General features: G+C 40.2%; 1 protein-coding gene across 1 annotated transcript; it reads left to right on the top strand.

Moving 5' to 3' along the window:
• Window positions 1–25,883: 25,883 nt before the first annotated feature.
• kcnn1a (potassium intermediate/small conductance calcium-activated channel, subfamily N, member 1a) lies at window positions 25,884–71,031 on the top strand. The gene is made up of 9 exons (XM_062429416.1): window positions 25,884–26,262; window positions 43,207–43,680; window positions 47,041–47,136; window positions 47,459–47,877; window positions 58,775–58,916; window positions 59,614–59,724; window positions 60,965–61,092; window positions 63,777–63,846; window positions 66,482–71,031. Exons 2-9 carry the CDS (start codon window positions 43,291–43,293, stop codon window positions 66,785–66,787), a joined length of 1,662 nt encoding a protein of 553 aa, XP_062285400.1. The 5' UTR covers window positions 25,884–26,262; window positions 43,207–43,290; the 3' UTR covers window positions 66,788–71,031.
• Window positions 71,032–72,089: the final 1,058 nt, after the last annotated feature.

Genomic DNA, 72,089 nt, shown 5'->3' with positions numbered 1-72,089 from the left:
TCCTCTTTCCCTCTCCATCCATCTCTCTTTCTTTTGCTCCAGCTGCCCTGCCATGCATAATTAAGTTTCTAGTGGAAGTGCACCCTCCCACCCTTTCTCTCTCTTTCTCTGTTTCTCTTCCTTCATTCTCTCCACCTCGTTTTGTCTTCCTTTCTTGATCTCCTGTGAATAAGGAAGGTATAGCCGGTCTGGGAATGCTGGGTATTTTTTTCTTCCTCTTCTTCTGGTCTCCTTCCTTCCCTTACCTCTCCTCAGGCCTACACTGGGACTGAGTGCGAGGCCTGCCTTGTTAAATGATAATGTTAAAATGCTAAATCACACCACCACAGCCGCCACTGTCACCGCCTCTCTACCCACCTCATACAACGAATGGTCTCTGGTTTCACTTTGCGCTGTCATCCTATCCAGTCACACTCATCAATACGCAATGCAGGAGCTCCATCAGCCAGTGTATTTCTCTTCCAGTGTCAGACAAGGTGATGTTTGGGGCCTGACCAACACCATGTTAATGCGCATGTTAATGAGTCTGAAGTATCAGACTTCCTTCTTTCTTTCAGTTTCATGTCTTTTTCATTTATTCAGCAAGTAAAACATTGGGTCAAATTCATGGCCTCTCAGTTTCACTCCAAAATTCTTGCTCCACAATACAGTAACATTAAATATAAGAATTTCTAAGATGATCTATTCATGTGTTATGAAATCAGTCTTTGTGAATGATAACCACTCTAATTCAAATCAAAATAGTCACTGATTTAAGACATTAATCAAGGATTTTTTAATCAAACTTCAAAATCTGGAGCTTCTATTTCCACGTCACAATGTTTTAAAGCAAATATCATCTGCTTTGATTGACTACATCCATTTAAAATAAGCAAACATTAGATACTCTGAAAGAAGATTCTCGTATTTTGCTAGACAAATATGAAAAGTATCACAGAATTAAGGCAGATTATGTACTTCCATTTTTAATAAAGTCCTATTGAAACTACCACTCACATTTGCTCTCAGTTTCGATCTTCATGTTAACGTACCCTGTGGAAATGATGGGTGACTAGCTTGTTAGCCTATACTGTTTCAGTACTATTACACACAGTAGTCCATCTTATCACCTAATGCATTTTCCAGCAGCTACTGTACTACTGACCCACCAGTGGCCCCATCAACAGCTTTAAGGCTTTACAGGATTTAGACTGGTAATGTACCTGGCTGGTTGCTCACCCATGGCCGGCATTAGGCTAGGATATCAGAGATTCATTACACAGGCAAGAAGTAATTCAAAATGTCTGGTTTGTATAAAAATATCATATACATTTTTTTGGCATAGACTCACGATTCTCCCAGAGGAACTACAGAAAGAAATCATTCAGTCTTACATCATTGTCTGTAACAGAATACAAATCCTGGAGATCAGGTAAGTGCTTATTCATGATTATAACATGTATCTAGTAGCCATGAGTAGAGAGAGAGGCAGTTCCTGTGTCAGACATTTCCATCGCACTAACTTGAGCCAAGCCTTGAATATAATCCAAGGCCATCTGTTGGGTAGATCCTTCGATATGCTAATTAGGTTGTGCCAATCTTTTCTATTTACCATTGAGACCTTACAGTGTCTTTGAATAGGGCAGATCTACTGTCACAGAGAGATTTGGATTTAGTTTATATGAACATGTACCTGTGGTAAACCCCTTCCTTGAGAAGCAATGTCATAGATGTGTGAACTTACTATTTATTACTAAATGTTTGATTTTTTCAGATACGCTTGGTGTGTTGTCACCACCTTTGTTAAAAATATCAAATGTTTGCCTGTGAAGGTTATGGGAATTTAAATCAGGTGTTTCTTTACAGTGATGATTAACAGGTCAGTGTGTACAAGTAGAGATGCCAAAACACCAAATCCTCAAGCTGAACTGCGTGTACTGAGTCATCAGTGACACTGACAAAATGATCACCTCAGCCCTGATACACAGTGCTTCTTGGTTGAAAAACCACAGCAACATTAAGGATGGAATAAGTGTTTTGCAGATATATTTGCTGAGCAATTAACTCTATAAACAGTATAATCCTAATTTATGCCTGATTTTGTGCATGTAAATTTAACTAAACAACAGACAGACTGAAATTTACTACAAAGCGAACACATTCAAAACCAGGAGCGAAATGTTTGGCATGATGAACAGTGATGTGATTGCTTACTGATTAGTTTGTTATACGTGAAAATGATGACAGGATTATAAAAAATACTGCTACTAATACTACTAGTACTTTCACCTCTACAAACAAATCCTTGAAATGAGGCGACAGTCTGCACTGGTTTTCAGGGCCTCCCTAAATTACTATATGAGTGTTTTCTGATGTGACAGGATGACATGTTTTCAGATTCAGATTCCGACAACTTTATTCATCCCAGAAGGGCAATATACAGTGCCACAAACCACCCTTTCTAGTTTTATTAGCGTCACCCAAAAACATGCTAAATAACCATTACAGAAATCAGTCGTGACAATTTTCTGATCTGCTTGCACTATGGTCAAGATTTGCTTAGGTTTAGGGACAAAAACCTCTTATGAACTGATTATTTTCAGTTTAAAAGAAGAACTACTTGTTTAAAGTCACAACAACATTAACATTTGGTTGGAAGGAGAAATTTGAGTCTTCCATGTCATACACACATGCTTTTTTGATCTGTCCATTCACCTAGACCTTCTTTCTACTAGATTTTGCTGTGCTAGAACATCATACTGCTACTACGTCACTGACAGACAAGATTTATAAATCTGATGGCATCTAGAGGTCCTTGATGGGTAAACATAAGTTGTTTGAGTAAATTGCTAATGTTGACAGTCTGACTTCTACTATCTACATGAATTACGTGAAAATCCATGAATCTACCATGCTGTTTGTACATGAGACATGACTAGAATTTATGTGATTATATTTGCTATCATTTATGTTGCTATCAAAAGGTTTGACTCAGAAAATGTACTTTATATCATAGGAAATGTATTTTGTATAAGTCATGTGTTGTGACGTATTTTATGTTGATAAAAGACCTCAGAACAAAAATGGACCATAAAAGAACGCCCAGCAAGCACACAACAACAACAAGAAAAAAAGATCTAAGCCAAGAAAAGTGGTACATTTTTCAAATATGATGCAAAATGTGTTTTGCTTTGAATATAGGAACAAACTGGAGCCTTCCATTTTTACCAACTGTGGTACAGCTCCCAACAGGCAGAAAAGGAGAGGAGTAAGCAGACGCAAAACAAACTCATGATGTAACCACAAGGGTCTTCCTCCGGTAGTGTGTGAAGCAGTTTGAATAAAGATCACTCGATGATCTCACACTTTACAGCCTTGCTTCTTACAGTAGGTGGAAACCCTATTATGTACTTGTGACTATACAAGTAAAGCTACTCTGAGACAAACCTTTTACTAGCTACTAGTCTCCCTTACAATTAGTAATTCTAATGTGCAGGCTGGGTTGTTAGGGTAGTCTGCTGATCAAAAGTTGGCAGCAAGAAAAAAAAACATAGTAGCACTCCAACTAAGGTAAGGGTTAGAAGATGACTGCATGCTAGCTTTCTTTGAGGTAAACAATTCACAATATCGAGAAAAAAAAGGAAAAGAAAATACATTCAATAAGTTTGTCTCAGCATGCATCCCTCATATATAAAACTTCTATATAGTTCAAATACAGGCAACTACTTTGTCATGTAACAGTAATGGCGAAGTAAATGGTGTTGCTTACTATGTTGCTTACAATAAAAACATGTCAGTGGTTCGGTGGTGAAAGGCTTTCAATGTGACGCTCTAAATACTCTGTACTGCAGTGTGCTCCTGTATGTTGTACATTTTACATTATGCTTGGATGTCTCTGGATTATATAGAGGGGTTGTGTACTGTGTGATGTACAGAGGATGCCAGTCATACACTCTGCAACTGTCTTGTAACGTGTCACCATCAATTACTCAAGTCCAGTCCTTTTTGATCCTGATTTAAATTAAAGTAATGATGTAAACAAATTAAAGTTTAACTACACAGTGTTAAATAAATAATACTGCATATGTGAGTTCAGTCCATGTGTTCTCTCAGTTTTACCACTCTGCTTATTCAAATCAAGTGTAAAAAAGCTTGCTGTAGATTTTACAGTAATTTACTGGCAGCTGGGTGGCTGAAAGTTACTGTAAGTTAATTGTTATTACTGTATGTTTAATTACAGTCTAATTACTGTATTTTCATTTATAGTATCACTACCGTATTTTTCATTTACATTATATTACTGTATTCATATTTGCAGTATTACTGTATTTTCATATACAGTATTGTTGCTGTACTTTCATTTACTGTACTAGTTCTGTTTTAAAATTACAAAATTACAGTATCAGCATTTTTTTCAATTAAAGTTCAGCTTCATTTAATTTAAATAAAATTCCAATTTTTAACCTGTAAAATACAATCCAATTGCAGTACAGCCCTGTATACCATCATTTATTTTCTTTCCCCCCCGAAAAAATCACATTTACTGATGAACATTTTATCCTAAAAATATGCTCTTTAATTGTTGAACATTTACTTATTAAAAGAACAAATTGCAAACATGTTCATATACACTTGTTCATATACTGTGCTTCTCTCTCTCTATGTATGTCTTAAAGTCAATAAGCATTATAAGAAACATCCACCTTTTGTCCTAATATTGATTCTAGAGTCAAGGAGTTATTTAATCATACACCAAAAATATTAAATAAATCAAATTCATGATGGCGCTATATAAAGAAAGAAAAGTTATTATGAGTCATCTTAAGGGGAGCATGAATATCACAATCCATCCAACTGTGATTCTGCATGGACTGATTGATGTAATGGGAACACTGTCAAAACAACCTCAGTCGTTAATTCTTCTTTCTTAAAGGCCCAATCTGTAATTTTTTGACAATAATAATTGATTCACCTGTTATTGAATAGAGTTACAGATGAAAAATCAGCTTTTTGTGTGTTTGATAACTGAACAGAAGTTTAAAAATATAGGCATTTTACATTATAGAATGATTAGGACAAATATTTATTATGTTACCAAACATTTTATGGCATTTGAATACATTTTTAACTTAGATTTAATTGGGTTTTAGAGTTACATCTTGTAATAGAAGTACTGATAGTTGAAAATATCCGCCGACCAATTTGAGATTGACAGGAGGAGGTTTTAATCTCTTTCAGTTGTCAGTGGTGGGTTCACACATTTATTTATCTGGATCACAGACTGTGGCTTTAAGAAATGAGCAAACTCAAGTAAGAAGCTCTTAATCTTCTATGACAAATATATGCTGAGTAATTCTACATTCAATTATTCATCCTCATATGCAGAACTGAAAACGTGAACATACAGCCACCCCAACACATGCATGGATTGTACTCCAAAGCCAGCCATACATATGTATGTATAAAATCTCTGACGCACAGCTTTTCTCCCCTCCTTGTCATTCTCACACATAACTAAAAAAAATGTAAGCCCTGAAATCCTCCTCTTATAGCCAGGGCTTTGCAATAGAATCCATTGCAGTTCATGATGAAGAGGCAACTGCTGTAAAATCCAATTGGAGGTTTATGGAGATAGATGGAGATGAATACCTCTCTCCGTCATCCCTCTGCCTTTCTCTCTGCCAAGTATGAACTCACACACTCACAGAGTTACATGAAATCCACCCACAATTATACAGCATCCTGCTCACAACTGCAAGAGAATTTTTCAGCAGCCTGGGTTCGGTCTCAGTGGGCAGTGCTTCACTGCTGAGTGTGCAGCCTCTCTTGCCTTGGTGGGGGGAGGCCTCCTCTGTCGAGGTATTATCTACTCCCATCTAATATTCATCAGCTACTGGGAGATTCGTGACGACAAGCCAATTTGATAGGTTAACAATGCACCAAGGTGGTCGTTGTTACTATATGTAGGTATGTGAGTCCATATTAACAAGGTACAAACAGTACACACATGGGAGGACATGTGCATGGAAGCTGGGGTGTTTGGCCAAGATAAATCTAGACTTTTTCAGTAGTGAGTTGTAGTCAATCAATTTATTCATTAATTTATACAAGTTACAATTTACAAATCTATTTTAAAAAAAGAATAATTTATCCATAATTTGATGTCACACAATAATGAAATGATAATTTTGCATATTTAAATCATTTTAGTACATTTTTGATAGTTCAATTTAAATGCAAATGTAGTTGATTACTTTATTAATTATTTCTAGTCACACATTAATAAATAACTAACAATAACCATGAATTCAGCATGAAGAAGAGCAAAAGTATACTTAAGTCTGTCAGTAAGAGTGTCCATGTGTTCAGTAGAGTATGGCATGTGATAATAGGTCATGTAACAGCACACGTGTGCACTGTGTGTTTCAAGTGTAAATGAATGGCTAAATGCCATACATATGCAAATACATGTATACCATATAATAAAAACAATATGAGACTACAATATGACAATATACTACATGCATTAATAGGGATAATACCAATGTATGAGTCTTAATAAACCATAAATGCTCAGATAAAAGATGATAAGGCTGCACACTGGTACTGCATAAAACAACAATTTTCCTAGTCTCTATATATGTTTGTGTGTCTACATGTGTATGTGTGTATAAGTGCCAAAAACAAAAAGGATGGCTGCAAAATATTTAACACAAGACTGTAACTGATACGTAGTGTCTGCAAACACACACACACACACACACACACACACACACACACACACACACACACACACACACACACACACACACACACACACACACACACATTGAATCACTCCCCCCCCCCCCTTCACCCCTCTCTCTCTCCTCTCCCCCTTTCCCTCTCTTTCTTTTTGGCATCCATCACTGTCCGTGGCAATGGACTGCGAAACAAATTTCTATCACTATACATTACAGGTTAAGAAAGGGAGCTGGGAATGTGTTATATATGCCGGGTTCGATTTTTATGTAGCGTCTACGGGCTCGTCCATCATTGCTCTGCTAGGCACCCTTGTACACTAGGCCCCTGACGAGATGTTGTCTTGGCACCGCTATCAATCACCCTACGCTTGCCCGAGCTCCATGCCCAATGTGCGGGAGGGGGCATGTGTTCTAGCTGCAGGACTCCCTCCCTCCCTCCGCCTCTCCCGAGCCTCCATGACGGTGACGCCAACACTCACAGTCATTCGTCATTTGAATGGTGCGTTTAGAACCTGTGTTTTGTATCTGGGCCCTCCGTCCCTGCGTGACCTCTGTGGATCTTCCTTTCCATCTCAATGTAGCCGAGCACCTACAGCTTTTAATGACAGGAGACAATGGGGTAATAATTGTGTAGGCCAGTGGGAAAACAAGGTTAGTTTAGACCCACCTGGCGCCACTCACCCGTGTAGTGGTACATGGGTCAGAGCCATTAAGAAAACATGAGGTCACGCCTTCATGGGAAATATATGTAAACCCTGACTGTATGAGATCACAGCAGATTGCATTATACAGCATTTAAGGTGGATGTGGTTTGATTTGTAGCTTCCACGCCAGCATGGATTCATATAATTTCAGCCCAGGACCACGTAGGAATAACCTTTACTGCTGTAATGCCTTAATGTGTCTATTCACTCTCTCTGCGTTTCTGGAGATATTGAATATAGTTAAACAGACACAGGATGTTGAAGCATGTGCCTTTGCATGGCTGCTCAGGCTCCTGCTAGACTAATCCTTTTTCTCCCAAAGTCAGGCGGATTATGATTTGAGGAGTACTCCTTTGCCCTTCACACTGCACGGTGAAAGTCACCAACCTATAAAAGAGCATGTGGGGTAGGGGGTGGGCGTTGGGGGTGGTGGGTGGGAGTGAGGGTGGAGGAGAGGAGGAGAGGGCTTAATTAGGCCAGATCACCCCTCACCACCACCGTCACCACGATCCACAGTTCCCTGCACTATTCCCTTAGATCCCATCCACTTAATGTTCTGTGAAATCATATTCTGCTCCCCAGAGAAGAGACAGGAATCAGAACAATAAAATGACACATTTTAAAGAGAGGCAGCACCACGGGGAAATAGACTGTTAGTGACACATGGAAGATGATGTGGACTGATGGATAGCAAGCACATCTGTCTGGCCCATTACCAATAAACAGCATCAGGCCCCAAAATACAGTCTGGAAGAAGCTTCAGTCAAGTAAAAAAAAGTTTTCCATTGTTGTATGTCCATTTATATCGCTGTATTGTGATAGTGTGCAGAATAAGCTATTTCATATGGAACACAGTAATGAGCAAACATGTTAGCAGAATGGCTGTTACAACTCTACAATTTCCGTGCTTTAGATCGCCTACATATTGGCCTCAAATGGAATGAAAATATATTAAAATAAACACATAAGGTGTGCAGGTCTAACATCATTTCAATATGTTATGTTCAATTGTTTGTATACGCTTTGTGATATTGAAAATGGGAAAAAGACAGAGTCCTGGTAGTGGCAGGGAATCTCCAGGGCAGTTGTGGGCCAAAAATACACAGTAGCCTCAAGGGTTTGGTGAAAAAAATACAATAGAATACAATTTTGAATGTCACTGTGTCCCTTGAAGGTTAAAACCACGCTGCTAATAGCTGTTGTTCCACCACACTTAAAGATAATGAAGATGATGCATCCTGTAACAGCCAATTCAAGGTATGAAGTTCAATTCTCAGATGAACGGACCTTGTTACAAATTAAACCTAAGCTGCTTTTAATTCCTTAATTGGAACTGTGTCTGTGTCATTGTTCTGTGTTTCCCTCAGCTCTGTTTTAAATTAGCCACAGTTACCCAAATTTACACATGCAGGGAAGTCAGACTGTATACTTACATACAAAAAAAGTGACATTGTTGCATTTGGGTGGGGCTGGGCCTTATTTTTCTACACTTTTATTTCTGAAGCAGAGCAGAGGCAAACATGTAGTGAAGCAGACAGCCATCAGCAAAGACGTCCAACAAAATGGAGGTAGTCAAACAGAGAGAGGGGCACCCAGCGTCAACATGCAGACAGACATGTGAGAGAGGGAGGCTTTCAGGGAGGAAGACAGAGAAAAGATGGACCAGCACAAAGATTCATGTGGAATACAAATAGTATACAGACTGGACAAACAGACAAAGACAGGCAGGTGAGTTCACACACACACACACACACACACACACACACACACACACACACACACACACACACTCGCACGCACGCACGCACGCACGCACGCACGCACGCACGCACACACACACACACACACACACACACACACACACACACACACACACACACACACAGTCTGATGGATATGAATACAAGCAGGCAGACAGGGAGGAAACCCAGACAGACCACCAGGCAGCAGGGACAGACTTGCTGCCTCTCCACACCTCGAGGACACTCAGGCAGTAAGGAAAAGCTAAAGCTAATCTAGCCAGTTAGGGCCTTTCAAGAGCAGAGAGAGTGGTTTTCCTCCCCACTAAGGAGGGAAAGAGAGAGAGAGAGAGAGGTCCAGCATTTTCCAGCAGCCAGATAGCATCTGGTTTTTTTCATTAGGACACAAAGCAGCATTATCAACCAGAACATCTGAATTTACCCCTATCCACTATGCTCTTTCTATCGCTACTCTCCAATCATTTCTAATGCACTCTGCCCCCCCCCTCCTTCCCCCTGTCTCCCACTCAATCAGACAACAATGTTTTTATCCCTCTCTCTCAGACTCCTCCACTGTTCCCAATTTTTGTCTTTCCACTTTATGTATCCATGTCTTTATTCCTCCTCTTGCTTTTGTCCTAACAGCACCATGAAGTTTGTTTTCAAGATCATTTCAGCTGTGCTTTTCACACCTGTGTTGGCCTAAAATCTCTGTGGTGAGAACGTGATAATTCCCAGATGTTGTGCACTCCCAGAAGCAAGAGCTAATTATTTTAAAGAAACACATCCAGGTGTCTCTAAGGCCCTGTTTACACCAGGTGTTAACATGTGTCTTGGGGGATCTGATCACAAGTGGACAGCGCCAAGCAAAGGTGTGAATGTACCAAAGACACATTAAGGAAGCATGATAGAGGAAAGATGGGCTTAACACGTGATTTGTAGAGCTGCAATGATTTGGCGATTAATCGCTTTGTTGTTCACTATCGCCAACTATTTCTATAATTGATTCATGGTTTGAAGTCATGAAATAAATGTCCAAATTCTCTGCTTTCTTCTCAAATGTGAATATTTTTTATGTGTTTTTTTTGTCTTCTGTGAAAGTAAACTGAATATCTTTGGGTTGTGGACTGTTAGGACAAAAAAGACATTTGAGGACGTTGTCTTGGGTGTCAGAAACAGTGATCGATATGTTTCACCATTGCTAAAACAACTAATCCATTAACTGAGAAAATAATGGACAAATGAATTGATAATGAAAATAATCACTAGCTGCAGTCATATAGTCACGTCTGCTTTTTAAATTTGAAACCAAAGGACTTGAAGCTTAACAACTGTGTAAATGGTGAAATGATTCATAGACATGTGCTCAGTTTTGGAAATCTATTGTTTTTTTTAATTGATCTGTGGTTTAATATCATACACACCTGGAGAAATAAAATTGTCTACCAGTTTTATGCCAGACAACATTTGCCAGGTGTCTGTCAAATATGCCGGCCAATAATGGGGAACTGCCTGCTGTGTGATGAATACAGATGTACAAGTAGCTATTCAAATGTATCCTTTCCCCAAGCAATACATTAACATTACATTACATTTACATACATTAATATTAACATTTTTGCTTAATGTTGTTAAAATATCTAAATAATGTGGTTGCTATAACAACATCTAAGTTGCCCTTTGCGTTATATGTAGTTTGGCGCAGTAATATCATATGTCTACTAATTGTTATGCAGTCACAGGTGTGCCTTTAAACGTGAATCAGCTTTTAAATCCAGGACTATGTGCTTTATAATTTTTGTGTTGTTTTCATCACATGGACCTCTATGTACGTCCCCTCTGCGGCAGTTTTCCTGCTCGTGTTTCTCTCAGTAATTATACGCCTCTGATTAAGTGCCTGAGTGAATAATGCAACCAGCTGGAGGACTTCTCTGATGCCTGCTTTTGTTCCTTTCCTTTTTCTTTTTCCTGTGGAATGGTATGGTATGCCTGGGTCTCCCCCGTCGTGTGTGACCTGCGGGTGACGGGGAAACCTGCCATCAATGTACCCGGAAACCCTTGACGCCAACACGGCAGCATGAGCTAAAAATAGTCCGCCGGTGATAAATAATAAAACCTCTCCCCGTATGCCGAGCGTGAGTCCCTGTGCTCTCCTCCTGGTTGCAGTCTGTGCGGTTAATTGTATGGCTTAATTTGTAGGCTACATGTAAGTGTTCGGGCTACAGTTCTCCTCAAACCAGTGAGATTGTGTTGAGCTAATAGGATTAGGAAACAAACCCCCCAAAAACTAAAATAAATCTTCATTAGTTTCTAAAAGTACAAGCATTGGAGGGTTATTTATACCACCAGAGAAAAACCATCAGGTGTGTCACAGCAAACTAAATCCAGACCACAGACCTATGATAAATACATATTTCATAGCCAAATCCTGACATTAACCTCAATATGTTGAACCAAATGTTTTAGTTTGCAGCTGCACAAGTCAGACGTTAAGTGACAAAGAGCTGTGACATATAGGCCTGCATTAGTAACTGTGAGAGTACTCTATATTTTAAAGCTAAATGCCATTACAGGTTTATTACTGTAGGTTTATTTTAACTGTCCAGCATCCTCATTTTCCATCATATCATTATACACTCTATAATTCTGCATGATTTTTCGCCACCATCATTTGTCAAAGACGTGTGTAATTTAAGACTGGTGTAAAAAAATAAATTAAAAAAAATAATAATATTAAAAAGAGGAGAGAATCATGCTAAATCAAAGAAAGCAGTACCGTCCTCTGTGGAGGAAATGACACGGCGCTCCTTTTTCTGTTTTTCCTGGCTGTCTGGTCACGATTCAAAGCCCTCACAGTGGGGAGCTTTGTGTTGATGCTGCTGCAGTTGGAGTCCCCCCCCCCTTACCACCCCTCCTTCTCCTCTCCTCTCCTCCACCTCCTCCTTTTCCTCTCCCTTATTCTCATTCTCCCTGCTGCTGCTGCTCCTCCTCCTCTACTCCTTCTTGTCTCTTTCTCTCCTCCACCCACGCACGGCTCTCCACGACCGAGAGTCTAAAAATAGCACCAGGAATCCCCGCATCAATTCAGAGGGGGGAGGAGGAGGAGGAGAAGGACAGGGGAGATAGGGGGTATGGGGGGGACGTCAGCGCACACAAGGTCATAACCCCCCCCCCCCCCCCCCCCCCCCCCCCCCGCTTTTCTTGATTTGTCACAGCTCCCATCAGCGTTTTTTTTTCCTCCGGGAGACCCATGTCAGATTTTATTTTATCGTCCCGAATTGATAAAAGTCGAAATCGTATCGATCCCTTGTAAATCATATTAAACGCCCCCTCCTACAATTAATTCCATGTCACAGAGGTGGGAATGAGATTTCACTGCGGATTCAAGGCAACAAAACAAAACAACAACAACAAAACCCAAACAAAATAAAAAGGACTTCATATGGCAGAAGGTGGGTTCATATATAAAGCAGTGCTTAAACAGGTGGAGGAGAGGAAGACAAAATACACGAGGAAAGAAGAGGGAGCAGCCAATAGCTGTAACAATAAACTGAGCATGTGCTTGCAAAAAAATAAAAAATCCAGAGCGTGTATTCCCCGTTATTCCATGCTACAAGCGACAGGAGACTGCAATAACTGGGGGAGCCCCTATTCTTAGCAGGAGACTATTGATTTTCTTGCTGTCATTTATAATCATCGTTGATGTGTCTTCTGCAAAGAGAGAGCCTGTACTACCTCCATCAGATAAAAGGTATGTCCTTCTTCTTTTCCTTTTCTCATTGCCTTTGCCTTGCAGTTCATTCTCATTTCTATCAGTATTAGTTAAAAAAGGGGGGTGTAAGAAGACTGCATGATGTAATTGCAATTGTAGCCTTATTTCTGTAGCTAATAACCTTTATAGTCCACCTCATTTGCATTATCACACCTAAAAGCACTAGTGCATGACTTTTCTTTTTTGCAGGAATGAATTTTCTTATCAGACACCTTGAAGCAGAAAAGGACTATACAAAGGGGTGTTCCCAGCTTTAGATTTTTCTGATAGTGGGGAGGTCACCTGTGTGTGTTTACACTTTTCTGTCCTTGTGCAGATGGTGTAAGGTGATCAATTGAAGTTAGAAAGGCATTTAAGTGTGCAGTTTCCAGAGGATGTTTCACAAGACGTGCTTTTTATAGACCAGTGTAGGGTCCATCTCTGCCTGCTGGTGGTGAATATGGGGGGTCTGTTGGTCATCTCCTTTGTGTTTGTTGTGGCTCTGATGATGAGACGGGGACCGAGTCTTTGAACCTTTGCATTAGTGATGAGCTTTCTCCTCTCTTTATCTCTCATCACCATATTTTACAACTGGGCAAACTGAGCCTCTCTTGTCAAATGCTGGTCCCATCCGCCCACACAGGTATGCACATGTGTTCACATGTGTACGCTGGATGCACAAGCACACACCCGGAGGCACATGTTTTGAACACACACATCCTTACACCTATACATGCAGGGAGACACATAAATATTGTTCCTCACAAACACACTGCATTATAAATTATCTTGTTTTTTTTCCTGTCTATCTCTTTGTCCTCTTCATTTCCCTCATCATCAACAGCTCCATTTAATGCAGTGAGATCATTGTGCCCTGTGAACAGAGGTTGATGGTCCAGTGCTTCTGCCAAGGCCACACTGGAGAAAACAAGGCAGGTGTCTGTTGTTGTGCAACAAGAGGTCACATACAATCAGCAGCAGACAAAACCCAACACTGTTATTGCTGCATTAACAATGCCACACCTTAATTAGAGGTACGAAAGGGAGGGCGTGTAACGTTTTAAAGCTAGTGAGATAACGTCTCAGATGGAAATAGATAAATCAAACAAAAATGGAAAAACTTTGAAGAACATCTGTTCTTTTTAAATTTTCTTCATGTGAAATTTTTAGGATGAGTTTTTCTGCAGTTTCTTGTGGAAATAATTACCACTGACAGTAAGATTTTCCTCCTATTGTCAATCATAATCTCATAATTAAACACTAGAGCAAATCTAATATTACAGTAAATTAATAGAACTGTGCTGTGATAGCCCTTCCTTTAGCCAGCTAAAGTGGAAACAAGCGTAACAACGTGGTGGTATCTGTATCTGTATGTGTGTATGTGTGTGTGTGTGTGTGTGTGTGTGTGTGTGTGTGGTGGAGGGTGTTTTGTGTGGACTAAGGTGACTAATTGCCCTTTTCTCCTTTAAGTTTATGGCTGTGTGTCATGATTACCCAGGAAGCTTCTTGAGTACCTCCTCATTTCTTCAATGGGATCTCATCTCATTTAATCTCATTTTATCTCATCTTGTCTCATCTCATCTCATCTCATCTCGTCTCTTCTCATCTCAGGTGTTACCTGGCATGCCTGTGCATTACAGCTGTTGCCTGCACAGGCCACTTTATCATTCCCTGCACCTTGGCTTTGCTTGTGGCGGTAATAGAAAACACTTCATCACAGTTGTCCGCCTTGCATAGGTCTTTTCACTCATTTATACGACTTTGGGATGCTAACTTGTCAGCTGATATTTAACAATGGCTCTCCCTGTACCTGCCTCCTAATGAATGATGGCAAAGCTGCTTAGTCATTTGAGTAGCTGGTGCAAATCTAACAAATGATCTTAGCTGTCAGAGATAAATTCCAATGTTGGGCGCAGGGCCCTGTCGCTGCTTTGGCTGTGGCTGGCAGCTTGTATCTCCCAGACGTGCTGTCTCAAGTCTGCCCTCAGTATCATCTCACACTGGCTGCACCCAGCACAATGATGCCGCAACCAGGGTTGAGTCACGACTCGTCTCTTATCGCTAACATCGCAGGTTGCTATCATGTGTTGAACATATCAGCATTTACACAGGCCAGCCGCATCAGTCCAGCTGTATATGTGTCACATTATTCACTGGTCACAAGGTCTGCTGTTGCTCCTGCAGCCCCAAACTCTTTATCCTTGATGCATCACTTCAGTTAGTCACAGCTGAGTGAGATGACAGCCAACGCTGTGACATGCAGCGAATTGACAGAGCAATCCAAGATGGCTGCCCTCAATGCCAAATCACACAGCAAGCCAAAGAGAATCAATGCAAAGAGGATCTGATTTTGCTCCAAACTAATTCCTCACAGCACTGTGCAGTTGTTGTTTCTATTTTGCTGCCACTCTGTCTATTGTATATGTCTCTATTGTATCTGGTGGTTACACTGCTTGATCAGAGGGAATAACGTTCTTAATGTAACAAAGAAAAGGACAAAAAAGGAACATGTATCAGCATGAGAAGTTGAGAAATAAATATGAAGTTTATTATAGGTCTAAAAAGTTTCATATTTTCTCCCTCAATTCAACCATGGAATTGACATCATTTCTCACACACACACACACACACACACACACACACACACACACACACACACACACACACACACACACACACACACACACACACACACACACACACACACACACACACACACACACACACACACACACACAAAATCAAAGGGCCATCCTTATCATTAGTAGGTATAGCAGGGAGTCAATTAAATTTTCATTTATATAGCCCAAAATCGCATATTTGTCTCGGAGGCCTTTAAAATCTTGTGCAACACGACACATCTCAGACTGTCAGGTCAGATAAAGAAACTTTTTAATGGGAAACCCCAGGCCTGGAGAAGAGAGGAGGAATCCAACCTCCACAACTAACTCTCAGACATTGTGTAGAGACATAGAATTAAAATATTAAGTACAAATTAAGAGAGCATTTAAAAGCGTGACACTGGGGCGGGGATGTTCCCATTCTTAATCATTCTGCCTTTTATTAGAAGACCTTCTTTGTAAACAATTCAGTGTGCATCAGTTATGAAGTACAGCTACAAACTTATAAAACAACATATCAGCTTAATTATATTGTCAAGGGATATGCTGCTCAACATAAAAGTGGGACAACCTTTGCTGACACAGAGACACACACGGATCATTTAAAAAGGATACAGCAAACTAAGACTGCAGCTCACTATTAGAGGAGCATAAACTATGTATTGATGACATTATAGCAGTTTGGTGGTCTAGTGGTTAATCCTGGAAAGTTAAGACTGCTGAGATTAACATTTATTGACACCTGGTGGAGACATTACACAAAATACAGTAAAATGCCAAGAACAATAAAATACTATGCTGTGGCATACATACATCTGCAGGAACAGATCATTGTAGTTACACATGTGACTGTTTTCTTATCTAGATGATTCTATTGAGATAACAGGCTAATCTCTGTGCCTGTGTGTAATTATTTCTGGTTTACTTCACAGTACAACACATTTTCTGTCTTCCTCTTCTTCTTTTCAATTGAACTATTTTGATCTGTTTGGTGCTGGCACACCTGCTCTTTTTAGATACCCCCCCTCCATCTCTGTCCTGTTTTTCTCACACACACACTCGAGTGTGTGCACACTATCAATTTCTCTCTCACGCACACATGTATACATGTGCACATCTCTCTGCTTTGCCCCGGTTGGTTTTCTCTTTCTCTGTAATTACAGGCTTCTTATCTACTTCCTGTGTTACATGCTGCAGCCATTGGTCTCCTCCATGTTTCCTCCTCTACCATTTTAGTGTCACAGATCTTCCGCTGCTCTCACTCCAGAAGCCAACAGAGACACACTATATGCTTTTTAACATGGCGGGACCAGTCAAGTGTGCAGGCTGCATTTGACAAATCTAAGAGGCACTAAATTTTGGTGGCAGCGTATGCTAGAAAGAGGCCATTTGAGTGAAATATTGTAGTGTCATTATGGCCATGTATGTGTGTGTGTCAGTGTGTGTGTGTGTGTGTGTGTGTTTGTTTGAGAGAGGGAAGGGGAGAGTGGAAAAAGCAAGTGAGAAAGAAAATGTGGGCTCTGGCGTACACGGCCGGTGAATGAGTGTTTGTGTGTGTCCAGTAGTTGTAAAGTTCGATTTAATTATTCATGTGGAAGCAGTAACATTGCTTCCCAAACTAGCAAATGAAACTCCATCTTGCCAAGGAACTCACACAGGTCGCAGCGACCAATTACTTAATGAAAATGATCAGGTTTCTAATGCAGCCCTGGCCGGAGCTCTACTCCAAATTCTTGCAGTACTTCACGTAGCTATAAAACAGAGTGTACCTCAGCTTTCTTCCAGTGGTTGGGAAAAGTGTGCCACCGCTGCAGTCTTTAAACCCATCAAAACTCCAAATGGCTGAGCCAGCTTTAAGGAAAGTATTATTACTTATTAAGAATGGCTAATGTATGATGTAAAAGTTGGCTCCCTTTCCATCTATATCCTCTCCTGTCTCTTTGGCTTAGTCTCAACTTGTCTCTCTCGTGTGCTAACATTATGTATTTGTGGTGCTCATATTTTCCCATATAATCCATTATTTAAAGAAAAATAAAGATGTTAAAGGTTCAGGAGGAGCAAAATAAGAAAAAACCCCAAAAGGACATGCAAACACAAACAGTAACCAGTCATATACCTGAGCAAACACATAAACTATCTGTTTGTCTTGAATATGGACACCACTGTGACAGATCTCAGGTCATCATGTGCTTTATTCAAAAAGTGCTCTCACCTCATGATCTTATTCTTGGTGAAGTTGTAAAACCACCACTTGATGACCTGAGAGGCCTAGTAGAAAGTTCAGTTAAAACAGAAGTTCAGAATATAGTTATAGTCCCCCTCCACTCAAAAATGTGTTTACTTATTTTTTACTTCACTCAGATGTTCACTGTCTCACACTAGAAAGCTGTTTTCACATTGATCTACAGAACGAGTTTCTCTGCTCACCTTAAATCTGAGATTAGGACGTGTATGCGCCAGCAGGAATTTGTGACATCACAACTAGTTTGAAAGCCAATCATTGTCGAGTATGCAAGTATAATGTGGAAACGTGAAGCATCCAGGTCACCTTTCAGTAAAGTAGGAAACATCTTGGTTCTGGCAGTTAATCTTTTAAAATGAAAAATATTTGCATATTTATAGATTTCTCAGTGCAGGAGAGGAAGTACGTGTCATTCTAAGAAATTCTAGCCATTTAATTACATACCAGACATAAATTCTTATCGTAAGCAGTGTATTTAATATGTCTTAAAGCATTTCTGGAGTCTAGGAATCTTTTTTTTTTGCATGAAATTCCTTGTGTGTTACTATTGCTCCACTGCAGGAAAAACTCTCAGGGAAAACACAGAGGGAGGATTGTAGATATAGTCCTCTTACAGTCTTAAGGTGGTCACCTACATGGCCAGTACTGACAAGATGTATGATTACAGCAACACACCAATAACTTTTTCAGTGTATATTTGGGTATTTTAATTCATTTTTTTTTTCTTTACATTAATACAACTTAAAAAACAAATTACTATTTAAAGAAAGTTTTGTATCGACAAATGAATAACCCTAAGAGGTGATTTCTGATCGAAATCAGCTGAACCGTTGTCCACAGCAGAGGGTAATTTGGTAATACTTTCAGCACAACGGACAGCGCCGTCGGCGCCCAGTCTCTGTCGTAGTTTAGCCCAGATGTCATCAACCCTGCTCCTGAAGAACTACTGCCCTGCATGTTTATCTCCCACCCAGCTCGTTATCAAGCTGCTTGGTAATGAGTTGATGATTAGAATAAGGTGTGTTAGAGTGGAAAGATACCTAAAACATGCAGGGCAGACGCTCTCCAGGAGCAGCGTTGGTGACTACTGATCCAGCCGGTTTCCAGGCAGCTGTGACAGTAAAGCATTTACCATGTCACTGAGAGCATGCAGCAGCAGCAGCGACCAGCGGCAGCTCACACACACCAGTCTGCGCGTCGCCAGAGCCGACTGCAGCCTCTGCATGCAGCACCCATTCTAAATATTTCTGCCTGGTAATACAAAACCAGGCATATTCTGCTAAATTATTTAATACCAGACTGCAAAGCTCGGGCTGTAAAGCATGAGGTAATCATTATAGCCCTGTTCATTGTATGCTTTACTATGGGCCAACAAGTGGAAATGTGTTTCGTGTTTAGATATCTAGAGTGTGTGTTGTTCCTTGTTATGCGTTTTTTTCCCTTTTTGGACGTCAGACTAAGGTGGGAGGTTATGATTTAGAGTTGATCATAAACTGTAGTGGAGTAAATGATATATCTTGGCAAAGCATAATGTTTGACAGGCCCGTAGATCTGTTTGGGTGACGTAGCAGTAAAAGTGATTTCTGATTATGCTGGGTGGTTATGGCAACATTGACAAAGTCGATCTATTGGGTGCACAGTGGATTAAGATGATCGACCATGTGAGCAAGATTTAAACACCTTTCTGCATCTCGATAGTCCCATTCTTGTCATATCCTAACACCCTTAACTGATCGATCCGCTGCAACCTGTGCGCATAGCAGGCAATGGACCGATATTCAGTCGAAGGCGGTGTTTTGGCTGTACAGTGACGTTTTAAGGCAGGTCCTGGTCAAACCTACCAATGATACAAGTCGGTCCTATTCTGCTGGGACTGATCGCAATGAACGGGTGTCGGAGCTCTGCACGGCAAAGGAGCAACCACAGCGAGACGAGGCGATCAAGGGGATGCGGCATCGGTACGCGGGAGCTGTCCATCAGCACCAAATCCCCGACGAAAAGCAAGGAAGCAGCAAGCAGAGCCGAGATCCAGTCGCCCCTGTTTTCAGCCTGCCGCCCCCGCCCTCTTCTCAACACCGAGACCGCACTTCGACCACCGCCGCTCACCGCCAGAGCCTCCAGGAGCTCCCCTGTCTGAGCCAGCCCTCTCGGAGACCTGTTCACAGCGGCGACCCACTACCTCTGGCGTGCTACGACACCGCCCAGCGACCTTCACACCGAGGCAGTGAACTCGGCACCGGGCAGCCAGCGCACCTGCAGCAGGATCCCTGGGCCCCAACCGGCTCTCAGCAGCAGCAGCAGCCGCCGCCGCAGTCAGAGAAGCAGCCTGTTTTTCCAAGCTGCCACTGCAGTTTTTCCGAGCAGGAGGCGAGTCTTTCTCAAAATCAGCACCAGCCTGTCGTTCCTCTCCCACCGCAGCCCTCCCCACCTTTTCCGCCGCCTATACCACCACCACCAACGTCGTCCTCCTCCTCTCTGCTGTTTTCCCGGGAATCTAAAAGGGGGGATCGGCTCCGAAGGAGTGCCAATAATTACCAACAGGCGAGCATCGTGGAACGCTGCAGGGGAGGAGGAGGAGCAGGAGGGCACCGAGACCACAGGCAGTTGTTGCAGCAACAGCAGCAGCAGCAGCAACAGCATCAACAGCACAGTCATTTAAGACTCCAACAGAGGGACCCCTCCCCTGAAGGAATCCGTGCAAACTCGCAGAAAGGGTGCTATTTAAATGTATGCGAGTCAACCGAGGCTAACAGGAGAGCATTCGAGTCTCAGACTCAGGACCTGCAGCAGCAGCAACAGCAGCAACAGATCCCACAATTACGAGCGCAGCAACAGCTACTGGTGGGGAGCAGCTTGCCTATCAACTACTGCGCCAGCGGCTCAGGAGAGCTATGTAGGACTCACCAGGCTCCACTGCTGCAACAGCAAGAGCAGCAGCAGCAACAGCGGCAGCAAGGCGCACTGGGGCTCTGTCCCCAGCGTCCGCAGCACTGTGAACACGACCGCAATAAGTCTGGGAGGATCACCTCGCAAGGAGATCAGGCGCAGCCACACAACCGTGACTCCCGCGCAACCCCCCCGGTAACACAACAGGCATACGCGGGGAACTCGTCTGCGACTGGCAGCAACAGCAGCAAAGACAGCCCCAACTACGGCTCGAGCTATCACCTGTGGCCAGAGAGCCCGCATAAAGGAGAGGAGAGGATACGCATCGACCCCCATAAGGTAGATTTTCCATCTTTTCTCATGCGATATCACGACTAATCATCCTTTAATGACACAAACAAACTGGTCTTAACGTTTTCACTCAATGACCACGCCTGTCATATGATTTTGATAGAGCACAAGCGGCTATGTGTGTGGTGTGCACGCGCTTGGTATTCATGTGTGTGTATATAAAGGAGGCTATTTGAATCGTCATTTTATGTTGAGCAGTTTCTCAACAAAAAAGAAGGAGCACCGATGCAACTATGATACATGTAACCCAACGCGTGAAATTTCTTATCTAGATGATTAGTTTCATTTGGTCACACAACCACGCGCGTACCCGCACACGAATGCTCAAGCGAACACACAGACACATACACGCGCGCGCGCACGCACACCTGTTCATGTTGCAGTGTTGTTTTGGGCAGACCAGCTGAACATATTCAAATGACGGTGGCTGGCAGGTGAGTTAGAAAACAAAGCGTCTGTTGGTTCGCGAGAACAGAGGCGCGTCTGAACGGGGGAATTTTAATATTTTGGCTTCCAGACACCGCTCTGACACAATGGATGGCTTCATATCATTAGGCCTGTACCTGTCAGTGTGACCTGTTCTCGGCAGGGAGCTCAACACACTTCCAAACTCACTTTACAATAGATTATGTAGCCTGCTCTATGTGCAGCTTGGAGAGCACTTAAAACAACATCCAACGTCATATAATACATCATTTGTATAATAAACTTAAAAGTAAATACATTTTGTGGCAATAAAAACCTCAAAGGGATTTTTCATCTCAAATAAATGACAATGAGACAATCAAGAGGACAAGCACATTGAGAGATTAAAAGATTCATCCCAGTAAAAGTATAGTATTGAGTATGATATATGGCATGTATGTATGTGTGTGTGTCAGCATGTGTGTTAAAAAGAGAAAGATAGGAGAAACAAGTTGTTATAAGGGACAGTACAAGGCTGGTTCAAGAGATGAAACATCTATTTCAAATTATCAAGAGATGTAGATTAACTGGCAGCCCTGTCGAGATCCATATCTTATGGACAACTAATGATTTCAGGGAAGTGTTGGCTGCTGCAGAAATATGTAAATAGCTGTATAAATATATAAAAGTACAAGTTTGTCATGCATTTTGTTGAAGACATAATATTTTGTCAATGCAAGTTTGAGTTCAATGTTCGTTGTCTGCTCAGAGTTGTAAAACAAATAGTTTTTGGTAAAGTTTAGATATTGAAGATATTTGAGTAAATGTGGAAACCAAACTGACACTGTAATTAATTAATTAAGCGACAATGTGTTAAAGTTTAACCAAAATGTATGATTTTTATTTTGAAAAAATAATCAGCTCAGTTGCCACCACTGTTATTGTTTTCCTCCCCAGTATTTACTCCAGGTGCTGGTGAGGTGGAGCTTTTATATCGCAGCATAGCACAGACAAGAACAGGAGGCAGCATCTAAATAGGTTCACCAGGCTCCTTTTTAAAATGCTGCAGCTGTTTTCAGGCGCTGAGCTGGCACCAACAGCAAAAGTTGGTACATCAAACCACCTTGACATGACTGTTCTGAACTTGGCTCAGTTTTGGAACATCAGCAAAACACCAAAATGACCAAAAGACTAGTAAGTCAAAGTAAACTTTTTTTTGGCACCTTCCTGTTTCTGGTGAAAATCAGAGGGTGTTTTGGTACAGAAACAGGATGACTGTACAGTAAAGCAAAGACATGAATGTGGTAAATTCAAGTAGTGTAGTTAATTCCTGTGGTTACATAACATAACAATTGCTCTGATGTATTTGTTCAGAATATAGAGTTTGCCACTTTTTCTCCAAATACCTAAAGCTAATGTTATATAATCTTATGAGAAGTATACTATTAGATTCCAGGGCTCAGTTTTCTTCCAATCTGTTGCCTATACTGCATCTTAAAGTTCAGCGGTGTCCACAACAAGCACACCAAACACCAACAAGTAACTAAGACTGAAAAATTCTTTATATCCATCCATGTGCCACAATAAAATGTGGTCCTTAAAATGGCACATAATCCATCTCTCTCATAGACAAATTCAGAATCTATGAATATGTAAGTCTTTTTCATTTCAAAAGTTGAATTGCTGCACACAAGATGTCTTCTACGTCACTAAAAAGTCCACTGGCAGTGTATGTGCACTGGAGGCTTCACATTTCCACATCACACTTGTACACACTGTTGCATACTGGACCACGATTCGCTTCCAAACTCAAATCCTGCTCGTAGGCCCACCCCTTAAAATCATATTCCTGGTGGGGACAGAGAAACTTTCCCCCTTCAGCAGATGACTGTGAAAACAGCCTTCTAGTGTTTAACTCTGCACATACATCATTCTGCACTTTGTAGCTCAAACATCCAACTGTAGGAACAAGAAGCAAAACACGTTTTTGAATGAAGGGGCACTTTAAAAATGCAAGGATGTTGTCACACTGACATTAATGCATGTCAATGAAAGCACATATTGTACTTGTTATAGTGTAGAAGTAAAAAATAGTCTAAGAGCAAAGTCATTATTGTATAATCAAGTGGCATTTTAACAAATTGTACATCTTTTCAATCCTTTCTGATTATGACGCTGGGAGTATCAGTCATGACAACAATACTCCCAGATACTGTAGTGAAATGAGGCAGCAATATGAAGGAGTCACTGAAACACACCACTTGTTGACTTTAGACAATTAAATATAATCAAAATGGCAATATGACTTAATTATCACAGCTGTCCTGCATTTATTCCAGACTAAACGTGTACAGTAAACTGTACAGGTTTATTTATTACACAACTATTACATAATCCCATTTTGGAAATATGAAAGACAAAAAAAAATCTTAGAAGTTCTCCCATGACGGACTCTGCCTAAGTATCAAACCTTTTCCACTCGCTCAGATCGGACCTCGCTAAGTATTTTGATACGGCTAGATGTGCTTATCTATTCACAGATGTTTGCAGGATCGTGGTTACATCTTATTGACTCATCCTTAATGAGACAGCCTCTACCCCTGCCCCCTATTTGAAATCCCTTCAACAAAACACTTGTGACAGAACAAGCCTGATAAAGTGTATACGATTACAGTAGCCATACAACACACACTGAAACTTAATAGCTAGCCCACTGAACTGACGGGAGGTAGTACGAAATTGTGTCCTGCCTCAATAACATTGTGCTTTGAAAGGTGCATTGCTGCTTCTATTGTACTAGCCTGTGTAAGTACTCTAATGCCCGCCACTTACTGCTATGGTGATATCCCCTGCAGGGACACTGTAGTAGCAACATAAACACTGCTGGATACACAGACATCGTGTTAAGAAAAACCTGTGATTAATCACTTCACAGTTTGGTGCTATCTGCCATCTTTTTCTGAACTATGACCACAAAATGCAAAGTTTAACTGACAAGAAATACAACAATAACATGAAGTGCACTTTTACTTGTTTACATTTTAGCCTGTTCACTTTCTGTTATGATAATAATTTGACTTCTGTTCCTTGCTGGAGCAGCAGAGGTGATTTATAGGAAACCAGGCACGCAGAATCCCTCCTGGTGCATTCTGGGTGACTAAATGGACATCATTATTGATTCATCTTGTGGTTGTTTGTACAATTATTAACAGGGGAATAGTTTTTGATAAATATGTTTAACTGTCTAATAAATGTGTGGAAGCAATGTACATGTAAAATCACCATCACTATCTCCCAGAACCCAAGGAGATAATTTCAAATTGTTTATTTTGTTAAACTAACACTTCATAATCCTCAGATATTGGATTTTCAATGACATAAAATTAAGAAAAGTAGCATATCTTCCCATTTGAGAAGCTGGAAGAACAGAACGTTTGCCATTTTTCCTGAATAAATGACGATTAGTTATTATCAGGCACAGATAAACAACATAAAATGTCAGATTGTTGCTCAGTTTATGTGATGCTGTCTTACAGTTTGAATTACAATACATCTTTGTGCTGCTTATTCACTGTTTACTACTAGTACACGATGCAAATATAACCTTTCATAGTTTTGCCTAAAAGAAAACGCAAATGTAGAAATCAGATGAAGGGTTTAAAAAGAAGTGACGGGAGGAAAATATTCATGGGCTGGTGTCTTCTCCTGTCACATCACCAATGTTTGTTGGGTGCAGCGGGCCTGTAAGCTGTTCCACCGTAACAGCGTATGTATGTGTGTGTATATGTATGTGTGTGTGTGTCAGGTAAGTGCCAGCCCACCTTTCAGGAGAACATAAGGTTGTATGTGTCATTGCAGAATGGATGGCTTGAAAGAGGAGCAAAGCTATTACTTAAAGCCTTTTGTGCAGCTCCTGCCAAACTGCAGTCCAACACGCTTATAATCACCCTATATGATCTAGAAAAGGTCAACACAGTATATATCAAAGTGGCACTTGCAACCAACTTAGTGTCTGTTTGACACTGTCTGGAGGATTTAGTGTGGTTGTTTTTCACGGTGGTTAGGCTCAGAAAAGTACTGTGTGCATGATTGCATTCCCCAGAAACATGAAGATTAATAAAAGTGGAACCATTTTCTATAAGAGAAAAAAAAGGCAAACTAAAGACTTCCTTTTAAAAAAAATATATTTTAAAAATGTCCAGTTTGCTGCTTTCATCCATTTAAAGCTTATTGTTTAGTATTTCATTTTTCTCTTTTCAGTCTTTAGTTTTCTCATAACAAAGTTAATTTATTTTTAAGTGAATCATAGCAAAGCACTAGTGTCTCCAACTTCCCTCCTGTCTAAATTAAGGAAAACGGTGAGGTAATTGGACTGCCTGCTTCCTTTAAAAAAGTAGTTTGTCTTATCAGTTGCGTGTTTGCGTTGGCCCTGAAATAATGCTGAGGTAACGTTGTACACTGGAGCCTTGAACAATTGATGTCGACAGATCTGCTTACAGCGTTATGATTAACTAGCAGGCTCAAGCCGGGAGAAACATTATGTTGATTTAAACTTTCTCTATCGGTCATCTCTCCGTTGTTGTTACAGGGCCTCCCGTTATTTCCGTGTTTTTCACTGCCTTCTTCATCCAAGCCTTGTTAGGGCAGCCAACACCTCGAAAGTAAACACAACCCGTTGAACAATTAAATGTCAGACAAGGGGCTGATCCAAGCTCACATCCTCTATATATGACGAAGGAGTGCCACTGCTGTAGATCTCTGATAACATTATTGTAAGGAGAGAGGTAGGTGTGAGCTGTGGGAGCCTCTTAGTTTCAGCAGCGGCTGGCAACACACATACAGTAAGTATGAACATGAAGCTCTTTAAATAATTTATTGCTATTTTCTCTCTATATATATATATATATATATATTTTTAGATTTATTTATTTAATTTTTTGTGTGTAAGATGTTTTAAAGTGGTACGCTGTGCTCCTGCTCTGAAACAGATGTATGTGTTACCATGTTTGTTGCTATGGAGAGATCAGCCTTATTATGTAGCCGCCCCTCTCTGGGGTATTGAGTTTGGTCAAGGAATCATGTGCAGAACAAGATTATCGGTTGGATTCACGATTCATTTCACACTCGCCTTTCACGCATGCAGTACACACATGCAGCGCTGACTATAGCAACGACCGCGCGCGCGACACGCGCACGCAGCCCACACAAACAGTGATATTACTGTAAGTGGTGTTCAAATAGTGCTCTACTTGATATAGTTCATTCGCTTTGCGTTTCATTTGAGTGAGCTGGCACAAGGTGAGGTGTATTGAATTACTTACAGTCCAGTTGAATACAAAGGGTGTAAATAAAGCGTGTTGGGGGTTTCCTCAGTCGCTCTGAGCCTCGCTGCTTGCTTACTTACTGCGTACCACACGGTAGAGTCACAGCATGGCAGATGTTTTCACTCTGCCAGCAGTCACTGCAATTTGTAACTTGACAGCTCGACCTCTCACGATGTTTTCTTTTTCTAATGCGTGTTGCACTTACAATTTTTTTTTAAAAACTCCGTAGCATGCCAAGTTCCCACCATGGCTCTTTGCTTAATAAATGGCTGCAGTTCATTTATGGTAATTCCTGTGTGATGTGTGATTCTCTATCGCCAGCCATAGTGGCTCTTTTCCAACACACAAGCTTTAAGAATTGAAACAGAAGACGAGTTGAATTTCCTTTCCTTCAGCTTTGTCAGCCACCTCCCTCACTCCTTACCTCAAATCACCTAACTGCATAAATAGCCTACAACAGCTACAAGGATAACACAGCAACTGTGTGATCAGTTGAAGGTCTGCTGAAGCTGTGGGAGCCTCTTAGTTTCAGCTGCGGCTGGAAACACTAACTGTATGTTTGTGACTATGTACATGAAACTCTTTAAATAACTGATTGTTGTTTCACCCTTTTTTGTGTCTGTGCTCCTGCTCAGATTTGTGTGTTACCGCACTGTAAAATTGAATTTGTGCTTAAAATAATTTGTAACCTGTCTGCTTTAAAATCTTGAGTTTGGCAAGCTAAGAAACTTAAGTTGTGTGCACATATATCTTGTGTTCCTTAAATTTAGAATAAATAGTTGGGCTGACTAAGATGAATATGACAAAATACTCCTATCAACTTTATACTTGAAGTTAAATCAAAACGTTTTTTAGTGATACTAACAAAACATTTCAAGTTGTACAAACCTAAATCCCAGTTAAGACCACATAAAATCACTAGTAAAACCAACAAACTATTGATATCTTTAGTTGTACAAACATTCAAATAAGTTGTTTAAACTTACTATAAACAATAATAAAAGTTGGCTTGACTACACATCTTGTCAAATTAACTTTTCTTTTTAAGGCAGGTTACTTTTTCCAGGAACAGTTCATCTTAGTTGCAATGTTAAGTTCATCATACAAAAAAAATTAAAAATGCAGCTTTTTCATTTATGACTCGTGTTTTGAAAATGTGAAAATGAGTTATTTAACTTATATTAATACATTACTTTTCACTGTGATGCGAGTTTCCCATGCCACACTGAAATTAAGTCACACACCTCACAGACACAGATACACCTGCTGAGATCCTCCTTCAGGTGAAGTGGAAGTCCAAGCAAAGCAGCTGCTCTTCTTTTCTGGTTTGAAATCTCAGCACACAGGTAAAACAACAGTAATCCCAAAACTGCAGATAATCTAATGGCAGTAACAGCTTTTCTTCACATTAGATTTGACAATGACTGACACTATTTCTACAAGTGACAAGTGTTCATTTTGATGATGGTTGAGAGATTGTGATCAAAGAATTGGGCAAAATCAGACAATTCTTACTTACATCAAGGGACAGAACAGATTATGCAGCTGTATTTAAGATGTTTTCTTAACTAAAATGTGTTATACAAGTAGCTCCTTTAATAGCTCAGTGCACAGCAAGTGTCAGGTCGAGAGCCAGAGCAGGAGCAGGAGCACATATGATGGTGAGGATGCAGCTCACATTACCTGCCACCTGAGCAGGCTGCGAGCAGGAGAGTTTCTGCTGAAAACATGCACTGAGAACTGGGGAGACATGAGAGCAGCTGCTTGTTAACAGCTCTGTGTGTTTACAGCAGAGAGCAGGAGGGAAGACAGTTACCTCACTCTGCTGCTGTAGATCACAGAGCAGTTTATAATTTTAGCATCCATCATCTCACTAAGTATTGATAACAAGCTTAGTATTTAACAAAATAGGGTTTTTTTTCATTTAATGAACATAGGCAAAAATGAACTAAATGGGGTTTATGTCTATAAGAAATGCAGAAGGTGAGGGCACTGATTAAAAGTAATGTAATCTGTGTATAACTGCGTAATCTAGCTAACTTGTTTGGCATGGTTTATTCACTTGCAAAAAATATTCAGTGCTCAAAATCACTCAGAAATGGGGCACAAATATAAATCCGTAGTTTACCTATGGTAACTACAGCAACAACAAAAAAATCAAGTTAAAAAAATTGCCAATGAAATAACTAAACACTGTTGTTGCAAACTTTACTTTGATAATCCTAAACTGCCTCTTTACACCTGAAGTTGACTAACAGTTGATCTAAACTGCCTTTTCACACCTTACAATTTTTAAAAAAATCCGTAGCATGCCAAGTTCCCACCAGGGCTCTTTGCTTAATAAATGGCCGTAGTTCATTTATATGGTAATTCCTGTGAGATGCTAGCCAAAAGATGCCAGACATATAATGTATCACCGCAATACATATTCTTTATGGCTAATTAGGTTATTGATCTGAGGCTGTTCCCGCGTTAGGGCATGATCACAACACAAAAGAGTATGAGAGTATGAGTAATGCAGCTGTAAGCAGATATTTGTCATTCATTACAATGCTGGGACCTGGAGAGATTCAGATGTGCAATGATGGCTTCATATGTGTGGGTGACTGCGTGTGAAAGTGCGGGTGTGAGTGTGCATGTGTCTTTCTATATATCTTCTAATACTGTCGACGTGCAAGCTCACTGAGTCATATCAATATTGCCTGCTGGCTGTTTTCAAATGTTTGTTAAACACAGTGTTTGGTAGTAGTGCAGAGTGCAGCAACGAGATGTGAGAGATGTGTGATTTCATCATACTTCTCTCACACAATTGGCTAAAGCGTTGCTTGCTGCCTGCCCTTGAAAATGTTTTAGAAAGCTTCCCCTGCCATTGTGAAATCCCATATAGAAAATGTTTGCTTTGTATGGCACTAGTTGTGCATGTGGGTACATGCATGTGTGTTCTGCCGTATATTCATGATGAGCTCCCTTCTCTGCCTGTGCCCCTTCTCATCAGGTCTTTTTGCCCTCAGGTCAGAGTTTGACTGCTGATCCCCTGAGCTGCTGCGCTACTAAATTTACAGCACATGATACATAACCGTTCCCCTGTAAAACTCAATCAAAGCCTCCTCTGGCCACTGTTAAATATTCAGGGTAGAACAAAAAGGCTTAGCTGATCCGCATCTAGTCAGATCACTCTGCCTTTAGCTGTTTGTAGAAAACGTGGGGTCTATTTGTTACCTTTATACAAACAAAAATGTTTCTATGGGAATAAGAAAAGACTCTTGCCCAGACTCTAATCAGGAGATTTGTGTGTATGTGTGTAAATGTGTGTCTAACATATGCAAAGTGCTACTGTGTGCATATGTGTGTGTGATTCTCTATCGCCAGCCATAGTGGCTCTTTTCCAACACACAAGCTTTACAAATTGAAACAGAAGACAAGTTGAATGAAGATGCTTTCCTTCAGCTTTGTTAGCCCCCTCCCTCCCTCCCTCCCTCCTTAGTTACCTCAAATCACCCAACTGCAGAAATACAACAGCTATCAAGGATAACACAGCAACTGTGTGATCAGTTGAAGGCCTGCTGAAGTTGACTAACAGTTGATCTAAGCTGCCTCTTTGCAGAGAAACATGTTGTTAATGTGGCATTTTTCATGTATTTGTTGCATGCATTGTGCATATTTGCGTGTTTGTGTGTACCTGTGTTTATGCACAAGGGAAAGAGGAGAGGAGAAGGAGCCAGTTAGTGAACGAGTGGGAGGATAGCTTTAGTATATCATTATCATGTGGATGCCACAGTCTTGTCTTAAGATGGTAAAGGTCACATGATCTCTATTGCAGCCTCCAGTCATGTGGAAGACCTTTTTCTTCAGGAATCTTGTATCACTGTATTGTAGTCTTCTCCAAGAACGATTTCCAGTTTCAGTTACAGCATCTGGCCTCGATGCTTAATTATGCATCTGCAGTTGTGTTGAAAAGGATGAATGTACAGTACATGTGTAGTGTCCATGGATAAAACATGTTAACAGTGTTGTTAACTATGTGAATGTTTTTTTTTTCAAATATCTTATCTGGAGAATGACTGATATAAAGGAGATAAATGAGCGCTTCTTTTCCTCTCTCACTCCATCTCCCTCTGATTTTCTGTGGTTTATGTTAGTGGTTTCTATGATGTTTGGCTCTCTGCGTGCTGTAGTTCCTATACAGCTGCTCCAGCCTCCATTATCGGCCTCCCTCCAACTGTTAACCCCTTAATAGGCCAGCGGTCTGCACACTTCCCCTTTTGTCACTGCCATTTTCTCTTTAACCCTTTCACGAACAAAGAGGCCTCCCATCCCCTCCCTTCTCTTTATGTGAGGGTCCATTTTTTCCATCACTCTTTTCTGTTCCCCAGCCACCTCTTCTTCTCTGTCATATTGAAAAAAAGCTTTTTTTAAATAGAATCAATTTTACACTAAAGGCCCCAGGGGGCATTAGAGAACTGCAGCACTTAATTTCATAACCAAAAAAAAAAAAAAATCACACAGGGAAACTGTAGCTTGAGGCTGTTAGCACAAAACTTTTATCATGTGAGACATAATAGAGTAGCATGAAAGACAGCTTCTCAATGGAAGTCCGCGGTTAACTGTAGTACAGTAAAGTGTGGGGTCTGCTTATTATTGGTACCTAAAAGATTACTTGCAGTAAAGTACGAGGTGTGTATTGCATTTGGTCTGGAAGCAGTCTGTTGGTGAATACAAATGTGCTGTTTTTCCAACTGGCCTCTGTTTCACTTCACCAGAGAAAAAGGGGGTTCAGAGCCAGATAAGAATATTCAATTAGCTCGACTCTATGGAAGACCGCTGCACCAGTCAGAGCATGCTGGAGCCGGGTGACACATGGTAAGGGCTCTCTGTTAGAGTGGAGGAGCAATGAAACCTGATATCTTCTCATTTCATCTTGTCACTGTTTCAGTAATTTCCCCATTGGAATGTCAAACACATACTGTCTGCTTCAGTAGATATCGTTTTTTTCCCCCTCCCCTTTTCTCAGCTGGAAGGTCTCATCTCAGAAACCAAAATGGAAGATAATGTGAATACAGAGAAATAAAAGTGAATGGTTTTCAGATTATCACAGTTTGAGATTAAACTAGCTGTTTTTATTGCTGTTTATTTTCCACGTTAAATTGGAAAAACCCATACAGTACGTGTCCATTCATTGGCATTTATGATTGATATATTCTCTGTAACACATTGCTGAGGATTCACTTGACCCTGAATGCAAAAAGAAAAAAAAGAGAGATACTTCAACTGATTCTCCATCACTCTCCGTTTCTCTCCCTTCTCTTGTCCTCTAGCGTCTCCCATTGGCTCGTGTCCTCCTCCCATCATAAATCTCAAGCAGGACGTTTCCAGGCAACTCTCCAGTCAATCTTTACTGAGTTTGTAGCGCTATCGATCTGTCCTGTGCTATAGGTTGTCCTGGCTTCTCTCTCCGCTATTGATGTTCTTGCCTCAGGGAAAGAAAGAAAGTGCCTCAGCCTGAATTTACCGAGGGCTCGTTTTCAAATGACTTACAATCACCTCACAATGAAAATAGAAGTTGTCAGGCGGTGGCATTTATACATTGATATTGTTGTTGGGTCTCAGGACAGTGAAGGCAGGTTGATGGGAGTTAAAGACTGTGGGATTGTAGTGTGGGTTATGGTGCACTTAAGGATGATAATCTCTGTGAGGAACATATGGCCACTGTGGTCCTGTTGGGATGTCAAATAGCCGCCAGGGGAACAGTCACCTAATGAAGATGGTTTAGTCTTCTGGGTCCACATAGACAAAGCTGTATTTCAAGAGTTTTGCAGTTTAGTGTGTTTGCGAGTGTGTGTGTGTGTTTGTGTCTTGTTTCCCTGACCACATGTATTATAGGTCATATATAGAAGTACTATATATGAGAGGCCATTTAAGTCATAAATCATACTTGTTTTCATAATGTTACAGTAAACTCCTACATCACAAAATACTGACCACATTATTATCACGAACACACAACTATATCCATATGTTGTACTCTCCCATAATGTGAGAGCATAATTATACTACACTAAGACAATAGAGGGTGTACACGTAACATTTAACGCTGAAGTGGCTGAAGTCACTTTCTCAAACACTATTATTTGACATTGTTTCTCACACACTTTCATCACTCAGTTTTTTGTCCTTGTCCTTGTCTTTTGCATACACCATGATCATTTCTCACCCACAGAATAAAAATATTCATACTCACACACATAATTATAGTCTCGCACCATTTCCTCATACACAGACACTCCCGCGGTTTCATACTGTAAACTATTAGCGTCTCATTCTCTCTCACACTCACACACACACACACGTATACTAATTTACTCGCATTACTATTCTATTATTCTTTTTTCTCTTGGACATGTCTCTCTCTCTCTTAAAAACATTGTTCTTTTTCCCCATTAACCCTTTCTTTTCAAATTACCCTCATTTGCAGTTAATTTGTAATTGAGATTTATGTTTGCTGTCAACATTTTGTTTCAATGTAGGAAGTACTGTGACATTCTGCTATCACAACCCAAAGTGTTAAAAAGGAGGTTTAGGTGGTGTAATGGTTGTGACACATACCATGCAACTGCCAAATCCTGATTCAAGTACGACGAGGACTTTTGTTGCACGTCTCTCTCGCTATGCTTCCTGTCTGTATGTTGACTGTCAAGCTCTGAAGTGAAGATGAAAATGAAAGGTGTCAGGAGAAAAACAATATTTATTATGAACATTTTGCATGTAATCAAATCAAATCAAATCAAATTTATTTATAAAGCACATTTAAAACAACAGCCATTGACCAAAGTGCTGTACAATAATCATGATAAAAGCAACATAGCAAGAATACAAACTGGTGAAACAGACAGGAAAGACAACTCTCATACTGAGTTAAAAGCCAAAGAATAAAAATGTGTTTTTGAAACGATTTAAAAACAGGCAGTGAGGTATATTCAGTTGGCAGTGAAAAATGTGTTCATATACACTACAATAGAGGGCATACTGTTATAGTATAAGTGTGCCCTTATGTCCACCCTTAATCTCTTTTTATTGGTTTGACCACCTGCTCCTCCTGTCCACATGTGGAAGTGTCCTTAAGCAAGACACTGAACCCCAAGTTGTTCCCCATGTACAACGTGTGTGTACAAAACAAGTGTAAAGATATGCATGTAATGTATGACAGTAACACGTTTGTGTGACTGAGAATGAATATTTATACAGTGTTGTGTGACAGCGAGTACGATTTCTGGTCTTAACCTCCTCTCATACTTCTCAGTCTGTGCGGGAATGTGTCAAGGACTGAGCCTGCCTCTTCACGAGGGGGTTATCAGCACAAATCTGGCATCAATCAAGCAATCAGCGACAATGGGAGTCTATAGAGGCGAATGGGGCAATACTGTTGATTAGCTAAAATAAAGAGGACGCTTTAGAGAACTCATTAGTGCAACGTTGAAATGCTCCGTTAGTCCTATTTCCATGCTCAATGTCAAACGTCCAGGAGCAGGTTTTATGGAGACATTCCAACATTGACATCAACACAGCACATCGGAGGAAAGATAATACTCATCCAGACAGCCTGGAACAGGCTCTTTTTAAATTGTAGTGACAAGTAATGTGCAGTGTAATATTTTCAAGGACCTTGTCTGTGTTTTTTTTGTCTTTCACTCCCCCCTGAAAAAAGTTATCACAACAGCCTTTTGTTCTTTAGAGGTTATTGGTAATTCACATTTTCTTACTGGACAAAACTTTATTGAAATTAAAGGTAACATTTTATGAAATAGCAAAACTGCAGTAAAGCAAAGTTTTCAGTTTTTGCTTGTCTCCTCGCTGTATTTCTCATAACTAATGAATTGAAAAGTGTAATTATTGAATTAATAATAGTCAGAATAGCTCAATCAGAGTAAAAACCTTCCTCTGTTAGAAGAACTCATTTCAAAAGATTTTTTCATCCATTTAAATTGATCTAATCCTTTTATTAGCCTACTTTATAGATTAAAAAAGCAATTTATTTTTTCTCTAAATATCTAAACCTCTCATGCACATGCAAATGAGTTATGTCACAAACCACGTGGCCTCGTCCACTGTTATTGATGAGTGGTTTTTACCACTAATGAGTACAAACAAACTCACTGAGCTTAGGACATTTTCCAGGTCATATGTTTTTGTTTTGTTTAAACAACGTTACATTTGCAAGTTTCTTAAATATTCTGCAGTATTGAGTGCTGATAATGTCTTCACTTCTCCCATTTAATATCTGCAGGATTATATTCTAATATTACTTCATTAGCAAGCACATCAATAATCCGATGATTATGTTAAAAGATTTAAAGGATAGGTTCACAATTTTTCAAGTATATCTTAAAACAATAATAAGGTGCCCATATGAACATTGAAAAAGGTTTGCTCTCTGTAATAATTCCTGCTTCGTTTTTTTTCTTTTTAATAAAGAATTCCGTCTTTGTGTCTCAATAAACAGTTTATTTCACAGCTGCAGTGGACAGAGAGTAACAAAAATAGGGAATTTCGTCTGTAACTTTCAAAGATACTGAATTTTACTAACTTAGACAGTTAAAGCCTCACATTATCTTCAGATAAACTTTTAAATACATTTCTACTCAAAACGAGGACTGTGAATTTTGTCCTCCGTCACTTTCATTGTAAACGCAGTTGAAGATCTTCTATGTCAGTATAAACAGAAGGAATGATTACAGTGAGAAAAACGTGTCACTGATCGCTTCTGCGCCTCACTATTGATTTATGACACACTTTTTTCTTTCATTCATCACCTTGGATTGGTCCATATTATTTTGCCACACGTAGCAACTTCAAGGTTCAATTTGCTTATCATGTTCACCAAGCATAGTCCAGCCTTTATGGCCCCAATCTACAAATCAAGTTTCTATAGGCCCTCCCCCTTAATTTGCCGGAAATTGAAATTGTTCCTAATGAGGCAGCGGGTGTCCCACAGGGAAAGTAAATCCCCCCCCCTCCTAATCAGTTCAAACCCCCATCTCCCCAGGACCTAGTTTTTAAGACACACACTCACACGAGTACACGTGGAATAACCTTGTTGGGTCCTAATTATAATAGCATTGTGTCTCTGTTGAACACAGTGTGTTATTAGTCCTAACAATAACTAATTCCCACAGGCGTGTACCCGTGTCCGTTTTTCTCCACTGAGGTTTTGACTTGTTTTTGGCTACTTTTTTTCTCTTAATCTCTAATTGAAGAACAAGAGAGCAAGAAAATGAGTAAGAGTAAAGGAGGCTGAGCTTTGCTAGAGGCGGACGATCATTTGAAACTGAGACTTAGAAATTACTGTAAATTTATTTTCCTTTGATACTGCACATCTAGCTGTTTTATATAGCCACAATGCTGCTATCCATCGTGCATTATTTAGATGTTATGAAAGGCGATGTTTTCAGTCCTTTTTGTGTTCAGTTCAGTAGTAATAGTTTTGTCTTTCTTCTGTTTGGCTTGTTTTCCTGTTTTATTCATGTATATTTTTATCACTTTGTAAACTCACTAAAAAACAAACTAATTATGGCCACATCGTGTTTCAGATGATTCATAGCTGGAGTGAATGCGATCTTAAAATGATGCTAACATTGAATTGAACAGTATAAGAATCTTATGTGTTTTTGTCTGTTGTGACTTAATGCTATTGTCCCATATTTTAAGTCTAATTCTTTGCTTCAGTAGAGGTTATAGCATCCCTCAGGCAATTGCAGTGCTGAACTTGTTTTTGTTTTTTTTAAAGTGTTGTCACAGTTTATAGTGTGTAGATTTTTATTGTAGGATGGAATAAACTGAGCAGCCGTATTGGGTCTCCCTCCTCCCCAGGGATCCCATCAAGGCCACTGATAGTAAAAGAAACTTTAGCAGACCCCCTACCACAAGGGACTAATTGTCCTCGCTGAATGAGGGTGAGCATTTAAGCTTTCTTTAGTGCGCGAGGTGGTGGTGCAGGCAGGTTTGTGGGCCATTCATCTGGTTTTACCCACAAAACCTCAAGCACTCAACGGCCAATTCAAAACAATCCTTGTTCATGCCAATACCAAGAATCATCAGTTCAAAGCACAGGACGCTGACACATGAAACCGAGGTTCACCTCCTGTGTCCCATGGGTTTTTTACATTTGGGAGATTAAAACACATGAGTGAGCTTAGGGGAAGATAGTGGTTTTGGCAAAATAATGAAAAATTAATTCAATTCTGTCTAGCTTTGACAGTTTCAAGATTGAACTAACACTGTAATATTTTTATTAAGCTTAGCCAAGTGCTTTGATTTGCCTTTTTGCCACACACACTTCATTCGCCATATGCAGATATGGTAGATGGAAAAAAATAAATATGTGTACATGAATGATGTAGAAATATATGTCTTGTGCTGGCAGAGACAATAAAAACGTGTTACATATAAACATTTCCTGTGAATAGAAAATGTAATCTTGCTACCAGTACTTATTTTAACCTATTTTTTTTAGGCAATTAAGCAGTAAAACAAACAACTCAGTCTGAAAGAAGTCCATTCAAAGTGTAATACTACAGGTGACTATTGATAATGTTATGTATTTGAGGTATGAAACTTATGGGGGATATCATCTCTAAAAACAAATGTATGATGGCCAAACAAGTAACAGCCTTCACTGACTGTTTAACCCAGTTAGAACAGCCAGACAAGTCCAGAAAATAACTGTGATGCTGCTTTTATGACCAGGCAAAGGCAACATTCACACTTAAGCTTCTATATTGTTGGACAGTCAAACAACAATAACAACAACAAAAACAAAAGTTTGAACTAACATGTCATTTCTTCAAATATTTTATGCAAACTCATGTAGCCAACCCTCTTGCATCTCAATTGAGTGACTTCAGACATCAGCAAGCAGCCTTACTACTGCTGTTGTGATTGTCCAATCAGCACAGCTCATGTATGAATGGTAGTTATGATAACCCAAATCATTCACAATATCAAGTCTCATGTCACAGTATCAGCATTAAATCAGAATACAGTTGCTGTATTTTTGTTCTACACACTTGAGTCAACATGCACAGTCAGACATGAGTAGAGAGTGGAAAAACAAGACCTGTGCATTCTTGGCAATATGCATGTCATGTGCTTCAACACACATCTTCACAGTTGTGTCCCACACACACACACACAAATCTGAGCTACTTACTTCAGTGCACATCAAGCATTCGTCCACACACACAGACATGTGAAGTCAGCATTAGAATATTCTGTGAAAGCTCTTTGAACATCAGCTTACTGCTCAATTCCTTGGACTGTCATGTTTTGGTGAAACACTTTTAATGGCTGGAACTTATCCCACAGAAGGGCAGGAGCAGCCTTTATTTAACAGCAGACAACCCTACAGAGATATGAAGGCCCGACTATAGGGCGATGAGGGTCGGCACACAGAGGCTCACCCATAAATAGTATTTTTACCTCAACAGTAATATAGGTGACTAATTTTAATTAATGGCATTGTTCCTTAGACATATAGAGGTATTATATCATGCTATACATTTTTGAAGTTTCTTATGTTCTGACAAAATCCTTCATGAGATATATATTTGTTTCACTCACCACAGCACTCAGGGAGCTGTGATGGAGGATTTTCCTTTATGAATGTGTGGCTACAGACTCTGGTTTTCCTCTGTCTTTACCAGCGCTGAGTAATGATCCACATGCTGGTCAGGGATGGACGGAGGAGCCCTGATGCCTGCTGGCCTGTCAGAGAAATGTGACAGCGTCTAGTGTGCAGGGACAAACTGGAGAGTGTAGCCTGCAGCACTCAATCACTCCAGGGCCTGGCAAAGACACCCACAGAGAGCTGTCTTCCCTCTTTTTCATTTATCTCTTTCACCCTCTCTATCTTTTATGTTTCCTCCATTTCTAGATATCTGCCTTATTTTGTTCAGTTCCTCCTCCTCCTCCCTTCTTCTTCTTTTGCAATCCTCCTTTCATGTCAACCTTGTCAGCATCTGTCCGTCGTTCACACACACACACACACACACACACACACACACACACACACACACACACACACACACACACACACACACACACACACACACACACACACACACACACACACACACACACACACACACACACACACACACACACACACACACCTTCTCAAACAAATTTTGTTGCTGCACACTGTCTGCGTCAATATCCGACCTAATCCAACGCCTAGCGGAGGCTCAGTTTGTTAAACTAGCACGCATATGCGCACATCCACCCACCCACCCACATACACACACACACACAAACCCATAATTAAACAGACTGGCACCCACATGCTCAAACTCACAAACACACAATTCCATTTTTAGGGTATATAAGCATTCAAACTGCAGCACAGTAGCCCCATACAACACTAAAGAATGAGGATTTTCTATTAGATTTGAGCTGGCTGGCAGGAGAGGGTGTGAGAGAGAGAGAGAGAGAGAGAGAGAGAGAGAGAGAGAGAGAGAGAGAGAGAGAGAGAGAGAGAGAGAGATGCCTTCATTTAAACTGTTCTGCACTGAGGCTTTTCAATTTGATTATGAGGCTCCATTTCATAGAGCCTGGATGCTGCGTGCCATTCAGAATGAAATTGAGCCATTGGTCGGCTGGACAGGCAGCCTCCCTCTGTCTCCTCTGCGGGTGCATCAGGGGACGACCAGGGCAACGTCGGCCTGCCGTGCCCTTCCGCTGTGCTGTTTAGTCGGGTTGCAGGGGAAATGCGAAAAGTGATGGAGGCTCGGGTGGCTGGCTAAGTGGAATTGATTGAGTGCTTTGAGGTTTTGGAATGTGATGTGAGGACTCCTGCTGCAAAGTCTGTGAAGGACTCTTTAGTTTTATGGAGGAAAAGTCATGTATACATCTCGCAACTTGTGTCTCTTTTATGCTCTCTTTCATTTAATCTGTCTGGCATATTTTCCACCAGTGCAGAATCTTTCCCTTATGTGTAGAAACGCAGAATGTCAGTGCTCACACAAACTGAAGATTGCCCATATTTGGGTCAGTCCTCCTGACGTGGTACATTGACGAATGATCCAGAAACGGGTAACTAAAGCTGAGGATGTAACAGCAGCCCTGCACTCTTGGTGTCCAACATCAATCCTGTTCATTTATGTTACTGGAGCAACACTTCCTGGGACGTTCTCCATTTACACCTCAGGCTCCTGTTTTTTCCCATGACTTGTCACAACACAGCCATATTACTCTGATCAATCGTCATGTAATTGGTCATCCGAAACCTAATTAGAAGTCTGTTTTGTGCCTCATTTTTCAGTATTTCTGTTCCCAATATATAAAAATGTTTTAAGGTTTTTTAGATTAATTATGTTTGAGAAATTAAATATTATATTTATTACGACTATTAAACACCAGCGGATACAAAACCGTCACTGAAGATTATCACTGAAATGATTGCCACTTCTCCAAACTCCCAAACCTTGTCAACAACTATCAATGTATGTGTGTAAAAAAAAACTATAACTATTGTTTGGTAGAAAGCATTAAGTATTTTCTGCCGTTTGAAAATTGGAGGGGCAAAGAAAAGACAGTGACAGCCTACAGTATGTAGGGAGTGGTGTGTTTGTCTATTGTACATCTATTGTACAGTTACACTTATTCAGAGTTCAAAGTTCAGAGTTTTGACCTGTGAATCCACACCTTAAACCAATAAGAACATTCATTTTTGGGTTAGTCATGTTATTTGACTTGGCGGTGTCTTGTGTATATAACATCAAAACGTGACTTGGTTTAAAGTTAGGTTTTGAGAGTTTTAAAATTAAAAGGGACATGTGTGGAAAGAAATAATCTTCTCTTGTCCAAAGTCAGTGCATGAGCACAGAAACAGCAACAGAAAAGCCTAAATCTGACAATGACTCTGCATAATTAAGTGTATCAGAAAAATAATCTAATTTAGTGATTTTGTATTCAAAAATGTGTCAAGTGAAAGCTGCACTTCTTGGCTGGAGGAACTTTTGAAATGAGACAGCAGTTTTGTCAACTCTTTTGTACTTGGTCTTTAAATGCAGTCTTTAGACATGGCTTCAGACACAACTATGCACTCAACTAAGTGAACCGTGTACAATGTTTCACTTACTGTAGTAGGGGGGACTAATCACACTTTGACTCCTCACTATGGCAGTCAAAAGTAGTTTTCTAATGCTTAAAAGTTGTAGTGAGAGAGCAGTAAAACTGCAGCATGTTCTAGAGCAGTGCAAAACAATATAACCAACTATTTCTGTACGGGTGAGTCTCATGAATTTTCTTTTTATCAAATATTATCGTCCAGGATTCATATTTACATATCAAGCATCTCAGAAACCCTCTGAAAGTTTGACTGTGACTAAAAATACTCCAAGCTCAGAGCAGGACTACAGAGATATTTACTTCCTACACAAAAGCAAGAAAGTCTCTTTTGAGAATGAATGACACCAACATGTTGTGACTCTCAGAACCATAAAATGAAAGGAGTAAGAGGTTTTGTAGTTTCTCAGGATCAGTTATGCTGTGAATTCAACACATTCAAAAGACTGTCAGCCTGATCCACTGTGTATCTTGATGCAGGTATTAATTTATGCACTATTAAGGGCCAACACTTCTTAAAATAGCCTACTAAAAGGACCTGCAGTAAAATGATGATCAACTTCACACCAACAATATCCCTAAACTATCTTATGCTGCTTAGCACATGCATTGGCCTCAATAACAATATTGTTGATTATTTGTAACTTATCTTGGTCCGTTGTTATTGTCTCTGCACATATTTACAACATGCAGTTATTTTTATGATACTGATATTAAGTTTCCACATTTCAAGCTATTCCTAAACTATTCCTTCCTAAGCTTGACCACCACAATACTGCCCTATCAGTAGCTATTTCTACAGTATTTCCTGTCATTCAAACCTAAAGTTCACTCACTGCGCAGTCTTCAAAAGTGTAGAGGGGTCCTAATGGCACAGATTAAAAAGCAATTTAATACAGAAAAGGGGATTAGAAACACTATGGGCTGCACTAATCCTTAACCTTTAGTCCTGTTCTCATGGAGCCACAATATGCGCAAGACGATAGCATCACAGGACCAGAGTTAGTAAATTTCCATTAGGGCCGCCCTTCTTTATTCCCACCAGCACATTTAAAGGCATTAGGCATGCTTTGTCAAGGCTAATAAAAAAGGGCCAGCGGTGCTATCACACACCCCCGACTTGTTTCGGAAAAAGCACTGTTCCATGTGAAGTTTTCATAACCCATTATGATAATCTGCCTGAGTCTCTGAAGGGCAGGGGATAGACAGCCAGATAGATGCTTCTGGGGTGACTGCTGTACAGCCATTGTGTGGATAGAACATTTTCTGTCTGCATAGCCGGGACAAAAAATTCACAGGCTCCTATCTGCCAAGAACAGCAGAAACGATAGACGACTCAGTGCAAGTAGAGTGGTGTCTCATGATATCAGGTCAGAAAACTTGGGAACATTTTGTACAGGGGATTTATGGTTAAAAGTTTAGTGTATATTTTTTATCTCATTCAGATTAGAAATCCTGTACAGAATATACAATTGATTGGTTGGACATTATATTTATATGCCAAAACATGCATGTTTCACCCTGTGTTCTTCAGCTTGTCCCTAAGTTGCCCTTTACCTCAACAGATACTAGCAGTACTGTATACAGTTTCTTTTGAGTTTCAAAAGAAATGTTTTTCCTTGTTTTCCTCTTAAAATAGATGGGATCTCACATTTGGTCTCTGCAGCACGCCTGATTTGAGCATCTCTGCAGGGGAAGAGTGTTTATCTGACAGGAAACAGGGTCATGCCGTGCATTAATCATTCATATCTAAATTTGTGCAGCGCAAAGATTCAATTTTCTGCACTTTGTAAGGTTCGCTATTGGTTATATAGTTTTATTTATATATCAAGGTCCATTCATTATTTATTTGTTTATAAGCCATTCAATTTGGATGCCACTTTCCTGAAGGAAAGCTTGCAAGATACTGTCAAATAAAGAGAGAACACATGGGGGGGGTTTACTGTTGTAGTTTAACTGTGAAGTCATATTTTATACAAAAGCTTTCTTACACAGGCTTTCTAAATGAACAGATGCTTCTCTGCTCGCAGCTCTCACAACATCTTGCTCAGGAAAGAAGACCTAGAGTATTTGAGACTCTCAAATAAAAATGGGTGATATTTTGGGTTCATGCTGCATGTTTGGACACATGTCCTGCTGAGCACTAAATCTGTCTGCTTTTATAACCAAAATTGTTTTGCAAGATCCTTCCATCTCTCTGCCCTCTCCAGAGCCACAGAGGTAGAACTCCCACATCAACGCTCTATTTATAGTCCAAACGTGTGTGTCTCTTCAAGCTACTGTCAGTTTGCGCCGTTTTCGTTGTGATAGTATTGTATTTATGACTCTCCCTCCTTTTCACAGGCCACTACTGAGCAGAAGAAGCTGAGCCATGCTGGATCCAAGCCCTCCCTCTCCGAGAGCAGTGGCCGACTCCCTCAGATAGCCATGAACACCTGCAAGATTAATGGCGGAGTGGTGCGACCACTAGTGGGCAGTCTGGCGTCCTCGTCGCGCCGCAACCTTGCGGAGCTCGACTCGGAGACGCAGCCCTTGCAGACGCTGCACAGCTCTGGCCTGGAGGTGGTGGTGTCCAAGGGCAACGGCGGCGAAGATCCTAGCAAGGCGTCCAACGAGAGTTTGGTCAGGGAGGGCAGCGGGCATGGCGGAGGCAGGGCGCCGCAGAAGAAGAACAGGGACATTGGCTACAAGCTTGGCCACCGGAGGGCACTGTTTGAGAAGCGGAAGCGGCTCAGCGACTACGCACTCATCTTCGGGATGTTTGGGATTGTTGTCATGGTGACAGAGACGGAACTGTCATGGGGGGTTTACACTAAGGTAGGTTGTGCATGTGTGTGATGCGTGAGTGGGAGCATTGTGTTGTCATTGCTATTGTTAATGTTTGAGTTGTGTGGGGTTGGCAGCTGTCAGATGTATGAGGAGTGATTATTAGCACAGACACTGACATCTCTTTAATAAAGGTGACACAAATAAAGTATCGATTGGCATCAATCAAACTCATTTTTACCTTTTATTAATTTTTTATTCATTAATTTCTTGACTGTAGGCCTGCTTTTGATATGCCTTTTCATTATTGGCATCAGATTGGAGTTTATCCAAAGAATTGGTTCCACTACTGGTGGCTTTGTGGCTGTCTGTTGTTCCCTTTGATGCCAGCATCTATAAAATCATCTACTCACAGCAGGAGAGGGAGTCGGAGAGGGATTACAGGGGAAACAAGGGAAAGGGAATGAAGAGAGATACAGAGATTTAGACAAAGAGAGCGAGATAAAGACAAGTAGAGATGAAGGGAAAGGTCAATAGAAATAAAAGATGGGAATAAAGATCCAGATGCTTCAAAGTATCCAGCTGCATCTTCTACTTTCAGGAGATCAGAGTGGAGACAATGCAGCAAGCTATTGGAACAAATGGGACTCCTGGGCAAAGACACCAGCAGTGCATTTCATTTTCAGGGTCATGGTGGTGACCAGGTCATCCCCCCTTGACCTGTTATTGTCCCTTTCGACCAGCCAGTCAGGTCTGCTGTGTCAGGGTATTTTGCAAAGAATATCTTTCTCCCAGAGCAGCTTCAACCACAGGATTTAATGGGCTGTTTACTTGGGAGCTGACATTACAGTACACTGCAGTGTGTAATAGTCACAGAACAGGTGTCTGTAATCTCTGGGAACATTGTTTTATGTGTACAAACTGAGCAGAACTGAGGATTTAATGTATGGATTTGCATGTTTGAGCTCATTAACTACAAATTGTTTGTTTATTTAAAGCTGCTTTAATCAATATTCTTTTTACAAATTGATGCAAATTATGTGCAATGTGAAAGGGGTCACACACAATTCCATAGAGCTCCATAGCATCTTTCAGCTAATTGTTTTGGTGTTAGAGCCTGCAACTTTACAGTTTTGGTTGTTCACTCTCATCAGCATAATTTTGGGCCAGAATGAAGCTCTTTTTAGATATAGCTTTAAAAACTCACTGTTCACTGCTTTATCTACCCAACAACCAAGCTTTTGATATGTTGGTGATCATAGCGGAAAATTTAGCAGTAGAGCTAAATTTGCGTTTGTAAAACACCAAAGAAGAAATTGTTTCAGTCTCTTTTCAGACATGAATATTGTAGAATCCAACAGTAGGAAAGGGAACCTCCAGGTTTTCATTGCACAGCAGCCTTTACGGTGATTATTTTGACATTCAATTTTTAGCTTAAGTCTTTAGCTAAACCAACACTGTGAACGTGGTAAACTTTACACCTGCTAAATATCAACATCCTAGCATTATCATTGTGAGCATGTTAGCATGCTGATGTTAGCAAAGTTAAGTCATTGTTACATGGTATTGCACCTGTGAGAAAAAGCCATTTTTGAAACTTGATGGTGCTTTCAAGGATGCTTTAACCAACCTGTATGAGTCACCCATCAAAACGCTTTTAATTCATGATCTTTACTGTCAGAAATGTCATATGTCAGCTGTCTCTGGTAGAAACCTCAAATGTTGGGGAATATAAAAGCTTTTGGTGTACGTTGGAAACCATTGGTATTCATGTCAAATACATGTGATTTATAGGCAATGGGCTAAAACATTCAAAACCACTTTTATGTTCCTTTACCAACAACAGGGGAGGGATTTTTTCCAGTTGTGTCTGTCCAATTTATTTGAATTTTTGAATGTGTTTTTGATTACACGTAGGTGTGTGTCACTGTTTGCTATAGTAAAGTTGGTGTGGTAATCCATAGCATGATTTATGGGGTTTTAAGAAAGTCAATAGGCTAGCTGTGACTGTTACTGAGTGAGGTTCAGTCCATTCATCAAGCTGACCTCAGCTGAAATGGAAATGAACCCCCTTCTCTAAGCAGCATAGCACCACTCCCACATCAAACCAGTAGCATGTGCTGCAGATGGTCCATTTTCCATGTCACGTCACATCACATAGCAGACACTTGAGGCCCAGTCAAGATTTTCTAAGCCCTGAAGGAGGGAAACACGTTAAGGCAGGGAGCACTGGGATTGAAAAATCCTTGAACCTCTGGCAGGTGGATTAATTGGTTTACTCAATGTTATTTCACCAGGGACTTCTCAAAACAATTTCAGACATTAGAATGTCTTGAGAACATGTTGCCGACCTGAGGGGCAAAGCAATCTAGTTGATAGCTAAAAATACATTTTGTAATATAGACCACTGAAGGACAGAGTAATATTGAGCAGCTCACGCTCACAGTCATCACACTGACGATTATGAACGATATTTCCACTTGTTGTTTTTGTCATTTTGTTGTCAGTGTCATTATTAATAATAACAGCCCTACAATCATTAGCCTGCTAATTTTTTACACCATAGCTTTTAAATTGATTTATCAAATGGCATTTTACCAACATAGAAGGGGGGGGGGGGTTGTATTACAGGTTCTCATTTCCTAGATCTATGGCCCTCATGTACACACAGAACACTGCAGCTCTAGCATCCAGCTGGTCTATTTATCACCAGTAACGCTCGCTGTGGTGGCCCCCCTGCTAATGCTAGTCTTGCCATTTCTTCACCTACCATTAAATGGAAAGTCCCCTGTTATTGCAGCGCTTTGATTAATTGGTAGTTTAGATGGAGGGGAACAACGTCCATAGATAATATTAGGCTGCACCTACACCTGCAGCTGCATTGTTTAGTAACATCCTGACTGCACTGTTTGTACGTAAATCCCATTATCTAGTCTCAGCTAGACTTTTAAGCTAATAAGTGGTGTGTGCAAGTATGTGTTTCCTATTCTGCGTGTGTAGCTGTACTTTTGTGTGACTGTATTTATGTACACGAGTTTATATAAGGACATTAATGCATCTAAGCCAGAATTAGAAGCATTTGTAGCAGATATAAAATATTGAGTTATATGTTGAGCTTTTACTCGAATTCACCTTTTACTCATCTTTTACTCAGCAACCTCATTTCACCTTGTTGTTAAGCATTAACTTTTTAACTCGGATACTCAGAATGTCATTATTTCTATCTATTGAAGCTGAATATAGACAAAAAATATAGAAAATAAACATCCACTATTATAGTAATATAATAAATGCAAATAATATTGATCAAATCCTATATATGAGATTAGATGTGACGAAATAAGGGTTGTTTAATCATTTAATATGGCTGTTTTCTAAAACATGTTTTTATGTCTCTTTCTCTCACCACAGGAATCTTCATACTCATTTGCACTGAAATGCCTTATCAGCCTTTCCACTGTTATATTGCTTGGTCTTATAATAATGTACCATGCCCGGGAAATCCAGGTGAGTTTACTACAGAAAAATAACACATTTTAATACTCAACACAATTTCATATCTGCAATATTAATGGCAAAACATTTCTAGATGCATCATTTTATAAATATATCATAATTCATCATACCCTCTTGAGATCTTGATGAGCATTTTAAATCAAATCTGTGGTTTTGTTTCAAGTAATTCCTTTTATCACAGTATGACTTTGTAATGATGGACACATTGAGGCTGTGTGGGGTTTAAGATTATAAGGAGGACACCACACTAAAAAAGTGACTTATGGGAATAAACTGCTAATTTGCTTACTTGTGTATGTCTGTTTTTCTTCAGTTATTTATGGTGGACAATGGTGCGGACGATTGGAGGATAGCCATGACGTATGAGCGGATCTTCTTCATCGTGCTGGAGCTGCTGGTGTGTGCCATCCATCCCATCCCGGGCCAGTACGTCTTTACCTGGACGGCGCGGCTGGCCTTTACATACACGCCGTCGGTGGCCGATGCCGACGTGGACATCATCCTCTCCATCCCCATGTTCCTGAGACTCTACCTGATCGGCAGGGTCATGTTACTTCACAGCAAGCTATTCACGGACGCTTCCTCTCGCAGCATTGGCGCCCTCAACAAGATCAACTTCAACACACGCTTTGTCATGAAGACCCTCATGACCATCTGTCCAGGAACTGTTCTGCTGGTGTTCAGTATATCCTCCTGGATCATTGCTGCATGGACTGTGCGCGTCTGTGAGAGGTAAACATAGGGTTGTGAATAATAGATGTTGCTGGTGTCAAATTGAAAAACAAAATGGCTGATGCACAATCACACGTTGTGGATTACTAGACACCTTTCTTCCTTCACTCGCTCTGTTTTGTCCCACGCTTCTCAGTGTTACCTTGTTTTCTGTTGCTCATTTGCACTGGTCCACTGAAAATTGTGGAATTATCAGGATAGATGACATAAAGATCCTGTACACATATGTACAGGACGGCATACACACATGCACAGACACTTACCACTCCACTGCCTGTTTTAAAACACCCTGACATACATTTCATTAGCTCAGCAATCGCTCCACGACTGCTATTTTAGACAGCGTGTCCATAATTCATGAGTGTCTAATTGTTTGTTTGCTGAATGGTTTGTTTTGGTAATGCAGAGCAGCCCCCAGAATCCCCTAACCCGTTTTCTTCCCAAAACTGCACATCGGGCTTCGTCTCAAGGGGGCAGCAACGATTCTCACTGAAAATGAAAGAGGCAGGGAGAAAATGAAAAGCTTTTTTTCCACCCCATTTTGCATTTGCATAGGGAAATGAGACGTTAATGCCAGCTTTGATGTTTTAAAGTCATTTTTGCATAGTTGGAGTGGAAGGGGGAGTTGAGTAGGGTGGGTGGAGGATGGAAGATATATAGCGGCAGTTCTTGTCAGACCCAATATGATATTGTACACGTGCTGCACTGTAAAAGTTAAGCATGAGCTCAGAGGAAGGCTTTGCAATCAGTCTTTCAGTCATGTCCTGACTACAGATGCTCAGTGAACTCCTGCAGCTCACCTTGCCTGCTTTTACTAAGCACCACCCCTCCCTTCCTCTACCTCTCCTCTTAACTACCCCCACCGTGTTAACACCTGTCACTAACCACCTCTCCTCACACGCCCGACCCTCCTCTTGGACCCTCAGCACCTCCAACAGTTGGATGGTGGGTTTAAACATCACAGGGGGAAACAGCAGAGAAAAGATCAGCTGATGTTTCACAACAGCTCCTCTGGAGGCAGAACAATGAGGTGTAACTGACATCAGAGATAGACTCAACCTTAAGTTGGCTCACGTTCAGTTTGAATATAACTAGTGGGTTTTTTTTTACATTCCAGCTCAACACACCTGTTTCCCTATCACATTTTTATTCCTATTCTCCTTCTATTTTCAGACTTAGATTTAACAATGAAATAGTTTAAATTGACAAAACACCTAAATTTATGATATGACTTGGTCTCTAGCATTTCATCAAATATATGAAATGCCAGTGGACACATGACTCAGCACATCCCCAATCCTACAGTATGCTGGGGTCAATTAGGAAATATGGACTTAAATTATTAGAGGAGAAGCGCAGAATCTTTAATAGAGTCTCAATAGATTGATTTGCTCACACACACACATTCTGTGACACACTTTCCATGAGCAGTGCATGCCGTTAGTCTTTTGGTTTCAGTTTCAGGAATAACATGTGTGTTCAGATGGGTGTCTATGTGTGTTACTGTGGATGGGTGCAAGCATGTAGGTGTGTGTGTGTGGGTGTGTGTGTGTGTGTTTGTATAATGTTTTGTTGTACTTTCTATTTCCCCACTATGCTGCTCCATAGGGATACCATGTGAGTCCTCGTTCTCTAGACGTGGAAAAATAAAACGACTTATCATTTTGCACCGAGCTGGCGCCACTGCTGCCCTGAGTGGGGTTTATTTTTTTGGGGGCTGGGGTTTGGGTTGGTAGTGGGGAGAAGGGCAGCCCCTCTAAAACAATTAACCGATTAACCTTTCCAAACTCGATGTGGCAAAGGGCCCTCTAGTTGTCACGAAGGTGGCACCATCCTTCTGCAAAGAAAACAGACTTTTAGTGGCTAGGAGCAAAGCAGAGACCAATGGTGTGAACAGCACTTTGAAGCAAGCGTCTCTTCGCTAACTGTTCTGTGTTAGGTTGGTAGGGCCTGGAGGAAGAGGTGGAGGAGGAGAAGGAGGAGGAAGAGGAGAAGGAGGAGGATGAGGAGGAGGAGGAAATTTGTGCTAAAATGGAGCAACTCCTTCAAGTCACCTTCACGAGTCTGCCAGAGGGCAATTTGTGTCTTCTCATTTTTTTCTGCCTCTCCTTATGCAATTGTTATAGATCCATATTGCACAAAAGTCTTTTTAGCATCTATTCCAAAGATTTGTCGAGAAGCAAAAGCCTTTCTGTTCTTTGTGTTCACACATTACCATCCCATTATGTGTCTCCTGTCACAAAATTAATTGAACAGTGTTGTAATGGTTTTCCACAGACTTTTGTTTCTTTGACCCCAAAGATTTTGCTCAAGAAATGAAGCCAGTTTGTCTCCTGTAGCCAAAAGACAGTCTGAGTATCCACGGAGAAGACTAACGTCAAATTATTTAGTGCATTTGACTTTGGTCTGGGGTGCAGCACAGCAGTGATATCGTATATCGCATATGCTATCCATTGATACACAGTAGTTTCTTAATTAGAGACACTTTTGAAGAAGGGATTTGTTCAGTGCTGAATGCAGTGTCTCCAGTTTTTATTTACATCCATGAACCGAAAACTCTCACACCCCTTCATTCCCTTCTCTGGTAAACATTAAAACAGCATGCCAGTTTTCATGTTTACTTCTCAATCCCATCATATAATGTAAAAAAAAAAAAAGAAGGGGGGGGGGGGGGGGTGTGTGTTAAAAAGAGGCGCTTGTTTCCCAAAGTGCTGTGTTTGAGTTTTTATATCTTTTTGTTAAAGGCACTGTTACACTGTCACAGTGACCACGCTCCTGAGCCAATCAAAGGGCAGTACGGTGTGAGATTGGACGAGCACGGAGTCTACCTGGAAAATGCCTAGATGGGGGGATGAAAGACACAACCATGGAGACAGAGAGGGATGGAGATGGAGGGGTTGGAGGGAAGGGTGGAGTTGGGAGGAATGCTAATGTTACAGTTACAGTAGATGGATTTAATGCTGGCCACTGTCCCCCTCTCCCTTCTTACTTAATACAGCCCATCTTCAGAGCTAACCTACCTCAAATAAGCTCCTAAACTAAGCTCTTTTGGCTTCTCCCTCACTACCACAAGGCTCCCTCCCTCTCTCTCTTACTCCTGACTGATCCTTTGCAGATCTCCTAGTGTACCCATCTAACGTGGCATGCTTTGCCGTTTTTCCTCATCTCTCCCCACTACTGATTCCCTGTCCCTTTGCCTCCCCTTATCCATAACAAGCAGGCCTAATCTGGCCAGAACTCAGTTACACACTTGCATGCATGCCTTGCCTGCCTCCCTGGTTTCTCACTCCTTTTTCCTCTTTAACTGTTATCTAATTCTCTTCCTCTCCTGTTCTAACTCTGTTATCTGAAACAAAACGCTCTATTTCGAGGCAATGTGAGGCTGCGGTTTCTCACCTCGCTTCTCCAGCGAGGACCCGTAGGCAGCGTAGAAGACAAGCTTTCAGAAAGTTTAGCTGACTTTCCCTCAGAGTGCAGCGCCAGATTATTAGGCTTGAATTACTAGTCAGCTACACCTACACCGAAGGTCTGACATCCAGATTATGTCATCGCTTAGCCACTAGATACAAACAGCGCCAGCCAAGAACACACTGTCCCAATGTCTAACCAGAGAAACACACACCAGTGCAACTTGAACTTTCACACACCAACCACAGGTTTACATGAAATATTCAGGCAGATTTTACAACTTCACATTTTAAGAGTTGGCCACACTGATCCATCACTGAACAGGCAAATTTGACAGTGCTTTTTTTCACTGAATTCAAATGTGCACCCTTACACTGAATTTCAAGCTCATACTGCGAATTGTCTATATCGTTTCTTGCATTTTGAAAGCATCGCTCACAAGATTAACTTTAATGTTAAAAGTCTCTTCCACAAAGACAGATGAATTTTATGCACATTGTTGTAACCTCAAGGACAGGTGCATTCTCTATTGTTTGATGACTTAATCTGATGACATGTTATAAACTATGCACGCTCTGCAGTCAGAGTATTGATTGCAGCCTATGGCAAAGTCATATACGGAGCCCACAAAGCATATTTACATAGCAGAGAATCTGTAAGTGAAAATCTTTCCAAGATATGCTCTGCATAAAGGATCATGATGTAAACCAATGATGAGCTTTGCTTATTGTAAGTACAAGGTTTCTTCATGTGAAACTGACAAACGACAGCTATAGTCACTTTTATTTTTTAATGTTTTTGTTGGTTTGTGTGGTGTTTTAAAAACAAATCTGATAGCTGTACTTCCTCACTGCAGAAACTGACTTGATGCGCTTCTTTTTCTCCTTCTTGATTTGTTATCATGTAAGATTTGAGCCACAACAGAGAGAAAGCGAGCAATACTCACAATTCCAGCAACAGCTGCAGAGATAGTGATTTTAATAGCTTGCATGTGAGTGCTGCATTTCCTCAAGCTTGTACACCCTCTTAGCTCAGATCAAATATGTTATTTGATCATATTAAAGCTACAATAGAGCTTTGTTTAGTCCCATTTACACTATTCCATAAATATGTCATATAACTTTGCAGAATTGACCCACTTGTCCTATTACATCAGCAAGCTCTTCAGAATGACAGCATTTAACAAAACACACTAAAATCTTCACCTTTTAAAGACAAAATAAATTCTGTTTATGTTCATTTCTGTTGCCCATATATCTATCCATACTGCTGTGTAAACTCACGCCATTACTGTAAATGTCACAGAATGTGCAGGCAGGTGTGTGCGAGCTGATGCACACCTGTTAACACAACTTAACACAAAAAACATTGAGTTAGTGTGTAGCAATTACGGGGCAAAAACACAGACAAATAAAAACAAACAGGAAATGAGGGAATTAGAGGAATAAAAGACCCTTTTCCTTTTCCCCAGGCCCAAACAAGTAGACTTTTTTTTTTCTAAAATGCTATTTTGAAAAGTAAGTCTAAATGTATGACTTTTAATGTGTTTCAGATCATGGCTGCCAAACTCAGCTATTCTGTAATGTGCATTCCTTTAAGTATGTAAGTTAGTTAGTTGTTGTTTTTTTGACAGAGATTGAGCAACAAAAGTAAATGTATGCTTTAATCAATGTTGGGCCAAGGAACTGATAAACTCTTGGAATGAATCTCTCCTAAAAGGTATCCAAGTGTGTCACAGCAGCAAACAAAGAACAACTTAAATCATCACCACTTTGTAGGAATGACTTAAGCATTTGCACTTGAACATTTTGTGTTTGAACGTGGGCAGAGATTAGGGAGGCAATCGGTAATCTCACAGTTTCTAATGAGCAAGTGCCACTTTAAAGCCTTGACAGATTTGGTGTTGTGGGCAGAAGTACAACAGATTAGATGTTTTGTGTAGTTCAGGGTGGGATGTCATCCGGTGGGATGACTGGGACCATGAAGGAAAATGCTTAGGTGTTTTGAGTTTGCAGCAGAGGTGGAGAGGTGATGTTTTTAAATCTTGTCTGTGTCCCCTGAAGGTTGGATGGCCAGAGTTTATCTTAACGTAAACTCTAACGCTACTGGTTATATGATATATAATTTCCTTAAGGATATTATTTCTGGAAGCAGATTACCTTTTAAAATGACATGGGGACCAATTTTGAAGTTTTTTTCAGAGTATATGGATACACGTTTATTTACAGCTGTCTGTAGTGAGAATGGCTCTCCAGTGACCAGCATACCAGAACTCACTTTTTTGGTGTCTCCAGCCTAATTCAGTGGAACATCTGTAATAAAGTACTTGCTATCTGATAACCCCAGAGACATAACCACACTCCAACTCTGAAACATTAAGATTAAGGGCTTTTGTGAACAGTGCTTCCTGTCTAGTGGCATTGCAGATTAAGAAGGACGTGCACAGCAAGTCACAGGAAAGACCTGACTTTAAGACAACATTGACGGAAGTGCTCAGCTTCAGTATGAAAGTCTGTAAGGGTAGAGTCCTACAAGACTGTGACAAGGGCTTACATGATGTATTTTACTTTATTATTCTTAGTAGAGTGATTTGCAGGTGATTTTTGCAGTTATACCAGTGTAGCAGACACCATTTTCTGACAAAGCTGGAAAATCATGTCTTTCCCTTTGGACTCACAACTGTACTGGTTGACAGCAAGACGTAATGTATAATTCAAGATCAAGGTGCGGTCATATTACCATCGGTGCCTTTCTCAAAAAAAATACACAGTGAGTGTAACAGGGAGTGATTTCATACAGAGTTGATGGTAATCTGGTTTCTGCAACACAAAAAATCATGAAGGCTATCTTCTGGTTCATGTTGCATGTTAAACTTGTACAGTCATAACACACCTGGTGACACCATCACTCCTCCAGGGTTAAAGCCAAGAGATGAAGATGACACATACTAGTTTTTTATGTCCACCACATATTCAATAATCAACAATATGCTTGGAATAATATGTGTCAAATATGTTTTTTTCCTTAAGTACCTTATTCAAATCCTTAAAATGACATCTGCTTCTCCATCATTGAGAAAATACAGAATCAGCTCCCAAACTAGTTGTGATGTCACAAATCTTGTCCGTAGGCCTGCCCCTTTAACATCAAACTGAAGGAACAAGAAGAAAACACATATTATAATAGAGGTGGACTTTAAATTAAAGTGAACAGAACAAGAACATTTTATGAGACTTTATTTTCAGTCTAATTAAAGCTTTACTTATGGTTAGATAAGCTTTAAGATCAGTTTTTACAAATAACAGAGAAATCAGGAAAGTAGTAGTAAAGATGTGAAATGTTGTGGGTGTTTCAAATATGTACTCGTATACAGATGTTTGTAGTAGGATGAATGTGTTTTTTCCCCCCAATCAAGTTAAAACTTTCCAACTTCAGTACATGTTCCTGAAAGATGCAATAATAACATTTACTACATTACATAAAATTTAGAAATGTAGATATTGTAATGCTTGTAGTATGGTAAAGAATTTATCTCAGTTGCTCTACAATTAAAACAGTATTAACTGGGTTTATTTCTATTTTTATCTTGGAAACATGCATCATGCACGTCATAAAAGTGCTGCAGTCTGCTGCTTGCTCGCTTTACAAATTGGCTGCGCTGGAGAAGAAAATTTAAAAAATGAAACACTGTTACATTTGCAGTTTTTTTAATTAGGTCATCAACACTTTGATTTTAATCTGCTCATGTTTACTGCAACTAACACACTCCCCGAGGAGCATCCCAACATATTTGTCCTCAAATAATCTCAGTCAGCGCAGAGATTCATTTATATCAACAAGACTCGCACTCGCTGGAAAACTCTTTTTTATTTGTTTTTGTTGATGTGAAAATGCAGGAAGACGAGGTTGTTGTTGTATGCAGGCGATCACAGCTCTTGAATGTGGAGGAGGTCATTTACTTTACTTTAGCCACTGACCGGCAGAGGAAACCAAGGACGTGTGTTTCCAGAAGGAAGTTTGAAATGTAGATTTTAGTTTAGGTTTAGCACAAATGAGTCTCCTTTACAAAATACACACTTCTTTATCTACCTTCTTCTATCTAATGTCAATTTTATGGACACAAAACACAGTAGTACATTTTTAAGTGCGATCGATATCTTTAACAGCTCTCTTCTTTAGAAGCAATATATGTGTCATGGCTGTGTAGCAGATTTCATGAATGTTAAGTGAGTTATTTTTAAAAAATGGCACCCATTCTTTTGTAATAATTGCTGACCCAAAAAAATAGACTAAAATTTTGCATTGAAAATGATTGAATTTGGCTAGTAATAAGTATTTTCATGTATTTTAAAGCGGGAAAGGCATTTCTATATTTTCTTAAATTGGAAAAATCATCTTTGTGTGTGTGTGTTCGTGTGCGTGTGTATGTTGGTAGGGGCGCGCGCGTGTGTGTGGCTTTTTCACATTTGATCCATCACTACTCTGCTTGTTTGGAGGTTGTGCTGTCAGCTATGGCTGTTGTATTTCCTCAGAAGTCACCATATGTACCATGAGCTTGTCTACACACAATAGCAGAGGAAATGAAATTTTTTTTTTTTAACTCTCTGGAAATCGTTCATGAGTGCAAATGCTGTCAGTTTTACATCTCAATGATGGGCAGGGCGGACTAGACTGGTTGTTGATAAGAAAAGTATTATAATGAACTGTGTATCTGAAGCTGATGTTGATAAATATTAATTCTTGACCAGTTTAATTAACAGATGTAATCATAAAGATGTTACCTTTTTTGTTTTATGTTTATGTGTGAATCATGCTGTTCTCCCTCCTCTAACCCTCACCCACTGCAGAAACCAAGTTTAGGAGCCCATTTGGATGTAAATGACTGTATTATTTTATACGGTATTGGATAAATAATGTCATCTCAGAAATATTTGAGTAAGTGATGCCAGGATAATGCTTTCGCTGCAGAGTGTCTGTCAGGGAGAATTTAAAAGTGGGGGATAAAACTGTCTGTCCTAGACATTATATACCTCTTGTCCTGGAATAGGTTGAAAGTGGTGCCAGCTCTTCTCCATGCTATTCCAAAACTTGACACAGTATATTGAGAGCCCCAAAATGCTATTGATTAGCCCCACGTTCAGCCTCTGTCTCTGGTCCCGTATTGCTGTCTCCTGCTCTTTTTCTGAATAGAGAATCATCAAAATATACGTGTTGAAAAACATTTCCACAGCTTCTGCTAGGAAAACAGATAATAAAACATTCTTGCTTAAAAAACGATGCTTTCTGCATTTTTGACAAATATATATTTACAACAGAGAGAGAGAGAGAGAGATAGTCACTGTATTACACTGTAACAAACTGTTCACTGTGCTAAAAAGGTAAAGCACAGTTCTGCCTGCCTTCAAGACATGACTCACTCTCTGCACGCCTTGATGACAAGATGAATGAAATTAACATACTAGTCACTTGTAATTACAATATTTAGCCAGCTGATCAAGTTAAACCCCCTGGCAGCTATCAAAGGGCAGCTGGTGAAGTGTTGGGATGCAGGTAAAAGAGACAGGGGTGTCAAATTCAATGAGCTTCTTTCTCTGTTACTCATCCAATCCTACCCTATTGTTTACAAATGAAAGCAGTCCGAGAAGACGTTCAATCCCCTTCCACCTGGCGATACTGCAGCATTTGTCAGAGGTGGTTTTCATCTCTAAATGGACCCCAGGTTTTCCCATCGCTCCCCTGCTCTCAATATACTGGCTTTGAAGCATGCAGGATGCAGACATCTTTTTTATTCCTGCATGGTATTGTACAGACTGCTTCTCTGCATGTCGTTTAAGAAGCTTGAATCCCACAGACCACACACTTTTTTGTCATTCTGAGGGAAAAAAGTGCTCATAGTTATTTTTCCCCCTGACTTTGAGCATGAATAGAAACTTGAGAGTGGGAGATTTTAAGAACTGCAGAAGGCATGATTAGTTCATCTATAATATTTGACTACAGTGAACTGTCTTGGAGGAGAAGGAAGTGCGGGTATTTCTACAAACCCAACTTTGGTTTTTATCTTCTGGTAGAGAGTAGAACTGAAGAAATTCATAGTCTGGCCCCAAGTGTTCCCATTTGTAATTGTGTGCTAATTAGAGGCGATTGTTCTGGCCATTTTGAGTCCACATGCTGGGTCACTGCTGGATAGTTTGAAGTCATCAGCAATTCATGATTGGCCCCGTCACAATTCCTTTTAGAAAAGCTTTTGCAAAATCCCGAGAAATTAGACTCCATCTACGACGTCTTGTCAGAGGGATGTTAGCGAGATGTTGTCTCAAAGTGTTTAATGAATATTTGATTTTAACTCAAAAATTAAATCTTATCTGATCTCCTCCTAGACAGCTCATTGGGAATAATCAGGCGTGTTGAATGAGGGTGGGTGGATAAGGCAGATTTGCCTCATTGATGGACTTTTGTCTTGCCCCAAAAGGTATGGGAATGTCATCATCAATCCAGCTTTGTACACTGTGTTTTTCTTTTTTTTTTGGTTGTTGTGTTTTTAATAGAAATATCTTTGCAAATGCACTGTGGGCCTTTGGACTGACAATTCAAGCATGGCTGTCAGCTATTTTCAGCAACCAACATGTTTGAAGTGATGATTTGCATTACCAAACCTTTTTTGGGGGGCAGCATAAACTGTATGGAGGAAGATTTGCAGCAAACCGTGACCAATAAGCCAATTGCTAGTTTGATTTAATGCAGCAGTATATGCATTTTGGATGCACTGATATTACATTTGTTTGGTTGTTACATTCAAATCAAGTTTGACCTGCGGTACTCTTTGTCCAGTCACTTACGGCGACATGGCCTGTCTCTTTTGTCATTTGAAACATGTTTTCTAAAATTGTAATTTCCATGCTAATATGCAACAAGAGTAAGTGATTTGGCCTCAAACCCATTTTTTTGAATGCTCTTTCATATCATTCATGTCACTAAATGGTTAATTTCTGTATTGACAGACACTGAACATGTGTTACATGTTCAGTGGTATTGCCATCTCAGTTTCAAATCATTTCATCAAATTCTCAAAACTGACCCAATTGTTTTTTTTCTGAATACATGTCAGTTTAAGTTTAAGTTAAACATGTTTCTCCATCAAACTGTCTCAGACAGAAATGACCTAAAGGCAAAGAACAATGGAAATGAATTATTGCCTCTCTGGCAAATCCATTGAACATATACTTTTACCTTCATTTTTTTAAGCAGAATGGACTTTGGTGCATTTTTAGACCGTGTGCCAAACTGGCTTTTCACAAAACAGGTGTTACACTTTTGCATCATAATTTCTTCCTCCTCCTCCTCAATCCTCACCACCTCCTCTACCCACCACTCCTGTTTAATTCACACAGCATTCACACATGCCATTCCTAAGCATGCTCACCTTTCAGAAACTGTGTTCAAGTTTAACTTACTGTGTGTCTCCCACCTCTGCTTATCTTCGTTACTTTAGGTATCACGACAAACAGGAAGTCACCAGTAACTTTCTGGGAGCCATGTGGCTCATCTCGATTACCTTCCTCTCCATTGGCTACGGGGACATGGTACCACACACGTACTGTGGGAAAGGCGTGTGTCTGCTTACAGGGATTATGGTAGGTAGTAGAGGTTTAACAAATAACTGATTTGAATCAGAAAATTGGTTTTGATTTAAAAGATGCGAGTGCATCGGTACATGGACCTCTGGGTCAGTCTAACAGCGGTGTCAAATACACACTGTACGCTCCAGCTATGTTTACGGCTGAAGAAAATTGATTATTGATGTCATGTTGTACGTTGTACGGAGAAATAAAAAGAAAAGGAGAAAGATTCACAGGCAGGTGCTGATTCAGTGTGTTGATCAGAAGTATTTCAGACACTAGTTGCTGTGATGTTTCAGTATTTACAGACCAGACTGATGTTGAAGAAGTGTTTAAAAGTGCACCGCTGTGGCACTAACACACAGTATGAGCATATATCTGAAGCCTGAACGATCCGCTAACTTGGTTGTTTATTTACATCAAAATAGAGAACAAAGCTCCAGCATCTTTGTATAATAAAGAGAGACAAACCTATCTAAATAAATCACCTCCGAGTGTCATCCTGCTCCAATTTACAGTGGGTCAGTCTTTGGTAAGAGAGGAGCAAAGCTGCATTAAAATAAATAGTCATCAGTCTGTTTCCAAAATTAAATGATATTTGTAGGTTTTGAAGTTTTGCTAGCTTCTTGCTAGCTTCTAATAAATGGCACCTTGAAAGCTTCAAAGATGTTACTCACTGTGTTTTGGGCCTGACTGTGTCTCTGAACAACAGGGAGCTGGCTGCACTGCGCTGGTGGTTGCAGTGGTAGCCAGGAAGCTGGAGCTGACCAAGGCTGAGAAGCATGTCCACAACTTCATGATGGACACACAACTCTGCAAACGAGTGAGTCACTGTTTAGTACTGTTTTTTAAGTAATGGTGATGATATATTGTTGTTGTTTGCAAGGATGCCTAAACATTTTTGGTTTGTAACCCCTTCAAACAAAGCCTTGTCTTCATTTGGCCCCTCATCATAAGTTTTCATCAATCTTTCGAACTCGGGTCTCCCAGAACATAAAAGCTCAGCTCAGCAGCACTGCAAAGACAGACCTGTAGCTATTTATACACTCGTAACACAGAGACAGCACAGTGTTTAAGTTGTAGGGGAAGAACTTCAAAGGCGATTATTGCTTTGCACTTTTTAATTTATTGTCTATTTATACAACCTCATTTTGGAGAAAGAAGGGGAACAACAAGTTATGGAGAGTCCTTTCAGACCACTTTGCGGGTGTCTGTGGCTCAGATTTATCTCTGAGGAAAACACCCAACTCCTGGAGTGATTTCAGAATAAGGAAATGCGCATCATGCAGCAGTTGCAATAAGAGTTATAGTAGCTACAGTATTGTCTAGTAGAAACGCGCGGGTAAGAATTATTTAATACCCGCGCCACCCGACACCTTAAAAAGACAAACCGCACTGTCCGACCTGCAAAAGTATGTCAGTCAACCACCCAACCTGAGCTGACCCTCAAACTGCCAGCTGTCAAAATGCCTTGAATACGAATATTAGGGTAAATTTAAGATACAAGACAAAACTTTAGAGAGAAAAAAATCTGTGTGTTACCTGTTCATCAGGTGTCACCGCGGAGAAACAACTGAATAAATATCAGGAACAAAGTCACTGAATGCCACAAGATGAATATCCGCTCAAACAAATAAAATTCTAGCGAGTTTCATTCACCAAAAACACGAATATCTCATATTTTAGCGAAAGTTTTCAGCGAAGTTAGAAACTTTGAGTCACTTATTCAGTAGTCTTCACTTGCTGTGGAGTCAACAACGGAAATGCAGGCAGCGCCACTCTACCATTAGAACCCACATTGTGGCCAAAGGTGGGATTACATGCCGCCTTCATGTGCTTCTCGTAAACTCTAGTATGTATTTTTCACGGTATTGAAAATCACACCCTCGAGATTTCTACCGCCCAAGCCTATTTATTTACTTGCCATTTTTTTAACCTTTCGCATTTGTTTCTGTCCATTTCAGAGGATATTAATCATGCATGCTTGAGTCTTGAATCTCGTTATGCGCCAGTGCACACTTTTAGAGGAGTTCATGAACATCACATTCAACCTTGTCTCACAGGTGAAGAACACAGCTGCCAATGTACTCAGGGAAACATGGCTCATCTACAAACACACCAAGTTGGTCAAGAAGATAGATCATGCCAAGGTTCGGAAACACCAGCGCAAGTTTCTCCAAGCCATTCACCAGTAAGTCCTGCACTACATTTGATATATGTAATCTAATGAAATGTTTAAAGGGAATATGACAATGTTGTTCACCATCAACCATCAAGGGGAATCCCAGAGCATGCCCAAAAAATAATATTGTTGAAATATAGTTATTAAGATGTTCTTTCCATGTGATTTACTTTAATGCTATTTGTGGTACAAAATATTTAAATATAAGTTATATTTCCATTAAACTGCAGGAATGTATAGTCCTAACTGTGACTCACCTCTAGTGTTTGCTACAATGTGCTCTACTAGAGTACCATTTCCTGTTATTGTTATGCTCACACACATGTAAAGTCTCTTTTCACACACATATATACACATAAACAAGTACACACACTGCAATCTAGTGTAATGGTCCTTCCTATTCCCCTCCCCTACCCTTACCCCTCTCCCTCCAGCCCCCCTTTTTTACCCTGTGCTTACAGTGAGAAGTGTAATGGTTTCACTCGTTTCGTGAATGTTGTGGGGTTAAAACTCTGTACTGTGTTCTGTCTTTGTTTTGCTCTATCACTGCAGAGCTCAGAAGTAAGTTGAGTCTTCTATGTATCCTCCTCCTATTGTTTCCTCAACATCCTCCTCCTTCCTCCTCCCCCTTTCTCCATGTCTGCGTTTGACATGCATGAAAAAAAGCGTTTGTTACCAAAAAAGAAAGAAAAAAATGCTGGATGCTGAATTGTTTTTCTTTTTTTCTTTTTTTTTTAACTTTACTTCAGTGTTCCATTTATTTCCCTTTCCCTCCCATCCCCCCTTTGAATGGAATGAAACAAAAATAAGCATCAAAATTTTGCCACCAGTGTCAATAGTGGAGGGTTGTCTGGAGAGAACGTGTGAAAGAAAAAGCATCTTGCAACGAATGAGCTTGGAGCTTTGTTGGCCTGGCCAGCGGTTCATAATCATCTACAATGTACTGTACAATGTTGTCCATGATTAATATAGCTACTCTGGAGGCTATATTAACCTGCATTAACAGCCTTCATCCTACACTCCTGATAATTTTGTGATGACATAAACACGCACACTGTAATGTACTGTAGTTCTAATGAGATTTAAATGTTTGCTGTGATTTTAATATTGATTTTTGCTTTGTTTTCTCCTTTTCTTATTTGAGATCAAATGACAAAGCACATGCCATACATTGTACAAAAAGCTACGACACAACATGTAGGTTGGGGTTTTGTAGAAATTGTGCCCATAATGCATTACACTAATAAGTAGTGCTTTTAGCTTTTAGCCCCTATTCTTCGACAGGCATAAGGGATAACAAAGCCGAGCAAGCAGACACATATGAGCTGAAACGGTTTCCCACAGAGATAGAGCCGTAAGCGAGCAGTCTCACTCTCCTCTGATATACTGATTTGCACATGAATAAATGTCCTTGAATGTCATCATGTCTCATAATTTGCCGAACAGGGAAATTCTTCCCCTCACAAATTCAGATGATGGCTGTGTGATGCCACCGCCAACAATGACACATTATTCACATCAGCGTTAACAGTTCTTACAGTGCCATAATGTATTTGATCAGAGATAAGGAGGCACAATGTTAAAAGCATCACAAAACATGTCCAGTGTATCATTGCGCAAGTTATTTGAAATGTCTATGTTGCCGTATGTTCAGCAATGTCATTAGAAAGTTTATTTCTGGCTTCATTTTTTTATCTGTGGCATCCGCGAAAAACACACAAATCAACTCATGTACATACGCACAGTCACACACACACACAAATCCACTGAAATACTCACGTCTCATTGTGCACAAAGTCACTCACAGTCACTGCACGCTTACTGAATGACCAGTGTGTATATATGACGTCCTACCACTGAGCTGCGTGTAGCACTGACAAAGGGCATGTCATCTTTTTCTGTTTTTTAATGTCTTATTTTTGGGCAGTAAGGGTTGGGAATGTTTTAATTTCAAACATAGATTTGAGGTTTTCTTGTATAGAAGCATATTGCATTGTTGCTGGAAAAAAAACCTCATGCTTTGTCATAATAATAATTATATGTTCTTTGGCCTCATATTGAGATTTTTTTCCTCTTGTTTGGAAACACATTCTTTTTGTGCTGTAACAAGATCATCTCTCAGTATTAAGACTGTTTCTCACTGTAGTGAAAATAACTTTTTTAAGGCAAAAATGAGTATTTAAAGCATTACAGTATGATGAGAAAAAGATCTTGTTATAACGAGAAAATAACATGACAAAACATGATAAACACACTCCGTATTTTCAAAATGAGTGTAGTATGCTTCTGTAATTTTGCATGTTTTGGTTGGTATGGCATTGACCAAGACCAGGAATGCTCTTATATATATACATATATATTTCTCTATATATGTATATATATATAGATATGTAAAGTGCATATATTTACGATGCATGCAGGCTGTCCTCTCTCTTTTCAATGTCATCAGTGAGAGAGCACTACTGATTAAAAATGTGTTGTTCCTCCTTCTTTCTTCCCCATTGGCCCTTTCTGCCCCTTCATGACCCCATACAACCTGTCTCTCTACGTTCCACTACTGCAAACACCCTACTCCCTTCTCCCCCTTTAAACCCTCCTCGCCTCTTCTCCTTTATTCCCTCCTTCCCTCTCTCCTTTCTCCACTTCCTCCTTCTCTCCTTTTCTTGTTTCCACTTCCTTGTGCCTCCACCCAGACTGCGCAGTGTGAAGATGGAACAGAGGAAACTCAATGATCAGGCCAATACTTTGGTGGACCTGGCAAAGGTAAGTCTCACTTCTGATGGACGATCCAAAGGATCCAAAATCTCATATCTTTTTACACTAAAGGGACATATTGTGCTTTTTTCTGTTTTTCTGTATTTATATACTGTTATGATGTCAGATAACTGATAAACATGGTCAAAGTTCCAAAACTTGAGGTTAAAATATATAGAAATGCTCCCTGAAAGTCAAAAGCTCAGGCATCAGCCTCCTCTAAACCCAGGTAGTTTTTTTCTACCTTGTCAACAAGCTGATGTCGGCTCATCCTACATGCCTATTAATAGCTGTTTGTTCTGCAGCATTGCTTGCAAAAGTTTTTCCATGTGTTGCTTGCATTGTCCACTCTCATATGGTATTTGAGAAGTTGACATTTTGAGTAAAGAATTATTTTTTAGAATAGTGAAATCCTACTACTATAGTTTGTTTCATGGTTGGTTGATGTTGGCTCCAATGCTCCCGCAAATTGCCCATGGGGCAGTATCCAAGAGCTCATGTTTGTATGCTAAATATGAAGCTACCACCAGCAAACAGTTCAGCCTAGCATAAAGACTGGAATATTGATTAAAGATTGTATGAATTAAACAAGATGTAATGTATTAATTAGTTAGCTTTAGAGTTGTTGGTAAGTTGAATTTAGTATCTATGGAGATAGCCAGGCCAGCTGTTTCCCCGTTTCCAGTCTTTTTCCTAAGCTAAGCGAACAGTCTCCTGGTTGTAGCTACATATTTATGGTACAGACATGAGAGCGTTATCAAATATCTCATCTAAATCTTATGTGTTTTCCTAAATATTGAAATCTAAAAAGTATTTTATCATAAACAGTCATAAACTGTATTCCAGTACTCTTTTTGCTTAATGTAGGCCAATGTAGCTCTGTTGACAGTTCTTAGTTCACTGGATATTCATTTATCAGGAAGGTCCCAGCAGCTAGAGGTTGATGGATTCCAGGTTTCTTGTATCTCTACTGTGACCTAACTAATAAAATAAATACCAAAAAAGCCTTAGATAGATACAAGGCATATGAACTGACCTTTAACCTTATGTTATATAACCTATAACCTCATTATGTTCTCATGTTAGCATTGCTTTGAAAGCTTAAGAATGAATTTAACAACAGAACTACTATGTGATCTTGGATGGCATAATTATTAAATAAAGACTTAAACCAATATTAGTAGATTTTTGACCAATAGGATACAGCGTAACAAAATGTAAACACAAATTTGACATTATTGCCTCATAAAGTTGTTATGTCACATGACAGAGTTCAAACAGACAAAATTCGTGACTAGCTGCTTATCATTGTTTCCAGTGGTGAAAATGAACTAAAGCAGTAAAAAGCAAAACAATTGGCCCTATGAGTGAAACCTTTCACAATACCCATTCATTGCAGTGTGACCCATTGTTTATATAAAAATATTAGTTAAATACACTGTTACCTGAACCAAACCATATGTTGTAAATAGTATCTGGCTGTAAGAGGCAGAATGCAGTCACGCCTCAGTTGCTTCTGTCCTGGTGCACATAGATGTCAGCTGACCCACCAGAGCAGAGCAGAGAGGGGGTTCAAAGGGAGGTGCAGGACTGCAGCCTCATTTGATGTGGATGGCATTTGCACTCCAGTGTGTATTTTAAAAGGTTCTAAGGTCATCTCCTTTAATGTGTGTTTACTTGGCCTTACTCTGCTCGATGATCAGATCCGTCTGTGTACACCCTACTGTAGTTTAACTGTTCAGTGTCTCCTTTTTAAACCCTAAAGAGAAGTTATCTTTTGATTTCTGTCTTATACATAAGACATTTGAATTCGGTGATGTCTGGAAAAGACAAACAGAATGGTATAAAGTTGTCTGTGACCTGAGCTGCGCAGATGGCCATTTAATTATGTGTCACATGAAATTCATTAATCAAACTACAGAATAGAATATATTATATATTTTATAATACGTAAAATTGTCATGCATACACAGGGGGATTACATGTGGTAACACTGGCACCACTGCCAAACAATAAGTGCCTTAACAATAAAAACACTTTTCATTACATGAATGAGTTGTGTCAAGCTAATGTATTACACATTAAAGACCTTCTCTGCCTATAAACAGATTGGACAAAACTAGTTGTTAAATTGGTGGGAAGATAAAAATCTGTGCTGACTTGCTGAAACTATTCAATACCCCTTCATATTGCTTCCTGTCATCATTTATTTCTTGTCAGGTTGCATAAGTCAGAATTAGACCACAGTTTTCGTCTAAGCATCTAATTTATGATTACATGATAAGCCCTTTTATCCTAGGAAAGTACATACTGTAAGCAATGACAGTTGTTGTTATTTGCATGTAGCCTTGGACAAAATTATATTAAAAAAATGTACTTAATTGATGTAATATCTCTTCACATGATTCTAAACGTTTTGCCCTTTTTAAATTCATCCTTGCATACAAGTTCGGTGAATAAAATTGAACATTTAATGTTTAAAATTTTAAACAAAATCTGTAAGTTGCCTTTATATCTCTACCTGTGGATATTTAGTTAAAAAGCAGCGTTGTTTTTTTTCTTCCCTTCCCTTTGTCCCACCATCATTCTCTCTCATCCTGTTTGATCACCTCCCCAAACACATTTACTTTCTCTCCTTCATTAGACCCAGAATGTGATGTATGACCTGGTGTCAGAGCTGCAGGAGCGCAGTGAGGAGCTGGACAAGCGCATCGGCACATTGGAGGACAAGCTGGACTCGGTGACGGGCAGCCTGCAGGCGCTGCCCTGCCTCATCTCCCAAGCCATAACCCAGCAGCAGCAGGACTTCCTGGACGGCTTTGTTCACCGCTTTCGGCCTGCCTCACTAGCCTCAGAGCGCTCTGAACGCTCTGAGCGATCCTGGACTTCCACCGCTCGCAGGCGGCGCTCACCCTCCACAGCTCCACACACCTCCTCTGATAGCGGATAACCTTGAGAAACCCTTTGCAATCACCTCCGAGTCCCGCCTTTCCAAACCAACTTCTCACCTCATTCTGTTCCATCCTAAAGCGTCCCTATAATCCCTGTGAGTCCATGTCTGGACTGATAATGAACCCAAATCTTGACCCCTGACCCGACCCATGCCCTTACTCTCTCCCTCCCATCCATCCCCTCTCTCCTTCCTCCCCACCCATCAAATTCAAAAACCAATTCCTCTGTGACTGAGCCTCTCAGCACAGGACTGGATCAGAGCTACTCCAAAAGAACAAAGAAAGGCAAACAAAGACTTAAATCAAGAAAAAACACAAATGCATCCAAAAAACTAAAAAGACAAAAAAAATTAAAAATGACTGAAAAACCGAGATAAAGTAGAGATATGGTTTATGTTTTAGCCATTGTATGGCTGTTCAAGTTAGCTTTTTTGTAAAAGCCCTTGTATAGTTAAAAAAATGACTGAGTTCAGGGTCGCTGGGGTGAGAGCTGGCTATCACACCAGAGAGTCCTTAACCACGAGGGAGGAAGTTGGTCTGTGGAGCTGAGGGCCTCGGCTCACCTGCTGGCCGTCCGAGGCCATGGAGGACATCTGTCCACCCATCCGTCCGTCTATCTGTTTGTCCGGTGAGGAGAGTGAGACAAAACATTGGATTTCCCTTTCAAAAGACTAGTGTCATGGATTCTTTCCCATAGGTTAGGACGAAAGCTTTAGGAGAGGCTATGAAAGCACTGACTTCAAGTCAGTGTTTGGAAATGCACTTAAGGGGGAGGGGAAACTGTCACACAAAAGAAAAGCAAAGGGGATGCATATGGCATTACTACTGGGTAGGAAACATTTACACAATTGCCAACTTCAAGGTTTCAGCTTCCTTGTTCTTACCAAGGGAAAAATGAGAGCGACTATCTTTTTTAGTTACATATTGACATGTGATTTTTCAGTGCCTGAATGTATAAATAGTAGAGGGTTATTTAATTACTAATTTCAGAGCTTTTTTACGATGTTAACAGTCTGAATACAGCATTGCATTCCTTTTTCAGATACATTCCTCTCCAAAACTTTAAAGAAAATGTCTTAATGTAATGCATAACATTGCCTCCATTACACAGCAACTCTAAATGTTTTGAAAAGCTTTTTTTTTTCTATTTATACTAACACCGTGAAAAACGAAAAAGTTCAGAGAGCAAGCAAAAGTGAGACCGGCTGAGAGTATTCTGTGAGTGTGTCTCGGAGAATGAGTTCACTTTTAGCTCAATGCTGCACACTCATACATACAACAATGAAATATGTAGTAGTCTACCTTTCTCATAACCACTAATTAGAGCTTCCTGTGGTCTTAAGATAATGGCATGGCTTGAGGTCTGCTGGTTTACGGCCACACAGGCAAACATCACTGGTCGAACTGAGAACCCAGCCCTGCCCCCCTGCATGGTTCTGTGCAAAAATGACAATGGAACTCAATCTTCCTTGGATGGGTTGATGATTCACTCTTCACTTTTGTTTGTTTGTTGCTTTTCTTTCATTTTCTTTTGTTTATTTTTTTGCTAAACCTTTTTTTTTACTAGGACACTTAGGGTGTTTAGAGTTGCGGAACCTAGAGAGTTGCAGTAATGTGATTCTGTAATGCATTCCCTGTTTAAAATATGAGGTGAAGAAAAACTGCTATAACAAAAGAATCCTGAAAGGATACAAATAAAAGTGCTGAAGAAAACTTTGATGGTTACAGAACAGTGAATTGGTCTCTTGGCAAGAGTAAAGGAATAGCTCAACATTTTGAGAAATGCACCTTATTTGCTTCCTTGCTAATTTAGATGAGAAGATTGGTACCAATCTAATGGCTTTACGATACATATGGAGCTACTGCCAAAAGCTGGTTCGCTTAGCTTGGCATTAAGACTGGAAACAGTGGGAAAAAACTAACCTGGCCTGTGTGCTAGCACCTCTAAAGCTAATAAATTAAATTGTCATACCTTGTTTGTGAAGTGTGAAAAAAGCGTAAAAATAACTAGTCGTGGTTTTCTGACTATTTCTTGGCTACTTCCTGGAGTTTCCACTGGTTGCCTGGCAACACAGTGATGCAAACTCTCCAGGAAACAGTCATAAACCCCTGCCCCCCTCTTTAAAACCACAATGTCACAATGTGCTCTTTTGCACTTTGCACTTATGGTTTTTCGTTGAATTAACAAATGTAACATAATATGTAAATCAATGAGCTTTACAGTTGCTTGTAGGTGAATTTAGTTTGCACCTATTTCTGGTCTTAATGCTAAGCCAAACTACTGGCTGCTACCTGTGGTTTCATATTTGCCATACACAAATTAGATCTTCTCATAAAACTCTCCCAATAAAGTGAATAAGCATATTTCCCATTATGTTGAACTTTTACTTTAACATTACAGGCCTCTGTTTTGTCGTTCTAAATGACATTGAAAAACATTCACTATGATAGATGAAAAAATAGAAATTTAAGAATATCAGAGGCATGGTATGACGCATCTTAGAGTTGTGATGACTTGTAAATTTAAAGTTATTTTTTTCCAATGCACATATAAAGAGCAGATAAGGCAGTCAGCGGGTTAGCGGGCTAGCATGCTGTCTTAAAGTAGGTTAATAATATAAGATAATCTGAGTCCCGAAAGGATGTTAGTGTTAAAGATCATCTGTATGGCCCCTTAAACTCACAGACTCAGACAATAGAATCATCATCATTTCCTGGATCTTAATTATTTCAAAGATGCTTCGGGCTAAACCGGGTCTAAGTCCAATCCTGTGAGATGTTGAATGAATGCATCCACCCGAAGGCTCTGGACTGACCTGAGAACACTCCATTCAAGAACATATTCAGTTTGCTACGAGTGGAACTTAATCAGGCATGAATATTAGCTTTTTTCCTTTCAATTTGAGTTGGTGAAGCATGACTCTTTACTGCCCCCACCTCTCACCATTTCTCGTACAGTGCAACACTCCACCCATCCAGTATGAAAGGATCTATCATGTCATTACAGTCTCTGTTTCAATCAGTGTCATCCGATGATTTAGGATGGCTAATGGTAGACTCTGCTTGATTATGACCTCACCTGCCTGCTCACATCCAATGTTTCCACCTCTTCATTACATTGGAGGTTCTGTCTTTCGTTTGTCATATGTCATCATTAAGAACATCAGTCCCAAATACATGAAGAGGCTTCCCAAATGGCCCACAGCAAAGACCTTTGAGTGGTTTGAATGAAAAAACAGAGTGAAAGAAAGAAGCAGGAAAACCCCCAGGTCAAGTTCCATGTTGCACTCAGTGTGTAATATTCAGTTACACCAGGAAGGATCACAGATGCTTGAGTGTCTTATGCAGAGAGAGTTGATGGCACTGATGTTAAGGACTTCATCCTTCATTGGGCAGCAGGAAAGAGAATAGATTAAAAAAAGAGAGAGAAAGACGAGAGCCATAGTCCATTTACTGACAGACGTCCACTTTTGACTCACGGGGGGTGGGGGGTGTCCTGTAAATATGACCTCATTGTAGATGTCGCCAAGTAAACGGGACAAATGGTGAATCGAAGGGGGTAAAGGTAGCAGGGTGCAATGCACAGCATGTTGCAGGTATGCAGTAGAAAAAATAAATCTAAAAAAAGAAATGAAGGGTTTGAAATTCTGGAAAATAAAAGATAACATTTTAGTCATTTCACACTTTTAAAAAAAAATTACTCATGGAGGTATGATCCAGTTTCTGTTGGTTTGGTTATTTTTTTACTCTATTGTAAAGGTTTGTTTTATTCACCCCTTCTCCTCCTGTCAACAACAACAAAGACCTGCCAAAACACCATTCCAATATTTAATAGTGACCCAATTTTCTCGTCTTTCGTAGTGAAGTGAGGGACATTCATGATGTTATTCTGATGATGGTAGATAAGTCCGAGTGATAAATGCATCCCAGAGTCTTTTTTATTATCCTGAAAAGTAGGCTTTCCTCATAGAGCAGGCATCAGAACACACTTCTACTGAACAATAACAGTGAAAAACCCCAAAAACTGAAGAAATGTAACCCAATCATTGTTCTGTGTACACTGCCACATGATGCATAATGTACGTAGTAGCACTGGAATAAATCAACTTTTAATGGATGGCAAATGGGTTTAACATGGTATGTTCTCTGTATACTGTTCGCTGTTCCTTCATTTTGCAGGTGAACTTTTGTCCTAGCAAAGAGAGACACCAAGGTCAAATCATTAAAGACTATCTTCAGCTATGAGCATAACTCTCTTCTATTTTTTGGCAGTTGAGGATGAGATTTTAATATTAAGTAATTTTTCATGCTTTTTTCTCCATCGCATCACAAACTCTTGCCATAAAACTTTTCACATTAGCTCTGAGCCAAGAAATAGGGGAAATGGGAGCAGCGGAAAGCCAACTATGACACTAAAAGGTGGGTTGGCACACTTGGCGACAGATACAGACATCACACGTCTCTTCCTGTAAAAACAGCAAGGCGGGGACGTCCTAAAACATGATTACAGGAGGATGTATTGACATAAACATAAACATCGCTTCAGAGGACACACAGCTGCTGAGGCACTGTTCCAAGGTGAACTATGGGCTGTACGAAACACACACACACACACACACAGAGCCATTAATGTTCAAATAACAAGCTACTATTCATGTCCACATGCACAAACAAGGCTCAGCCTGGTTAATTACAGCCAAATCAGGAGGGACTTGGCAGCAGACCGATATCCCGCAAGAGTGGCAGAGTCAGTCACCCTGTAGTTGTTGCTACACAAACCCAACAGTGGAAACACAGGGCACAGCTCCTCTGCACCTCATCCCTCCCATGAGTATTGCATGATTAAATTAAATATGTTTTTATCATTTTAATATATGCACTAAAAGAACACAAATGGGAGGAAATACAGGTCAAATACACTCTGGTTAGCTACAGATACACAGTTAAGTTAACTAAGCAGGTAAGTCTTGTGTTATTTCCTTCTTTAACAAGGTGGCAATGTCAGTCTCCTAATGAGCACAGTTAATTCATTCAGCTATTCTTGGGTTTTGGTGTGAAAGGCAGAAAAAAGAGGCATCAAATTACCAGGGATCTCCTCTAGAGAGTACTGAGAGTACTGAAGATCAGCCCTGAGTTTGAAAAGACAAGAGAAGGAAGCAGGTTGCAAAGTACTGAAGATGACCCTCGGATTACTGGAGAAGGATAGGGGGAGGAATCAGTTTGCAGGGTATTGAGGATCATCCCAGAGTGTGAAAAGGTCCTTCAGGGACAGCTTGCGGCAGGCACGGGAAGTCATTTATT

This window comes from Scomber scombrus, chromosome 11 (assembly GCF_963691925.1).
Source record: "Scomber scombrus chromosome 11, fScoSco1.1, whole genome shotgun sequence".
NCBI lineage: Eukaryota > Metazoa > Chordata > Actinopteri > Scombriformes > Scombridae > Scomber > Scomber scombrus.
Note: the sequence above shows the minus strand (reverse complement) of the source record. Positions and strands in the feature narration are given on the sequence as shown.

Excerpts from the sequence above, each read along its gene's own strand:
- kcnn1a (XM_062429416.1), top strand. The coding sequence starts at position 43,291 with ATGAACACCTGCAAGATTAATGGCGGAGTGGTGCGACCACTAGTGGGC. Across the intron at positions 43,681-47,040 it reads CATGGGGGGTTTACACTAAG|GAATCTTCATACTCATTTGC; the intron begins GTAGGTTGTGCA and ends CTCTCACCACAG. Across the intron at positions 59,725-60,964 it reads ACACACAACTCTGCAAACGA|GTGAAGAACACAGCTGCCAA; the intron begins GTGAGTCACTGT and ends CTTGTCTCACAG.